Raw genomic sequence first — 72,089 nt, 5'->3', positions numbered from 1 at the left:
AGCTTAAGGAAGATCAGAAGAACGGAACAGTCGTTCCATCTTCAGGTATTTTCGTTATAGATTGTATAGTTGCTAATTCAACTTCTTGGGTATTAGATACAGGTTGTGGCTCACACTTATGTTCCAATTCGCAGGGACTAAGAAGAAGTAGAAGGTTAAGCAAGGGTGAAGTCGACCTGCGAGTGGGAAATGGAGCACGGATTGATGCATTAGCTGTAGGAACTTATTATTTGTCGTTGCCCTCTGGGCTAGTTTTGGAACTGGAAGAATGTTTCCATGTTCTAAGTCTTACTAAAAACATCATTTCTGTTTCTTGCTTAGATGCTAAGTGTGAGGGGGTCGAAAAAGCACGAGGCTAATGCATGACCTCGTCCCTCGTGGGCGTGACGTTGTCAGATCAAGTGTAGTTAGATTTCCTGTGAGTTTACACCCAATCGACTAGTAATATAGGAGTCGCCATTCGGTTTTTAACGACAATGAGAAAAACTGACAAACCCGGTTATCGTGACCTAAAGGGAGTGCAATTATGTTCGACCACGACGGCCATAGGTTCCCTTGTGATCCCTGGTGTGGGGATCTCTCAACGTACACCCGCAGGGCAGAGATTGAGAGTTCGGGGGACTGTAACTACCGAGAGGAGTGCTCATCGATAACTCCAGAGGCAGGTTATCCTTACTAGCTCAGCATAAATAATTGAAGGGACATGCATTAAACTATTAAACTATTCTGAATTGATTTTAGCAATATGCAACACATAATACTAAATCGATCGTGATTATCTTATTTAGATTGATTTAAGGTACCTAGCATGATAGTTCAATTGTCCAAGGTATTATTTTTATTAAGCGTGATAGATCAATCAAATTAATAGTTTAACAATTTTATAAAAGGGTGATGAAAGCGATTAAATCATGCGAAGGGACACATTACGACGCACCCTTGAGAGGTGTGTCACGGTTCTCAGAAAACTAACCACTTGGCTTTGCTATTTCTCCTTTTATTTAACGAATCTCGGGTTTCTAAGCAGTGTTCCAGTATTTAGGCTTAATTCATCAGCTACAAGGGACAGGATACGTTCTGTTCGACTTTTGGGTCGATTGCGACAGAACGCGGGATCAATTTCGCAGCGTGAGGCTTAGGCTTAGGGTTGGAGTCAATACTCAAATTATGAATTGTGTGTCCTCTTCACGTCGGTTTTGAGGCTATATTTATAGGGAAAGAGTTTGTGGAAAGATAGATCTTTAGAATCCGAATCCAAAAAGAATTCGGAAACAACAGGGCCCCAGGTATTTTCAGCGCCCAGGGCTGGGCGCCGAAGATTTCGGCGCCCAGACCCATGCGTTGAAAATAGGGTCTGAGCCGAGCTTTTTGTCAGATTTGGACTCTTAATCACGGAGCTTTTGAGACTTTATCCGAGTTTCTTAGTGCGTATCAACTTATGACGGAATGCGTCTGGGCCCGTTACGAACTCTAGGTTCGTTAGGAATTTAATCGATACGTAACTCTTATTTTCGAATTATAACAGGAATAGAATTCCTTTTGCCAATTCTATCTCTTTTAGAATTTATGTTGGAGTGCAACACCTAATTCTGACAGGTTTCTATCTTTTATGACTTGCCACTTTTAACAACTACCCATTATGGCAATTAATATTTTTAGCAGGTTTCTATAAATAGCAGGTTTGGCTGAAATGAAAAGGGTGATCAAGATTCGTTATTTTATTGGAGATGCGTTGCCAAGTGGAGATTTATGTTCTCATCATCGAACCTTCCCTTTCGGGAATGGGGACAAAAGTAGGTGTCTACAGTTAGCCCCCACTTTGACTGAGTCTTGAATAAGACGATGGTCAAAGTATTAGACGGAGTGCGTCATACAAGCCATGGTGTATGTGACCTATTTTGCGAGGGTCTCACGAGCCCCCGAGTGATAACATTTGACTTAAGGGTCATCACTTGAAGTGTTAACACATTCCTCACGTGTCATTGGAATCTGTTAACCAATAGTATAGAAACTCCCTCACTTTGTCATTGGAAGTATCTAAAGATGTATAGAAACTCCCTCACTTTGTCATTGGAAGTATCTACAGATGTTTTCGAAATCAAAGCTATAAAGTGTAACCAGGCCTGGCCAAGCCCAATCACGAGGTAAAAATATTTTTAAAGATTCTCATTTTCAGGGTTAGCTAAATGAGAAAACCCCCTTGTTTTTATAGGACGTAAAACGAAGGAAAATCCAGTACATCACTCTTTTTGGGAAAGCGGAAAACCAATCCTTTGATTTTTGGAAAAAGGGAAACTATCCTTTGATTTTTGGAAAAGGGAAACCATCTTTTGATTTTTGGAAAAAGATAAACCATCCTTTGATTTTTGGAAAAAGATAAACCATCCTTTGATTTTTGGAAAAGGGAAACCATCTTTTGATTTTTGGAAAAAGATAAACCATCTTTTGATTTTTGGAAAAAGATAAACCAGGAAAAGTTATCGCTGCAACGACTAAGGACCTGCGCGGTTAGTGACGCAGACCCCGCCCGCTGAAGGTGGGCCAGCCTGTCCGCTGAGGGTGGACGCCCCGTACGATAGAAGTGGACGAATCTGTTTTGATGTTTTTGAAAATAAGGACCTACGCGGTTTGTGACGTAGACCCCGCCGGCTGAAGACGGCGAGTGTAACACCCCGACAATTCTCTCTTTTCTAAAACAACATTTTAATATAAAACGTAGAGAATTATCAAGGCATTATCGCCCGTGTGAAAACGTAACGGCTTATTCAGAATTTTGCAGCGGAAAACATAAAACTAACTTTAGGTTTATAAATAATCGATTACATAGTTAATCCCAAAACCAATCAACGAAAATAAGATCAACTAACAAGTTTAAAGTCCAATTAAACAAACCCAAGTTAACTTAGCAAATCAAAACTAAATACAAGCTCTCTATTCCCGATCCCAATGATGCAACATCTTCAAACCTGCAGATGGACAATGCTTATTGATCCTTAGAGACTGCTCACCAAAGATTGGGTCATCGCAGGATCAATAAGGCATAGCCATGATCAACATGCACAAGCAAAAGCACGAAATCAGCAAAGCTGAGTACTACATACTAAATCAATAATAATCCTAACATGATTCTATTAAACGAACAATCCTAACATGGTACTAAATAAAACATAAGCAAGGATAATCAAGATATATTGACTTGAAGACTATACTTGACTGAACTAGACCTTTGTATCATTAACATTATTTTAATTGAAATAGTCAATGGACTGAGTTGTCTACTAGAAACTTCTTCTTCTTCACTAAGGAAGACGAGGTACGGGCGCGACTCCGTAAACCCCAATGACCTGCGATATCGAGGGACTTTTTAAATAAAAATAGAACCGGTGATCAATCCGGCCCCAGAAAAAGCCATAGGCTACCCATGACCCCAACTCCTGATTGTCCGTCACTTTAGACGTGCACAGTCTAAAGCTATTGCTACTCATTTTCACTTTACATGACTTAACTTTTAATACTTGGTTATGACTCATCAAACATAAATATTATATTCAACAAGTAAACACAACTTCTTTTATCTTTGAATTAAACCAGTGATCACAACATTCAACCAAGAGTCAATTCCAACTATTTTAATCCTTCCTTTATCCATATTTAAAAACCTTTATTAGGTATAAGGTTCAACTACCAAACAAGGTCCTCGGCCCTTATAAAGTAGTGAAAATCTAAAGAGGAACAACGATCAATAAAGATCTAAACCAATATTAAATAATATAAAGTTCCACAAAACCAACATGCTTGCATCAATATTCCATGCTAACATGATTCAATTCTTATTAATAAAGTTCTATGCTCAACGCATTATTTCAACGACATTGAACATGAAATTCCAACATAAACAAGTTCATAAATATATTCATCATATTCTCAATACAACACACATCCAAGCACACGGTATGTACGTACCTTGTGTAAACAAACTGATAGGTCACTTTAACGAATTCAAAAGTCGCCCACAAAGAATTCTCCGCCTAAAAACAACCAATAAAATTCCCCAATCAATTTCTAATAATTTACAGCAACACTAACGTACTCTAAAAATATCCTAAACATATTTAGAACGTTCCCCAATGACAACACTTAGCTACTAAGCCTCCTAACATAGTGATTACTACACTAATGATCACCAATTATCATAAACTCCAATAAAGCATCTCTTTTTTAAAATTCCAGCAATATAAAATAGTTTAAAACTTCGCCAAACCATAATTAATATGCTTAAAATCATAAAAACGATAACCTTAATAATTCATAAACATCATACCATGATTTTAAAACTATTAAAACCTTAAAAATTCATGCTTTAAATACTTAAAATCATTATTTCAATTCAATTACATAATCTGAAAATTAATAATTCAATCATGCAAACCTATAATTATGAAATTCATAATTAAATCATAAAGCTTATAATTTAAATTCAAGAAACGTAATTTAAATTATTAAAACATTATTAAATTCATCATTTAAACATATTATGCAAATCTGAAAATTCTAATTAGATCATAAAACATATAAATTAAATTCAAGAACATAGTTTCAAATTAATAAACTTAATTAAAAGATTTAAATAACTTAAGGTTTAAGAAATAACCAAAAGGAGAGAGAACAAGAAGCTGCCGGCGGACAATGTGGTGAGGCGGCGTGAAGGTGGTCTCGGCTGCGCGGCGGCTAGCAGGTACAGTCGGCGGTGCGGTGGCGCGAATCGGTGTAGTGAGTGAAAGAAGAAAGCAAGGAAGAGGATTGTGGGGGCTAACTGGCGGGACAACAACGCGATAGATAGGTTGGGCGGTGGCGCTCGGCGGACGCCGATCAGGGCAGTGCGGTGGTTTCCGCGGCTGGTGGTGCGTGAGGTGGTTCTGGTTCGACGGCCAAGCAAAACAAAAACAACCAAGTTCAGAGATTGAACAATGAACGAATTGAAAAACGAATGAGAGGAGAAGGAGAAGAAATACCGGGCGACGGAGGAGGAGTCCGACGGTGGCGCGACGGCGGTTGAAGGGAGAAGAGAAAAACGGCAGTGAGGGAGGAGGGTTTGAGGTTTCACGTGATTGCAGGGGAGAGAAGGGGTTTTGCTTTTTTTGTGTTTTTTTTTTGTTTTTGGTTTTTACGTGCAATTGAAAGGAGTAAAGAGCTTTGGGCTTTATCATTTGGGCTTCACCCGATTGGGCTAGATTGAACATTTAGTCTTAGTATTTGCATTCAACACCGCTTATGATTGTTTTCTAAATTCGACCGTGTTTTCGTAATTCAAATTCTTTTCAATATCGAATTCTTAAATTATTTTAATTTCATAAATCGTTGAAATATTTAAAACGTATAAAAATAAATATTCGTTAATTACATATTTATTTCTAAAATTCGTAAATTCTATTTGAATATAATTAACTATATGTTAAAATATATAAATAATGTTTCTAAATTTATGGGGGATTACAATCTACCCCTCTTAAAAGAAGTTTCGTCCCGAAACTTGGCAAGAAATTTCCCACATTTTCCCCAAAAGCTTTTATTTTATTCTTACTATAGAAGTACTTGTGCCACCTATGTGCACTCTTTTGCCAACTCAAAGTTGTTTGTGTTACTCATGAACACTTTTTCTTATGCGGAGAATCTATTTGCTTTGCATCAACTTGTAAAATTTGCTAAAATAAGCATAAAAATGCATAAAAATGCCATAAAATAGGTAAAAAGCGCGAATTTCTATCGCATTCTACCCCCTTAAAGAAAACGAGTTACGCCCTCGTAACTCACCTCAGGGAATAGCTAACCAAAATTTTCTTTCGACGAATTCTATCCTCAAAATTCCTATTTCACTAAAACTACTAACTTTAGTCTTTTCACAACAGATGATGAAACAAAAGAACAAGTCACCACGAATTAAATAATGCTTAACTTGCGCGGAGTTAATAGAAAAAGTACCAGAATCTATATCGGCAGATCGTTCATCCTCATTCTGATTCATCATGTACAACTTTCCTGGAGCCTTATTCGGGTTGTTGTGATCATTTTCAGGCTTATTATAGTTCTCTTGATTGTTTTGTGCCCCTCCAGGCTTTAAATTTTGACCTCCAGACTGGTTAAACCTCACTTGGTTTCCACCTCCATTACTATTTTGTTCCTTTCTGTGCTTAGTGAAGCACTCATACTCCCTATGCCCCCTTTTCTGACAATAGTTGCAGGTCACTAATTCTCCTTTGCAGTTCTTACCAGGGTGATTGTTACTGCACATCTTGCAATGATGCACTCTCTTAGATTGGTTCGAGTTGTTGTGGTGCCCCTGATTGTTTCCTCCTTGGAAATTTCCATTTCCATTCCCATTTCCGTTTCTATTCCTTTTAAAATTTTCTTGGTTACCCCCAGCATTAAAATCCTTTCTCTTTTCCCCAATTACCACAGTTTTCTTGTCCTTTCTAGACTGCAGACCATAAATATGAGCAGCTCTCCCATACACTATGTCTAGGGATGTAAATGTTTCTCCACCTAATCCCAATTGAATTTCATCAGTCAGTCCTTGCTCAAACCTTTGAGCCTTTAGATCCTCAGTAACTACCACTTCCGGTGCAAACCTCGATAAAGATATAAACTTGCTATAGTATTCAGCAATAGTCATATTCCCCATCCTAAGGTTGATGAACTCCTGCGCTTTCTGCTTTCTCATAAAAGGAGGATAAAACTTCCCCCTCAAGGCAACAATAAATGAATCCCAATTGAATCCCTCGACAGCACTTAGTCTAGTTCCATTTTCCTTCCACCAAAGGTCGGCCTCATCTTTCAGGTAAAGGACAGCTTGACTTACTCTCATATTCCCAGGGAAACCCACAGCCTCAAATAGTTTCTCAAATTCCCTAATCCAGGTTTCCAGGAAGGTTGGATCTGCTTGCCCCTTGAAATACGGTGGCTTAACCTTAGAAAGTCTTTCAAACATTTCCCCTGCAGAATCAGGGCGCTCAGTTCTCTCATGAGTTAGCTTTTCCGCCAAGAGGCGAATCGCAGCAGCTAGATCATTGTTGTTGGCCATTCTAGAACGCGACCTGCAATTAGTATACTCTACTTTAGGTTTGAAACATCACTTATACGTTATCCCATACAATTTAATACTTGAATTGACCATAAAGATCGCCTCACCCAACAATGTTCACATTAATACACATCATTTACGAATGCACAACAATCGTTTACGAAGGTGCAACGATCGTCTATAAGATGCAATAATCATTGAAAAATAATCACCCTTAATAATTCACGAAAGACATTTACACACTACACATAAGGCATAACATTTTGAATCATATTGGTTATGAGGGTCTAGATTGGCCCTCACTTCCTTTATGTACTCAAATCATTTAATATTTTTGTGGCAATTGAATTGATCCACAATTCACACTGAGTATGCAACCAATAGGAAGATTAATCCACGACGTACTACCTAGAGGTTGGGGTATTATGGAATCCTCAAAATAGAATAAAGAACAATTCCTTGAAAACTTTAACTTTTATTGCTAACTCCATAGAGGTTTATTACATCCTTGAAAATAATAAAGAATATTTCAAACTTCAATAAACTTAAACCTTAAACAGTTGTAGCTTTGCTACTTATTCTTTAAAACATAAAAGAGCTAATTAACTATTTATGACTTCAAAATATTTGTGGCCTTTTGCCTATCCATTGCTCCTGAAACATGCGGAGTGAAATTTAGATCTCAAGATCATCGAACTCTTCTCCAGGGTCTTCATCGGGGTCTTCCTCAGGGTTTGCATCTTCACCCATGTCTTCATTTTGATTAGGCTCACTTGCCATCTCCTGTTCACTTTCGAGCTCTACATCCGAATCACTAGAGATCTCAATGGTTGGCTCATGAGCCGCTGGGTTAGGATTCTCTGCCTCAACACCTACATTCTCATTCTCCACAGCTACATCATTTTCCTCTAGGTCATTATTTACACTTATTCCCATAGGTTCTTCTGTAACTGAATCCCCAACATGACTCCCTACGATTTTACCGTCTCTAAACCCACTTCCTGCCGCTTCAATAATGGTGGTCAGAATTTCTGAATCATATTTCCATCTACCATCCCAAGTTCCATACTTAGCCAAGTTTGGAGTTCCATTATCAGAATGCATGTCTTTAAACTTTTCCTTGAGTTCTAGGTATGGAAATTTGTTAGGTAAGCAATTAATGATAGTGGCTGCTATGATATCCTTTCTCATTAAGATAGGTTGCCCTTGAACTTTAGCATAATATTCACATCCAAACACAATTTTCTTCACGTAAATATCAGGGGTTTCTATATCAAGTTTCTCGAAGGATCCTATGTTTGTATACTTGGAAAGAAACATTTTATTCCTGAAATAAACAATTCAAGGTCTCACTAACGATTTTCCAGCCAAAACATAAACAAGGTTCAATAATCAATAAGTTTGGTGGAATCAAACAATTCTTTATGCACATGTAAATGTAGCACTTAAACAATTAGCAGATGCACATACATAACAATCAATTTCTTATCATTGACTAGCTACTAATGCACATATAATTCTATCTTACATGCCCTTCTTATACTACCCATCTCTCATAAACTAAAGCATTAGAATCATTTATATAACGAAATAAAAGAACGAAAATATAATAAAATTATAACATAGAATAATAACATAAATAAAAATATAAAATAAATAAAATGAAATAAGTTAAGAAAATGCGTAGCGAATAAATTCGAGAATAAAGTTATTAATTCGAAAAGATTTATATTTCCTAATTAACGAATTCTAACTCTTGAAACAACTTAAAAAAAATTGAACTCCTTTTTAAAAAAAATGTATTCATATTATTTTTATTTATTTGTTTGAATAATAAATAATAAGAAAAATAAAATGTCGAAAGTATCACTTTAACTTGGAAAAATAATTTGATTTCGAACGTAAATAAGGAATATCGTATACTTTCAAACAAGGTAAAAGGAAATCGGCCCCCCCAAAAAAAAGTACCAATTTTTGAACACTATAATACGTAGAATCTCGATTTTTAAGAAATTTATTTTAAATAACTAGATAGTTAGGCGCCTAAAAATTTATTAAAGTAAAACCTTAGCTTCTAGATACCACTTTGTAACACCCCGACAATTCTCTCTTTTCTAAAACAACATTTTAATATAAAACGTAGAGAATTATCAAGGCATTATCGCCCGTGTGAAAACGTAACGGCTTATTCAGAATTTTGCAGCGGAAAACATAAAACTAACTTTAGGTTTATAAATAATCGATTACATAGTTAATCCCAAAACCAATCAACGAAAATAAGATCAACTAACAAGTTTAAAGTCCAATTAAACAAACCCAAGTTAACTTAGCAAATCAAAACTAAATACAAGCTCTCTATTCCCGATCCCAATGATGCAACATCTTCAAACCTGCAGATGGACAATGCTTATTGATCCTTAGAGACTACTCACCAAAGATTGGGTCATCGCAGGATCAATAAGGCATAGCCATGATCAACATGCACAAGCAAAAGCACGAAATCAGCAAAGCTGAGTACTACATACTAAATCAATAATAATCCTAACATGATTCTATTAAACGAACAATCCTAACATGGTACTAAATAAAACATAAGCAAGGATAATCAAGATATATTGACTTGAAGACTATACTTAACTGAACTAGACCTTTGTATCATTAACATTATTTTAATTGAAATAGTCAATGGACTGAGTTGTCTACTAGAAACTTCTTCTTCACTAAGGAAGACGAGGTACGGGCGCGACTCCGTAAACCCCAATGACCTGCGATATCGAGGGACTTTTTAAATAAAAATAGAACCGGTGATCAATCCGGCCCCAGAAAAAGCCATAGGCTACCCATGACCCCAACTCCTGATTGTCCGTCACTTTAGACGTGCACAGTCTAAAGCTATTGCTACTCATTTTCACTTTACATGACTTAACTTTTAATACTTGGTTATGACTCATCAAACATAAATATTATATTCAACAAGTAAACACAACTTCTTTTATCTTTGAATTAAACCAGTGATCACAACATTCAACCAAGAGTCAATTCCAACTATTTTAATCCTTCCTTTATCCATATTTAAAAACCTTTATTAGGTATAAGGTTCAACTACCAAACAAGGTCCTCGGCCCTTATAAAGTAGTGAAAATCTAAAGAGGAACAACGATCAATAAAGATCTAAACCAATATTAAATAATATAAAGTTCCACAAAACCAACATGCTTGCATCAATATTCCATGCTAACATGATTCAATTCTTATTAATAAAGTTCTATGCTCAACGCATTATTTCAACGACATTGAACATGAAATTCCAACATAAACAAGTTCATAAATATATTCATCATATTCTCAATACAACACACATCCAAGCACACGGTATGTACGTACCTTGTGTAAACAAACTGATAGGCCACTTTAACGAATTCAAAAGTCGCCCACAAAGAATTCTCCGCCTAAAAACAACCAATAAAATTCCCCAATCAATTTCTAATAATTTACAGCAACACTAACGTACTCTAAAAACATCCTAAACATATTTAGAACGTTCCCCAATGACAACACTTAGCTACTAAGCCTCCTAACATAGTGATTACTACACTAATGATCACCAATTATCATAAACTCCAATAAAGCATCTCTTTTTTAAAATTCCAGCAATATAAAATAGTTTAAAACTTCGCCAAACCATAATTAATATGCTTAAAATCATAAAAACGATAACCTTAATAATTCATAAACATCATACCATGATTTTAAAACTATTAAAACCTTAAAAATTCATGCTTTAAATACTTAAAATCATTATTTCAATTCAATTACATAATCTGCAAATTAATAATTCAATCATGCAAACCTATAATTATGAAATTCATAATTAAATCATAAAGCTTATAATTTAAATTCAAGAAACGTAATTTAAATTATTAAAACATTATTAAATTCATCATTTAAACATATTATGCAAATCTGAAAATTCTAATTAGATCATAAAACATATAAATTAAATTCAAGAACATAGTTTCAAATTAATAAACTTAATTAAAAGATTTAAATAACTTAAGGTTTAAGAAATAACCAAAAGGAGAGAGAACAAGAAGCTGCCGGCAGACAAGGTGGTGAGGTGGCGTGAAGGTGGTCGCGGCTGCGCGGCGGCTAGCAGGTACAGTCGGCGGTGCGGTGGCGCGAATCGGTGTAGTGAGTGAAAGAAGAAAGCAAGGAAGAGGATTGTGGGGGCTAACTGGCGGGACAACAACGCGATAGATAGGTTGGGCGGTGGCGCTCGGCGGACGCCGATCAGGGCAGTGCGGTGGTTTCCGCGGCTGGTGGTGCGTGAGGTGATTCTGGTTCGACGGCCAAGCAAAACAAAAACAACCAAGTTCAGAGATTGAACAATGAACGAATTGAAAAACGAATGAGAGGAGAAGGAGAAGAAATACCGGGCGATGGAGGAGGAGTCCGACGGTGGTGAGGCGGTGGCGCGACGGCGGTTGAAGGGAGAAGAGAAAAACGGCAGTGAGGGAGGAGGGTTTGAGGTTTCACGTGATTGCAGGGGAGAGAAGGGGTTTTGCTTTTTTTGTGTTTTTTTTTTTGTTTTTGGTTTTTACGTGCAATTGAAAGGAGTAAAGAGCTTTGGGCTTTATCATTTGGGCTTCACCCGATTGGGCTAGAATGAACATTTAGTCTTAGTATTTGCATTCAACACCGCTTATGATTGTTTTCTAAATTCGACCGTGTTTTCGTAATTCAAATTCTTTTCAACATCGAATTCTTAAATTATTTTAATTTCATAAATCGTTGAAATATTTAAAACGTATAAAAATAAATATTCGTTAATTACATATTTATTTCTAAAATTCGTAAATTCTATTTGAATATTATTAACTATATGTTAAAATATATAAATAATGTTTCTAAATTTACGGGGGATTACAGCGAGCATGTTTTTTTGTTTTTGAAGAATTTATTTTCTTTTCATTTTCTGAAAACTGAGGACCTGCGCGGTTTAGTGACACAGACCCCGCCGGCTGAAGATGGCGAGCCTGTTTTTGTTTTGTTTTGAAGAATTTTATTTCTTTCGAGGGATGCTCGGATTTAGTTGCAACATGAATGTGGGTTGACAACGTGCTTAGACGGACCATTGTCTCGTGGTCATCATCTTTCATGGTTTTGAGCTAGTCTTTACGGCTCAATTTTGCCACTACCTGGGTCCTTGATTAGGGGACTATGTATAAGTATCAACGACGGCCTTTGTCTTGAGGTCGTAATCCGGTTTTATCTTTTGAGATTATCCAAACACGGGGCTTCTTACAGCGTAGTCTGGGAATATTATTTTTAACTTTGTATACTCTATATTTTCTTTCGAGCCACCAAGCACTCGTGCTTGACGGTCATTTCTTGTAAAACAGGTTCCTTAGGGATACGCAATTTGTAATGTTTTTTATCGTGTTTGGGATCGTGTTCGTAAGTGCGAGCGATCTTTGTAGTGGTGTGCTACTCTTAACAAAGCCGTGAGGTGCGACTTTCAGTAAAGAAATCGGCAATTTTCGGGTCGAATGGATACGGCAGGACCCTATAGAAATCCGGGATTCTTTTGGGCCTGGGCTCATTTTCGGCGCCCAGGCCTGGGCGTTAGAAATATTTCACGCCCAAGTGGGGCGTTTAAAATATTGCTTGGGCGGGTCTTTTGATGACACAGTTGGCCTCTCGTTCGTTCGTTTATTTCACTTGGAAATTCTAAGTATTCTCTTCTCTTTTGTTTTTCTTTATTTTGATTTTCAGCGCCCAGAGCTGGGCGTCGGAATATCTGGCGCATGGTCCTGGGCGTTGAAAGTGCGTCCCAGGCAGGACTTTCTCGTGATGATTTCTCGAGAAGCCGTAGCCGATTGGCGGACTACGGTGTTTGTCGCTTTGGGGCGATTATTTAAAGGAACTGTTGCTCTTAAGGTGTACAGTTATTGCAATAGTCGGGCTAGTCTATATGGCCCGAGGAACATACCTTGAGGTGTAAGACTTTGATCGCTCTTATTTTTTTTCTTTTGAACGTGTTCGTGAATGTTCGATACTTAGAATGTATGTGCGAACGAGCGTTCATAGAATGGTCGTTGCGTGCGGTCCATTAATCAGTTCGCTTGAATCATTTTTTTTTTGAGCAATGGCTGATATTGAATAGTTTTCTTAGAAGCTGGATAGGGTTCAGGCCCATTCATGAAGTGAGCTCAAGCATCGTGCCCTTTTAATCGTTCAAACATTTGCTTTGAGATTTTTTTTATTTTGCTACGGTCGTTTCGTAGCTTGGAGCCCCCAAGTATGCATGTTGGGATGCTTCCTTTTGGCGTACGATTTTTGTAGGTTCTTTCGAGAAAGATGCCTTGGGGTTCCGCTCGTGTAGGTGCGAGCTATCCCTTCCGTGATAGGTAATGTTTTTCTACCTTTAATCCTTAATGTAGAAGTCGTGTGGCTTGCATTTTCAATTTGGGCGATAAGTAGTCTTTGCCTCTTTTACACGTGCTCTTGGTCGTGCCTGCATTAGTGCAATATGCCTTACTCTTTTTTTTTTTTAGACTTGTACCGTGGGATGGTTAAACTTATGGTGCGACGTAGGCTTGTGTGGCCGATCATTCCTCCAGGTGTTGGGATATTATTATTATTATTTGCATTGGAGCACTTCATCACGCCGTTCAGGTGTTCGAACAAGTGTAGCACCTTCTGCGTGGGTGTGCACGGCTTATTACTTCGTTCGATGCGAGGATTCATAGATGTTTCTTTCTTCCAATTTTTTTATCCTTGATTTTTTTTATCCTTGATTTTTTTTCTTTCGCTTTTGCTTCGGAACGACGTAGACTGTGTAACGGGCGATTGTAGGGCGAGCGTTATGTGCAGTAGTTTGATCGGAGTTTTGGTGACTCGCGATTTTCAGTTACCCTTGTTAGTGGGGTGACTTTATATATTCTAAGTAGCGCTTAGAATTTGGGGGGGGGTTGTAGACATTCTAAGGTTCGTTTTACATGATCAAACCTTAGGATTGTGCCCCTATGACGTGCGTATAGCATTAGCGTCGAGAATTTGCGATAAAATCGTCATTTCGAGCATTTTTAGAGTGTTTTTCTCAGGCCCCCAATTGTAGCTACGGGATTAGCTTGGTGCTATAATGCTTGGCACACGTTTTTATGCATTCATGGTGACATGGATCATGAATAGTTTGAACCAGACTCGTTTAGTGCGAGGTACGTTCGAGTAGTGATTTGCTACTTCTCTTGTAAATGTCGTATTGTGCGACATTGCCATGGTCAAGGTAGTCACATGTTGAAGTGTGCCTTGACCAAAAGCTAGGTGCCTTTCTTTACCCATAATCATATTTAGAAATCTTTTTGACTCACTTGCAACATCGAGATAAACGCATACTTAGCTTAAACCAACGACACTTTATTATGTTCGAAGAAGTCTTTGAAAATTATTTGAAATCCGAGTCCTACTGTGTACAATCCGAGGTGTCCTAAGTAAGTTGACTTATAGAATGGTTCGTACAGGATTACATGAATGAATCAAAATACTGTTACGATTTTCGGAATGCTGTCTAAGGATTTGCTGGAAGCCAGGGTGCAGGCGTCAAGATATTACTTGTGCCCGTGTAGCACATGCTTTAGGATTTTAGGGCCATCTTTTCCAGAATTGCGGGAATATAAACCACTTTCAAATTGACTTAGATTTACTTGGTGTATGTCTGTACAAAAGGTCAAGGTATACTTAGTTCTTTCCCTAGCTCTTTCATTTCAATTTTTAGCCCCCAGTTGCTATTATGCCTTCTCATTAATGATGCTTTCAGATTTCGATTTTAGATGCCCGTGTCATATGTCTAAGTAGGGTGAGCCTTGGTTAAGTGCCAAGTTCTATTGACAATGTCTGATTTCTTCAAAAGGGATTCGCAAGCATTTGAATTACCATGAACGAGTGCCCTAAGTTCGAAGGAACGATGGGGCGATGTCGTAGAACAATCCTCTTTATTGCAAGCTTAATGCCTTTACTACTTGTTGGCGATTATGACTGTGTCTAGTGGTGAAAGCAGGTCTTTAAGTGAGTTACTTTGCTTTAGGGAGGGTCAAGTCGAGTACTTTAGAGGTCATGGACGCTCGCGCTAGCCCCCATTCAATTGAGGCAAAGCGATCTTTTGAGTATTGGCTAAGTGCCTAGGAGTGTGAGCGCTCCTTCTGGCAAGGGTACGTGCCCTTATTATTTTTCGATGTGTGCTCATCTTGGTGACTTGCATTCTTCCTTTGACTTAAATTTTTCTTTCGACTTGGATTGCAAGTAATTAAATTTCAATAAGGGACTCTATTTTTTATTCTTGTTATTCTATAGGCTTGAACATTTTTGCAAATTGGTTGGACCGAATCATGGATTGCCTACGTATCCGCTTTAAATAGATTTAATTTGGAATCAGGTCTTGCGTAGTTCTTAGCCAGAAAATGGTTCCTTGGAATGCCGATTTTAAACAAGTACGTTCGAGTGGAATCGTAATGTTTGAAAGAGGGTGAAATAAGTGAAGTTTATTATTATTTTAATCTGCTGCTTTGCCGTAAGCCAAAAATTTGTTTTATTTTTTAAGTACATATATTAGCACAAATCTTTTCATGTATTTTTTTGGTACGTATATCTGAATACGTGCTGTACCCCTCCAAGTGTTCGTTATTTTTCGTGTATGTGCGGATAAAATGACGAGCACTTCTGGACAAAATTTGGCAAGTAGAGAGACTCAGCGCCCGGGCTGGGGCGTTAAAGATTCCGGCGCCCAGCTCTGGGCGTTGAAAATGATTCCTTCTTTTCGTTTTGTGCCAAATATTTACGAATCTTTTTTGTGCGCTAAATGCTCTTTTTATTTTTTAGACGAACTTTAAAGGTGCTTTGCAAAGTTTCTTTTTTACTATTTATTTTTTATTTTATTTTTTTACGTTAAGCGTAGAATGTACTTTTCATTTGTCTTTTTTTAATTTTAATTCGTGACTCAAAACGGCTTGAAAGATGGGTTGAATGAGATAGGATAATTTGTATAGATATTATTCAAGCATGAGGATTGGGAAGGGTAGAAGATTGTAGAACTTTATGTAGTTTTTGTGGTATGATTTGGGTTGGTTGACTTAATTCTTTTCCTTCATTTACTTGGGTAAATTTCGCACTTTGGGAGGTACGGGCTAAGTATTTCATGGCTCGCTCTTTTCGTTTTCCCTTTTCTCTTTCTCTTTTTTCTTTTTTGCTTGGGATTTCCCCCCTTTTTATTTGGGCTAAAAGGTAGATGGTTGTGGTCTTTGAGTCACGAGGCGAGACCGAGTGAGCCTCGTTTGGTAGGCCTATAGTGGACCTTTAGTTTTAGTAGGCCTAGGGTGGACCTTTAAATTGTCTTACTTTGCAAGCGTATTTAGTCGTTTCTTAAAATGTGCAAATAGCGTAGATTCAAAATATTGTTTTTACTTTATTGAAATTTAACGAAAGAATTTCATCGAAAATAATTTTTTTTGGCTTTTTTCAGATTCCAATTTCCGGGACTTAATTGGAAGTTGTGATTTAGACTCGAACTTTCATTAATCTTTCTGATTATAACCCGTGTATGAATACAAGGAGGTGTCCTAGACTCAAAATGATGACGTGGCGTAAGCCTATAATACTTGACCAAGCGACTCTCAGACTTAGGCTAATTGGACCATAACTTTCGTTGGTTGGCACTTTAGATTTTAACCCTTGGGTGTTCATTTGTCATGTGCCATTTTACTTAATGTTGGCAAGGTAGTTAGTTGGGGAGATCGAATTTTCATTTTTGCAAGACTAGAATCATTAGTGTGGCTTCCCTCTTAGTGTGTATTGCTTTACCACGATGGTAGCCTTATGGCATGCCGATTTGGGTATTTTCATGGTTCGTCATGTTGCATTCATGGAAAATCTTTTAGTCCGTACTTAGGAGTATTTCAAGGAGCGAGTGGCTCGAGAGGATTATGATAGTCGTGACCCAATGTGATCATAAGCCTTGAGGCCATTAATTTTTTTTGTCAATGGTATTGACACCTTAGGTTCACTTTGGGGGTTGTGCGACTATGGAGGAATGATTTTCAGAATGTGACTGTTTCCATTTTGCAAATACTTGAATTACATAATATATTTTTTGTTGGTGAGAGAGAGTATTGAGGCCGTAGATTCTTAGCAAGGGATGACAATTACATATGGTTGCTTATTGATTGAAATGTTAGGAAGGGAGACTCGATATGTTTTAACCTTTTAACTTGCAGAACGACACCAAGAATTAGGACCGATTCTATGTATAAGACAACTAAGACTTAGGATTTAGATTGTACTTTGGCATAGCCTAGTCTAGACTCGGATTTATTTATTTTTTATTCGAACATTATTTTTCCTTGAAAACTTTATTTGAACATTATTTTTTTTTGAATACTTTGCCCATGTGACATTCAAGGTCATTTAATTAGCGTGCTCGGTTTTTGTCGTCATAGGAGGCCTAATGACGACGCAAAGAGTTGTTTATTTTATAAGTCGTTTTTAGAATTGAGTGCCTTTTTCATACATCCTCGTAGCAAATTTTTTACGAATTTTTTATTGCTACGTATATTTTGTGCGCGGGTACCGAGGCTGCGGTGCCTGGCCAAAAGGCCAAGCAGCAACTTCAGCGCCCAGGAGGGGCGTTGAAATAATTGGCGCCCGGCCAGGGGCGCTGGAAATGCGTCCCTGACTGGTACTCGTATTCTGTTCGTTTCTATTTTTTTTCGTACATACGACTTAATTTTGCGTGCTTGCCCAATAACGTCCTTTGCGCGTTATGCAGCGTCGTGGGATCCGTTACAGGCCGTCCTGGGCGTCGCTTATTTTTGTGGCGATCGCCCGGGATTGCGGGACACGTATTTAGGTATAACTCTTTGGCCAATTGGTGTTTATGAATGTTTGGGCAATTTTTAGGGTCGTTGGTTTTCTAACATTATTTGTCACACACAATCACAACACAATCACGTAATTTGCTACACATAACTAACATTATAACATGAAGCAAAAATAATATGTCACGTAGTTTATGATAGGCTTCTATGGGTAATATTTGCGCCTGGCTTGGTACCGCTTCTATCGTAGATCCAACACATGCCCCGGTCGAGGTAGTGCATTCAACAGACGAATTTCGTCCCAAGAGGCCAATCACAATGTAAGCCAAGGGGGCATGCACCAATGAGAGGGACCTTAGTGGGCGAGCGATTGGGTTTGGGATGGGTGTACTACTAGCGACAAGTGCCGAGTGGACAACATTCGAAGCGTATGCACCCCCCGGTTGGCGATGGGTATCCTTAGTCCCAACTCCCGAGATGAAACATGCCAAGGGAGCCGAGATTCGTTATGCGGTTCTGTCCGTTCACATTAATATGCTGATTTTCAGGTCGTCCCAACTTGATAAGGAAATAAACGCAGAGTAGAATCGTTTCACCCTTCGGCTATTTTGATTACTTACGAGCATGAGTATTTCATTAACGTTCCCCAGTGGAGTCGCCACTGTGAGGGGGTCGAAAAAGCACGAGACTAATGCATGACCTCGTCCCTCGTGGGCGTGACGTTGTCAAATCAAGTGTAGTTAGATTTCCCGTGAGTTTAGACCCAATCGACTAGTAATATATGAGTCGCCATTCAGTTTTTAACGACAATGAGAAAAACTGACAAAACCCGGTTATCGTGACATAAAGGGAGTGCAATTATGTTCGACCACGACGGCCATAGGTTCCCTTGTGATCCCTGGTGTGGGGATCGCTCAACGTACACCCGCAGGGCAGAGATTGAGAGTTCGGGGGACTGTAACTACCGAGAGGAGTGCTCATCGATAACTCCAGAGGCAGGTTATCCTTACTAGCTCAGCATAAATAATTGAAGGGACATGCGTTAAACTATTAAACTATTCTGAATTGATTTTAGCAATATGCAACACATAATACTAAATCGATCGTGATTATCTTATTTAGATTGATTTAAGGTACCTAGCATGATAGTTCAATTGTCCAAGGTATTATTTTTATTAAGCGTGATAGATCAATCAAATTAATAGTTTAACAATTTTATAAAAGGGTGATGAAAGCGATTAAATCATGCGAAGGGACACATTACGACGCACCCTTGAGAGGTGCGTCACGGTTCTCAGAAAACTAACCACTTAGCTTTGCTATTTCTCCTTTTATTTAACGAATCTCGGGTTTCTGAGCAGTGTTCCAGTATTTAGGCTTAATTCATCAGCTACAAGGGACAGGATACGTTCTGTTCGACTTTTGGGTCGATTGCGACAGAACGCGGGATCAATTTCGCAGCGTGAGGCTTAGGCTTAGGGTTGGAGTCAATACTCAAATTATGAATTGTGTGTCCTCTTCACGTCGGTTTTGAGGCTATATTTATAGGGAAAGAATTTGTGGAAAGATAGATCTTTAGAATCCGGATCCAAAAAGAATTCGGAAACAACACGGCCCCAGGTATTTTCAGCGCCCAGGGCTGGGTGCCGAAGATTTCGGCGCCCAGACCCAGGCGTTGAAAATAGGGTCTGAGCCGAGTTTTTTGTCAGATTTGTACTCTTAATCACGGAGCTTTTGAGACTTTATCCGAGTTTATTAGTGCGTATCAACTTATGACGGAATGCTCTGGGCCCGTTACGAACTCTAGGTTCGTTAGGAATTTAATCGATACGTAACTCTTATTTTCGAATTATAACAAGAATAGAATTCCTTTTGCCAATTCTATCTCTTTTAGAATTTATGTTGGAGTGCAACACCTAATTCTGACATGTTTCTATCTTTTATGACTTGCCACTTTTAACAACTACCCATTATGGCAATTACTATTTTTAGCAGGTTTCTATAAATAGCAGGTTTGGCTGAAATGAAAAGGGTGATCGAGATTCGTTATTTTATAGGAGATGCGTTGACAAGTGGAGATTTATGTTCTCATCATCGAACCTTCCCTTTCGGGAATGGGGACAAAAGTAGGTGTCTACACTAAGGGATTTTCCTTTTTAATAAAAGACAATAGTTGCTCATTTTATTTTAAAGAGATGTTTTATGGATCTGCTAGATTAGTCAATGGACTTTATTTATTAGATCACGAAAAACAAGTTTATAACATAAATACCAAAAAGGCCAAAAGGAATGATTCAGATCTCACCTATCTGTGGCATTGTCGATTAGGCCATATAAACATAAAGCGCATAGAAAGACTTCAAAAAGAAGGAATTCTAGAACCATTTGACTTAGAGGATTATGGTAAGTGCGAATCATGTTTACTTGGAAAAATGACAAAGCAACCTTTCTCTAAAGTTGGAGAAAGAGCAACTGAACTATTGGGTTTAATCCATACAGATGTATGTGGACCAATGAGTACAAATGCTAGAGGTGGTTTCAGCTACTTTATCACTTTCACTGATGACTTCAGTAGATATGGTTATGTCTACCTAATGAAGCATAAGCCTGAATCCTTTGACAAATTCAAGGAATTTCAAAGTGAAGTAGAGAATCAATTAGGCAAGAAGATTAAGGCACTGCGGTCTGATAGAGGCGGTTAATATCTGAGCTATGAATTTGATGACCATCTGAAAGAATGTGGAATTCTATCAGAATTGACTCCTCCTGGAACACCTCAATGGAACGGTGTGTCTGAACGGAGGAATAGAACCTTGCTAGACATTGTTAGATCAATGATGGGTCAGGCCGAACTTCCAATAGAATTTTGGGGACATGCACTAAACACAGCTGCACTCGCTATAAATAGAGCTACGTCTAAAGCTGTTGAAAAGATTGCATATGAGTTATGGTTTGGAAAGCCTCCAAAAGTGTCTTTTCTTAAGATTTGGGGTTGTGAAGTATACGTCAAACGATTAATTTCAGACAAACTTCAACCAAAATCTGACAAATGTATCCTTGTGGGCTATCCAAAGGAAACAAAGGGGTATTACTTCTACAATACATCTGAGAACAAGGTGTTTGTTGCTCGAGATGGTATCTTTTTGGAAAGAGATCACATTTCCAAAATGACAAGTGGGAGAAAAGTAGACCTCGAAGAAATTCGAGTCGAACAACAAACTCTAGAGAATGCTCAAGATGACATTCAGGATGAAACTCAGAGATCTTTAGAAGTATCTGGTGAGAATCAAGGACCATATAGAAATGTAACCCCGCGTAGATCGCAGAGATATAGATCTCTACCGGAAAGGTACCTAGGTATTTTGACGAACGAGAGCTATGAAGTTCTATTACTTGAAAGTGATGAACCTGCGACTTACAAACAAGCTATGACGAGCCCTAGCTCCAAGCAATGGCAAAAAGCCATGCAATCTGAATTAGACTCCATGTCTGAAAACCAAGTTTGGGATTTGGTCGATTTGCCAGATGGCTACCAAGCCATAGGAAGCAAATGGGTTTTCAAACTAAAAAAGGACAAGGATGGAAAACTAGAAGTTTTCAAAGCTAGATTGGTTGCAAAAGGTTACAGGCAAGTCCACGGTGTGGATTACGATGAAACCTTTTCACCAGTTGCAATGCTAAAGTCTATTCGGATAATGTTAGCAATCGCTGCATATTACGACTACGAAATATGGCAAATGGATGTCAAAACCGCTTTCTTAAACGGCGTTTTAACAGAAACTGTGTTTATGACACAGCCTGAGGGTTTTGAGGATCCAAAGAATGCTAAAAAGGTATGCAAGCTTAAGAAATCAATCTACGGATTGAAGCAAGCATCAAGGAGCTGGAATATGCGTTTTGATGAAGCAGTCAGTGACTTTGGTTTCATCAAGAACGCAGACGAATCTTGTGCATACAAGAAGGTCAGTGGGAGCAAAATTGCTTTTCTAGTATTATATGTCGACGACATATTACTTATCGGAAATGACATTCCTATGTTGAACTCTGTCAAGATTTGGCTTGGGAAAAGTTTTTCGATGAAGGATCTAGGAGAAGCACAGTACATACTAGGCATCAAGATTTACAGAGATAGATCTAAGAAGATTATTGGACTCAGTCAAAGCACTTATATCAATAAGGTGCTTGAAAGGTTCAATATGGCAGACTCCAAGCGAGGCTACCTACCCATGTCTCATGGAATGACTCTAAGCAAGACTCAGTGCCCAAAAACACTAGATGAGCTTAGACGAATGAGTGGGATTCCATATGCATCATTGATTTGTTCAAAAATGTATGTTATGATATGTACACGCCCGGATGTTGCGTACGCACTCAGTGCTACGAGCAGATACCAGTCAGACCCAGGAGAGGCACATTGGACTGCTGCCAAGCATATTCTTAAATACCTGAAAAGGCACAAAGATGATTTCCTGGTCTATGGTGGAGATGATGAATTAATTTTTAAAGGCTATACGGACGCAAGTTTCCAAACCGACAAAGATGATTTCAGATCACAGTCTGGGTTTGTCTTCTGCCTTAACGGAGGTGCAGTAAGCTAGAAAAGTGCTAAGCAAAGCACCATTGCGGATTCTACAACTGAAGCGGAGTACATTGTTGCACATGAAGCAGCAAAGGAAGCTATTTGGCTAAGGAATTTCATAGGTGAACTTGGTGTAGTCCCCTCCATTAAAGGACCAATAGCTCTGTATTGTGATAATAACGGAGCTATTGCACAGGCAAAGGAGCCTAGACACCACCAGAGAGTCAAGCATGTACTTCGTAGATTTCACCTTCTACGAGAGTTCGTTAAAAGAAAAGAAGTCGAGATAAGCAAGATTAGAACTGACGACAACATCTCAGATCCATTAACTAAACCTCTACCGCAGGCGAAGCACAACTCGCACACTCTAGCTATGGGAATCAAACATATTGGAGAATGGCTTTGATGTCCTTATTTAATGTTTTAAAGTTTTAGAGTGTAAATACTTTGTAAAATGTTATTGGTTAACCATTCATAGAAATGAATAGAATTCATTTTTCCATGTAATTTGTGGTTTATTAAATGATGAGTCCCTTCAATTTGACGATATATTCAAGATAGACTTCCAGGACCAGTCCTGTGACTAAGAAATGTCTATCAAGTGAACTTGAATGTCAAAAGTTGAAAATGGTCCCTGGTCGGAGTTTTCTATAAGGATGGACGCATAGAAAATGTTAGACGACTAGAATGCAAGATGACTAGTAGTTCTGTTTCTTGAACTATATGTGGACATGGCAATGTCGTAATCATTTGCATAGATACTTACTTTGGGAAGACTAGTATCGGTCATACCTATGAAACTTTACTATAAGAGATGAAAATCTGTCATAAATAAATTTCATTAAAATTATTAGACACTAATCCTCAATACCAGAGTGATTTGAGATTACTTGTTTGAAAACTGGTTACTTTGACGTTGTCAACCGTCGCACCGTAAAAGGAGGCTATAAAGGCAACGCTCGGGTAATCACCTATCAAACGAAGTCTAATCTCAAGATTGCAAGATTGGGATTGTCCTCCCATAAATCGGGATGAGATGCTGAAAGTTGTACAAGGCCACTCGGAGAGCTAGAAACTGTAAAATGCATGGCCGTGCTCAGATGAATCATAGGCTATGATTATCTGTTTATTTGATCAGTTGAACTCTGAAACCGAGAAACACCTCTGGACATAATAAGGATGACAACTCTTACCTTATGTTCAAGAGCAAGCATCAAGCGACAAAGGAATTAGGAAATGCACACTTGTCCCTAAGGACAAGTGGGAGACTGAAGGAAATAATGCCCTTGGTCCAAGTATACATTTAATGCTAAGTCTAATAAATGCGGTTCAGTATTAATTATACAAGTTAATAATTTCGTGAGATCAAGTGAAATGTATGCCTAGCTAGAGGTCGCTTCAGTTCAAGTGGAATTAATAATATTAATCCACAGCTTACTCTTGACTGAACCCGTAGGGTCACACAAATAGTACGTGAACAGATCAAGTATTTAAAGGAATTAAATACTCCATTTATGGATATTCGGAATCGACGGATCTCGGTTCCAGTTGGAGCTGAAATCGTCAAAAGACAAATTATGAATACTCCGGAAACGATGATATTGCCGGAAACGGAAATATGGATCGTATCGGAAATATCAATATTATCCAAGTCGTAGATGTTGCCGGAAACGGAAACATGGTACGTATCGGAAAATATTATCGGAAAATATTATCGGAAATGGAAATATTGCCGGAATCGGAAATATTGCCGGAAACGGAAATATTGTCAGAATCGGAAATATTAACGGAATCGGAAAATAATTCCGGAATCGGAAATATTAAATATTTGTTCGAAACGGAAATTAATTCCGGAATCGGAAATATTAAATATTGTTCGAATCGGAAATGAATTCCGAAATCGGAAAATTAATCGGAAGCGCGTCGTACGAAATAAACATCGGACGAGCTTTATAGACGAAAGCCCAACACGAAGCCAGGCCCATGCCTAGCAAGCCCAGCGCGCAAGGCACAGCAAGCAGCCAAAGGCACGCAAGGCCCAGCGCGCCCATGCGCGGGCTGCGAACACTCGTGGGCTTCTCCGCTCGCGCGGGCATGGCCTGCACTCTTGTGGGCCGTGCTCGTGTGTGTTAAAGTTCGTGCATGCATCGAATCCTTAAGCAATTAGGATTAGATCAAAAAGATTAATTTCCGAAAGTTACTAGTTTCAATTAAACTCTAATTCTAATAGATTTAGATTACTTGAATCCTAGTAGACTTCTAATTCCATTATTCCTACCCTATAAATATGTGATGGCTTTCACAATTTATGAATACATAATTTCAAGTATTCACCTAGTTTTAAGGATTAAAACTAACGATAATATTGCCTCAAATATTCGAATATTCATAATACCTTAGGTGCAATTCTAGTTGATTAAATCTAAGGCGGATCCGAACGTGTTGTGGACTATCTACGGAGGGACGAAATTTCGAGTCCTAAACTTGTTCTTGTTCGGTTCGGGAGCAGCTAGGGAGGGCACGCTACAAAGAGTATGCATCCTAAGTTATGCTAATTGTTATGTGGCAATTAATTTGGATTCCTGGCTTTATGGTTTTTCCGCATGAAATATATATGATTTATATGTATCATAACCTAACAAGGACAACCAAAACATATTAACTTGAAGGCCACACTTGACTAGACTAGACTAGACTTTTATAACATTAATATTATTTTAATTGAAATAGTCAATGGACCGAGTTGTTCAACCAGAAGTCTTCACTAAGGAAGACGAGGTACTGGCGCGACTCCGTAACCTCAGTGACCTGCGATATCGAGGAACTTTTGAATAAAATAGAACCGCGATCAATCCGGTCCCAGAAAAGGCCATGGGCTACCACCATAAACCCCAACTCATGTTTTTCCGTCACTTCAGACGTGCACAGTCTAAACCTATTGCTATTCAGTTTCACTTTACATGATTTACCAATTAATACTTTGTTATGACTCATTAATCACATAAATCACGTAATCAACAAGTATTCACAATTGATTTTATCTTGGAATTAAGTAAGAAATCACAAAATTATCAATCAAGAACGCATTCCAATTAATTCAACCTTTCCTTTAACAATGGTTAACCCCTTTATATAGGTATAAAGTTTCAACTTACTAAACAAGGTCCTCGGCCCTCATAAAGTAGTGAAATGCTGAAAGGGAACAACGTTCAATATATATATATATATATATATATATATATATATATATATATATATATATATATATATATATATATATATATATATAATGTTCCCAACCGACATGCTTGCATCAAACATCCATGCGAACATGTTATAGTTCTCATAATAAAAATCCATGTTCAACACGTTCATCCAACAGCATTAACCATGTAATTTTCAACATAACCAGGTTCAAAGACATAACGTAACCAAGTTCAAAGACATAATCAACATGGTTTCAACATAAGTACACATCCCCAAGCACACAGGTATGTATGTACCTTTTGTAAACAAACTGATAGGCCACTTTAACACTTTCAAAAGTCGCCTACATAGAATTCCCCGCCTAAAACAATCAACAAGGATTCTCAATCAACTTCTAATCATTCACCACAATAATAAAGAATTCTAAATACACCCTAAACATATTTAGAACCTTCCCCAATATCAAAGCTTGAATATTTAATTTCCTAGCATAATATATAATTATTGAATCAATGATTGAAATTCATTGAAAACTTCTCAAAACATCATGCTTTAAATTTCCAGCAATATAAATTCGTTTAAAAACTTCCCCAACACTGAATTATCATGCTTAGTTTATAAAAATAATAGTTTTAATCATTCCACCATGACCCAACACCATTAAAAACTTAGAATTTCTGCTTTAACTAATTCAAATTCTCGTTTCAATCAATTTATGAAATCTGAAAATTAATAATTCGATTATGCAATATTAAAATCTGAAATTCATAAATAAGTCATAAAAATCATAAATTTCCTTCAATCAAAACATAACTTAAATTAATAAAATATAATTAAAACATTTAATTTAATTAACTTAGGGTTCAAGAAATAACCAAAATTAAAGAGGAGAGAAGTAGGCTGGGCAGCGGCGCACGGCGCCGCAGCGACGGACGGTGGGGCTGACAAAGGAGGTGTTGTGCGGGTGGCGAGGAGACTCGCGGAGGCTGCGCGAAACAGAAACACGGGTGAGGGGTGAAGGAAATAATGCCCTTGGTCCAAGTATGCATTCTATGCTAAGTCTAATAAATGCGGTTCATTATTAATTAATTAAACAAGTTAATAATTCAGTGAGATCAAGTGAGCTGAATGCCTAGCTAGAGGTCGCTTCAGTTCAAGTGGAATTAATAATATTAATCCACATCTTACTCTTGACTGAAGCCGTAGGGTCACACAAATAGCACGTGAACGGATCAAGTATTTAAGTGAATTAAATACTCTATTTATGAATATTCGGAATCGACGGATCTCGGTTTCAGTGGGAGCTGAAATCGTCAAAAGGCAAAATATGAATACTCCGGAAATTAAGGTATTGCCAGAAATGGAAATATAGATCATAACTGAAATATAAATATTATCCAAGTCGTAGATGTTGCCGGAAACGGAAACATGGTACGTATCGGAAAATATTATCGGAAATAGAAATATTATCGGAATCGGAAATATTGCCGGAAACGGAAATATTACCGGAATCGGAAATATTGTCGGAATCGAAAATAAATTCAGGAATCGGAAATATTAAATATTTGTTCGAAACGGAAATAAATTCCGGAATCGGAAATATTAAATATTGTTCGAATGGAAAATGAATTCCAGAATCGGAAAACGAATCGGAAGCGTGACGTACAAAACGATCGTCGGACGAGCTTGCTAGACACCAGGCCCAACACGAAGCCAAGCCCGCGCCTAACGAAGCCCGCGCGCAGCGAGCAGCGAAGCCCGCGAGCAGCGAGCAAGACAAAGCCCAGCCAGTCGCAAGCGAGCAAGGCTAGGCCCAGCAGCAGCGCCGACGATGGGTCGCGTGCTGCCAGCGCCTACCTTTGGCCGAGCCGCGCACCAACGCCCATGTGGGATGTGCGTGTTTGTGCAATGCTACGTACGACCAATTCCTTGGTCGTTTTGGATTGCTTGATTAAATCGTTTTCCTGATTCTACACGAATTAAATGTTTTTGCGTTTGATTAAACATTAAATTCTAGTGGATTAATTTTACTAGAATCCTAATAGATTTAGTTATTTGAATCCTAGTAGAAATCTAAGTCCGTTATTTCCACCCGGAATTGACACAAAAATCACTCGATTTGGTTGAGTAACGAAGAAACTGCCGAAAACCTGTGTACATATAATTAAATAAACGCAATTTGCAATTAATTAACAATTACGAAAATTAATCACCCCTTTTATGTAATACCTCGTATTTTTATAATATTTATAAATATATTTTATTATATTTATAAAGCATTTTACGATTTATTATCATTTAAATAATATTTAAACGCATTGCATTTAATGTATTTTAATTAATTAGAATATTTATTATTTTAATTAATTACAAAACGAATTTAATTCTTGAGTCGGGAAATTAAATGAGTTGCAAATGATTTTTAAAGCTTCGGGTTTTAAATAAAAAGTCCAATTCGTTTTATTAATCGAGCCCAATCCAAAGAGTTTAATTTAAATCCTAAGCTATCCCAATTCATTTAATTCCTAAGCCCAACTCAAATATCCTAAGCCTAGTCCATCAAGGGATTAGGGAGCCTATAAATAGGACTCCCCCATCATTAAATGAGCCCCTAAAATTCATAAACCCTATTTTTGCTTTGCTTGCCCAACACTCCTCTTTCCTCTCTCTTTGCTCGGCACCTGCACGGCCTCGTGCCCTCGAGCCCTCGTGCTCGCCCGCCTCTCGCCCACACACTCTCCCTCGCCTCTCCTCTCTTGCCGCAGCCGCAGCGAGCACTCGTGCGTTGCTTCTGTGCCCGGCCTGTTGTTGCTCGTGTGCTCGCGCACACCCCTGCCTTGTCCCTCTCTCGCTCGTGCCCTCGCGCACAGCGCTGCACCCCCCACACTCTCGCTCTCTCCTTCGCGTCCAGCGCGCGCGCGCGCCCCCTCTCTCTCGCTCGCGCCTGTCGCTGCTCGTCGCCCTTGCTGCGCGCACACACACGGTCGTGTGTGTGTGTGTGTGTGTGTGTGTGTGTGTGTGTGTTGTTCGTGTTCGTAATTCGATTTCTTTTTCGCCCAATCACATTAATTCGTGGTTGTTCCGTGCTATAGGCCGGATTGGTATAATTCTCTTGTTCCTTACCTATTCTATTTAAATTCCGTATTTTAAATTATTATATTAATATTGTTTTGAGTAATTAAAATGCTGGGAACCGGTTATGAATACCGTGGTTTGAGGATTTGTGTGTTGTGATTCATTAGGTTTGTTTTAATTATTAAAGGATGAATTTTCAGATTTGTTTGTTGAATAAAGCATTGATTTTTATGATCATAAACTAGTGTTATTGGGATTTTCAAGTTAGGGTTTTAACCTAGACCTAATGAGTCAATTGATTATCACAATTAGGTGATGATTTTAATTATGATAATCAATTATATTTTCATATTTGAATAAAGGTTTAAAGTGTTGATTTTTATTGATTTTAAAGGCGGAAAAAGTATGTTTTCGTACTAAGGATTGATTTTGCAAATTGAGACGAGTTTATTATTGAAAAACGATTGAATTCTAAAGTCTAAAGGAGGTTTTAAATTTTATAAAGTTGCTGGAAATTTAATGAACATGGAAATAATTTAAGTTTCATTATTTTGATGATAGGAGGTGATTTCTAGTTGAGTGCTTGTTATTGCAAAGTGGCCCCTACGCTTAGGTATTCAAGGTACGTACAAGTCTAGGGCGACCACACCTTTTTGTCAATGACATTACATGATTGTTGATGATGTGAATTACATTATGTGGAATCATGTTTCTTTTGGTGAACGAGCATGTGATTTGTGATGTTGGATTTATTGGATTAATTGTTGAACAAGCATGTTGGAATTATTATGAATATGGATTTCATTGTCAATCATGTTGTTCAATATTTATGCATGTATGGTTTATTTCACATGCAAGGGATGGATTATTTATTTGTATGCAATTGTACGGGATGTCTAGCATACTTTGAGCCAATTATTCGTACCTCGTTGTACTATTTATTTTACCACATGTGAAGGGTTAGCTCACGTAAGCCACCGCACATGTAGGGTTCAGTTGGGAATGTTATGTATGAAATGAATTAGGATTTGTCGTGCAAGGGCACAACCCTCATGTTAATATGCATGATGTGGAGTCTCACTTTGGTGAGGAGGAACATGGTAGTAATATCACAAGTGTCTTGCTTGGTTGATCACAAGTCTTAAAGCATTAAAATAATATTGTTTTGGTTGTTGTTTATTAATTGTATGTGTGTACATTGTCGAGTCTTGAGTTCGCCTTTAATAAAATATTAATAAATGTAAAGTGCAACCTGAACAAGCTTCAAAACTCTTGGAAAGTATATACCTTGAGTATGAACAATGGGGGGAGTCTTGCCGGAAAGCTCGTACTCCTACTAATGATACAAGACGTTGTTTCATTTATATTATGCGCAGGAATTCCGTCGGTATGGCCCGACACTCGGTATGGCCCGATTTTATTATTTATTATTTGGTGTATGGTTGGCTCCCATCACCTTTCCTTTATGGAATATTCTTTTGGCCCGTTCGAAGCTTATTATAATTAAATTATGAGTCAAGAGTCGAGTCAAGTGTCGAGTCTTGTATTCATGATTGGTTGTTAATTATTATATGGCTTTTGCATGTTGATTAGTACTTAGTGAGTGATGCATGTTTTAGTTTCTTTCACTCTATGCTTGTAAGTACTCAGCTTTTGCTGACTACGTGCTTTGTGTGTGTTGGTCATGGCCTTTGCCTTAATGAACCTATGATGATCTATCATTTGCACTTGCATTGATGGGGAGTAGAATAAAATAGCAGGTTGGTAGATCGGAATCATGTGGCTTGGGATGATCGAGAGAGTTGCATGTTTTCGTATTTTGAACTATTTAACTTCACTTTAATTATGTTTGAAACGTTTGAATTATTTATATTTTGGGTTTTGGGCCATTATGGTTCCAAATTGTAGGAGGCCTCAATATTTCATTTATTATGTTTTTAAAAGTTAGTTGACATTTAATTCCGCTGCGTAATTCTGGTAATAGCCTTAACCGTTATCACGGTGGCGGTAATACTTTAGTAATTCCTTTATTTTAAGTTGGAAAATGGTTTTATAAAAGCAAGGAATTATTAGGGTGTTACATTTTAATTCTTTGCAAATTCGTAAAATTTAACCATGTTAAGTAATTATTATGGAATTAATTAGAGGCTCTGATACCACTGTTAGGTTATGATACATATAAACGAATATAAATCATGCGGAAAAACCATAAATGTCAGGATTCCAAATTAATTGCCATATAACAATTAGCATAATTAGGATGCATACTCTTTGTAGCGTGCCCTCCCTTGCTGCGCCCGAACCGAACAAGAACAAGTCTTTAGGACTCCAAGTGTCGTCCCTCCGTAGAAAGTCCACAGCATGTCCGGATCCGCCTTAAGATTGACCAACTAGAATCGCCCTTAAGGTACTAAAATATTCGGCTATATGGGCAAGGTGTTTGACTGAATTTTTGGCTCAAATTCTTACCTTTGAATACTTCAAACTCGTTATAAATTATGAGCCTTGATCTCATATTTATAGGTCATGGAATAAGTAATCGAATCCTACTAGGATACGAATTAATTAAATTAGAATCCTAGTAGAACTCTTATTTAATTAATTTATCTTTTAGGATTAGGAATTTAATCATTAAACGAATCCTATACGCTTTAGGTTTCGTATGAGAACACAAACACACACGCACGCACAACAGCCCACGAGGGGCGCCATGCGCGCGCGCGCAGCCCGAGCGACGCAGCCCACTTGCCACGAAGCCCACGAGCTGCCTGCCCCTTTGGCACGCGCTGGGCCTGCCTTGCGGTGGGCCTGGCGCAGCCTTGGGCTGGGCGTGTGTGTGGCGCGCTATTGCCTTGCTGGACGCGGGCCTGGCTTCGTGCTGGGCCTTCGTCTAGCAAGCTCGTCCGATGCTATTCGTACGACGCGCTTCCGATTAATTTCCCGATTCCGGAATTCTTTTCCGATACGAACAATATTTAATATTTCCGATTCCGGAATTAATTTCCGTCTCGAACAAATATTTAATATTTCCGTTTCCGAAATTATTTTCCGATTCCGATAATATTTCCGATTCTGACAATATTTCCGTTTCCGGCAATATTTCCGATTCCGGCAATATTTCCATTTCTCATAATGTTTTCCGACACATACCATGTTCCGTTTCCGACAACATCTACGACTTGGATAATATTTATATTTCCTATACGATCCATATTTCTGTTTCCGGCAATATCATCGTTTCCGGAGTATTCATTTATTTGCCTTTGACGATCTCAGCTCCCACTGAAACTAAGATCCGTCGATTCCGAATATCCACTAGATGGAGTATTTAATGACATTAAATACTTGATCCATTTACATACTATTTGTGTGACCCTACGGGTTCAGTCAAGAGTAAGTTGTGGATTAATATCATTAATCCACTTGAACTGAAGCGGCCTCTAGCTAGGCATACAGTTCACTTGATCTCACTGAATTATTAACTTGTATAATTAATGCTGAACCGCATTTATTAGACTTATCATTAAATGCATACTTGGGCCAAGGGAATTATTTCCTTCAGAGTGGAGGAAGGAGAAGTTACCAACGAGGGATGACGATGGTCGTTGGTGGTCGGTGCGACGCGGCTGGGTCGACGGTGGTGGCTAGTACAGCAGCCAGCATTGTTACACGTGAAGGAGGGAAGGAGATAGGAGGGTTTTGCTTGATTTCCACGTGAAATTGAAAAGCCATTTTGACTGGCGATTTTCGCGTCGTTATACGAATATCACCTAATCAAACAAGATTTATAAGAACACCTAACTAACCAACTATATTGATTATAGCGGCAAGTTCGGGATCGTCCCAAGAGAACGGTGAGAACGAGTCTAACAAAACCAAGCAAGCTTAGAAAAGAAATGTGAGTTGGATTATAATAACTAACAATTCTACGCTAATTAACAAGTTGATCAATAGGGAAAAAGCTACGGGAAATGGGGTTCGACTTGGGTTTATTAGGGAAATACGAAGGTTCAAACATTTAGATGTTGCAAAGACATGATAATTAGGGGAAAAACCGGAAATGTTGCATTCCCCACCTCTCGGATAGAATGCATTAAGTTGCCTAATCCGAAGGAGAACTTTCGCATGACCCCTAGACTAAGTGACTAACAATTAAAACTAGTTCATCCACATGGTCACGCTAATTCACAATTTCTTGCCAAACTAACATGAAGCATTCCAATCAACTAAATAGATTTAGCATTTGCAACTACTAATCTAACTAGACATGGACATCCTTATCATCAAATCAAAGTTTAATTACAACATCAACATGAATTCCCTTCAAAAATCCTAATTCATTCCCAAGCTTCCCCCCTAACCCTAGCAAGTAACTACTCACAAGCCATGATAGGAGACAACAAACTAAGTTTGAAATTCAAACAAACAACCATTATAATTAAGCAAAAGTCAAAGAAATAACAAAACCAAACAAGCATATTAATGGGGAATTATAGGTATGAAGAAGATTAACAACAATAACAAAGAAAACCATGTTGAAGAGCAAAATTCAAAGAACAAGATGAAAAGGGAAAGAAATTACTTGAAGCTTCAAAGGATTCTACAATTTGAGGTTGAATACCAAAGCAATAAGACTAGCTAAGTGTTTCTCTCCCTAAAAACCCTAAAAAACCGAAAAACTAAGAGCAATAAATGATGTCTCCAAAAGGTGGGCAAGAGGGGGTATTTATACCCTTTCCCGAAAAAGAACAAAAATAAGTAAGAGATTCGAATTCCGGACGTCGGTGCGGGCGCACCCACCAAAGGGGTGCGCGCGCACAAATAAGGGTCTTCGAGGGCGCACCCGAATTGGGTGTGGGCGCACCGATGAGTGAGAGAAAACAGGAAATTCAAGATCCGTCTTCGGTGCGGGCGCACCACTCCTGGTGCGGGCGCGCGCCTCTGAGGCGTTGGAGGCGCAGAAAGGCTCAACATGACTTTGGAAAACTGCAAATGGGCTTGGTGTGGGCGCACCACTTTTGGGTGCGGGAGCACCTGCACAAATCCTTCAATTTGGCCGTAGACAGAATATCTTGAAGATTTTGCTACAAAGGGGTCTCCCTTCGTGTGCGGGCGCGACCAAATCGGTGATGTAATACCTCGTATTTTTCTGTATTTATGAATATATTTTATTATATTTATAAAGCATTTTTATGATTTTTAAAATTTAAATCGAACTTAAATATTATTTAAATGTATTTCTAATTAATTAAAATATGTATTATTTTAATTAATTACAAAAAGAATTTATTATTTCATGTTGGGAATTTAATTGGGTTTCAAAAGTAAAACGATTTTTAATTAATCTAGCCCAATTCAATTCCAAGTTCAAGTCCAAACAAATTAATCAAGCCCATCTTATGTTTAATGAAGCCCGAAAGGGAATCCTAAAGCCTAGCCCATCTTTGAGTTTCCTAAGCCTATAAATATAGATGCTCACCCTCAAAATCCCTCCCTATTATTCATTAAACCTAAAAGTAAAACCCTAACCCTAAATTCCCTTTTCTTTCGTCGAGCTTATGTTTGGCCGTTTTTCTCCTACTTCCGTTCGTTTTCAGAAAAAGATTTCTTCTTAAAAGTTGTATATCTCAAAAAGTTCTTGAACTTTGCCTCAAGAACTGATCAATTCCGAGTTATATATTAGAAGTTATGAGCGTTCTAAAATCCTACTGCAGTATTTCAATTTTCACTTTTCTCTCCTCTCTCTTTTGCTCGCGCACGCACAGCCCCTTGCTGCTCGTGCCTCGTGCCTTCGTGCAGGCAACCATCACCCCTCTCTTTGTTGCTCGTCGCTTCTCATGCTCGCCCAGCACGCGTCGCGCCCCTCGCCTCGCCACACACTCTCGTTCTCTCGCACAACACCTCAACCTAGCGTGTTGTTGTGTGCTATTGCTTGTTGTTGCTCGTCGCTGCTGCTGTCTTATGCCGCTGCCCACATGCAACACAATTGTGTTGTGTGTGTGTTGTGTGTGTTGTTGTTGTTGATCGTTCATACTCCGTATACTATTAACCTTTTCCAAATTCCGTTTTTAAATTATTAAATTATTATTATTGTTTTGGATTATTTAAATTGTTGGGAACGGTTATGAACACCGTGTTTTAATGTTTTCGTATTTGAATTGATGGGATTGATTTTAATTATGAGAACTATTATTTTCAGATTTAGTAATTAATTAAAGTGTCAATTTTTATGGTCAAAACATGGTTTTATTGATGACCTATTGATAGGATTTTAATTCCAATTGTTTAGGCGGGTGATTCACATAATTTAATGACGATTTAAATTATGGGAATCAACTTAAATTTTCAGATTTATTATAAAGCTTTAGAATGTTGATTTTTAATGATTTTAAGGTCAAAAAGTCAATGTTTTTATACTAGGACTTAAGTTGACTATTTGAGACTATCAATTTATTGAATAACGATTAATTTCTAATTAAAACAAAGGTTTTAGAATCTTAAATAGTTGCTGAAAATTTAGTAAACATGGATAATAATTAAGTTTCTCCATTGTGTTTATAGGAGTTGATTTCTAGCTTTGAGTCGTGATTCGCACAGTGGCCCCCGTACTTAGGTATTCCAGGTACGTACAAGACTAGGGTGACCACCCATCCCTTGAGGACTTTATGAAGTATATTGATTGTGAATCATGTGAACTTAAAGTGTTGAGAATTCATGTTTGATGATTGAGAATTAATATGTTATTATTTTGGATTCATATTTGATGATTGGGAACGAACATGTTATTATTATTATGGAATCATGTTTGATGTGTGAAAAAGCATGTTGGGAATTGTTATTGAATCTATGTATCCTACGTGAATGAGCATGTTATGGATTGGTTAATGCTTTATAGATTCTGTTGAACTGTCATGTTATGGACTTTTATAATCGTAGAATTATGTCAAGCATGTTGTTCAAGTTGGTTTGCATGTACGAGAGTTGCGCATGCAAGTTATTATGGTTATGCTATAGTACGGGATGTCTAGCATACTTTGAGCCTATGGAATATTGCCGGAGTGCATTGTTTATTCTACCGCAGGTGTAGAATATGGTTAGAGAGTCTATGTGAATTGAACTAAGGACAATTCGTGCTAAGGGCACACCCCGCTTGTTAATGGCAATGTCGGGTTATCTCAAATTGTGTTTTTGAGAAGGAACAATGGGAGTAATTTCACTTAAGTCTATGTTTAATCACAAGTCCTAAAGGATTAAAATGAAGTGACATTGTTGAGTTGTTTCATTGTTTAATTGTTCGCATGTTATGTCTTGTGTAGAGTCTTGAGTCGCCTTGAACATAACATGCTAATTAACGTAAAGTGTAACCCGAATGAGCTTCAAAACTCTCGGAACATATATACCTTGAGTATGAACAATGGGGGGAGTCTGGTCGGAGAACTTGTACTCCTTGAATGATACAAGACGTTGTTTCATTCTTTCGTTTTAGGCTGTTGTGCATTGGAATTCCGTCGGTATGGTCCGACTGTCGGTAGGAGTCCGACTTATTATTATTTGGTGTATGGTTGGCTCCCATCACCCTTTTCTTTCCTTTTGTGGATACTTTATTTTACCCGTTCGAAGATACTTCTTTATTAAACTGTGAGTCAAGAGTCGTGTCAAGTGTCGAGTCTTGTCTCCATGTTGACTTGTTTATTAAATGGCTTTTACATGTGGATTATTAATTCGTTGAGTGAAGCATGTTAGGATAGAATGTTATTCTAGCTTGTTCGTACTCGGCTTTTGCTGACTTCGTGCTTCATGTCTTTTGTTCATGGCCTTCGCCTTAATGAGCCTATGATGATCCATCATTGCATTTGCTTTGTTGGGGAGTAGATTTTAATAAAAACAGGTTTGTAGAGATAACTTGCGGGAGAAGTTATCATGGGAATCGTGTTGAGAGTTTATTTTCTTCCGTATTTTATAAACTCTATTTAATTTCTAGTCATGACTACTACTTAATTTATTTAGACTATAGTTAATAGATTTTAAATTATTTAATACTTTGGTTTGGGCCTTGATGGTTCCAAGTTGTTTTAATGACCATTAACTATTTAATATATATGTTTTGAAAGTTAGTTAAATTCCGCTGCGTAATTCTGGTAAATAGCCTTAGCCGTTATCACGGTGGCGGTAATATCTTGGTAATTCCTGTGTTTTAAGTTGGAAAATATTTTATAAAAATCAAGGAATTATTAGGGTGTTACAGGTGCGGGCGCACCTTCACATAAATGCTGATTTTGCAAATTTCAAAAGTTCCTGCAACTTGACTTTCTTTTGTGCGCGCACCAAAGCTGGGTGCGGGCGCACCATTATGCACTTGCTTTAAATCTTTGTTTTCATTCTCAACTCCATCCAAAATCCTATAAAATCAAATAAAAACGAAATAAAAACCAAGGGGAAATGAACTAAACTAAGAGACACTACGAGTTCAATTAAAACTAAAATGTAAGAAAAATCATAGTGTAAAAGGGAAAATAAGAACGAAAATTAAAAGAAAATAATAACAAAATAAAGGTTTAGAGCGACATAAATGTCGTTCATCAGAAGGCTTTTGGCTTTGTTAATTGATTTCACGTGAAATAGAAAAGGAATTGAAGGGAGGAGATGTAACACCCCGACAATTCTCTCTTTTTCTAAAATAATCTTTTAATATAAAACGTAGAGAATTATCAAGGCATTATCGCCCGTGTGAAAACGTAACGGCTTATTCAGAATTTTGCAGCGGAAAACATAAAACTAACTTTAGGTTTATAAATAATCGATTACAGATTTAGTCCCCAAAAATCAACCAACGAAAATAAGGAAATATAAATAGTACGACAAGTTTAAAGTCCCAATTAACAAACCCAAGTTAACTTAGCAAATCAAAACTAAATACAAGCTCTCTATTCCCGATGCCAATGATGCAACATCTTCAAACCTGCAGATGGACAATGCTTATTGATCCTTAGAGACTGCTCACCAAAGATTGGGTCATCACAGGATCAATAAGGCATAGCCATGATCAACATGCACAAGCAAAAGCACGTAATCAGCAAAGCTGAGTACTACATACTAAATCAATAATAATCCTAACATGATACTATTAAATGATCAATCCTAACATGACACTAATGAACATAAATAAGGGCAGACAAATCATGATAATCTGAAGACCATACTTAACTAGACTAGGCTAGACTGGACTAGACTTTTATAACAATAATATTATTTTAATTGAAATAGGCAATGGACCGAGTTTTCTAGCTAGACGAGGTACGGGCGCGACTCCGTAACCTCAGTGACCTGCGATATCGAGGAACGTTTGACTGAAAATAGGACGCGGTGATCAATCCGGTCCGAATGAAAGGCCATGGGCTACCACCATGAACCCCAACTCCTGTTTGTCCGTCACTTTAGACGTGCACAGTCTAAAGCTATTGCTACTCAGTTTCACTTTACATGATTTACAAATTAACACCCTGTTATGACTCGACAATCACATAAGGCATGCAACTCACATTTATTTATAACTGTTTTTATCTTGGAATTGAGTAAGTGATCACAAGGCATCAAACAGGATTCATTCCAATTAACTCCAATCTTTTCTTTAATACTGATCAACCCCTGAATATGGGTATAAGGTTTCAACTTACTAAATGAGGTCCTCCGCCCTCATAAAGTAGTGAAAAGCTAAAAAGGGAACAACAATTAACTGATCTGAATTATATACTAAATACTCTAGTGTTCCCAATCCAACATGTTTGCATCAATCTTCCATACTAACATGTTATAATCCTCAAAATGCAATAAAGGTTTAATATGTTCATCCAACAGTATCAAACATGCAATTTCAACCTGACTAAGTTCATCAATAATACACATGGTTTCAACAATTAGCACACATTCCAAGCACGCAGGTATGTACGTACCTTGTGTAAACAAACTGCAAGACCACTTTAATAATTCAAAAGTCGCCTACAAAGAATTCTCCGCCTAAAAACAACCAACAAGGATTCCCAATCAACTTCTAATCGTTCACAGCTATAATAACACATTCTAACTACATCCTAAACATATTTAGGACATTCCCTAACATTAAAACTTGAACATTTGATTTCCTAGCATCATAATTATTGAATCAATGATTGAAATTCGTTGAAAACTCTTCGCAAACGTCATACTTTAAATTTTCAGCAATATCAAATCGTTTAAAGCTTTCCCAAAACCAAATTATCATGCTTAGAACATAAAAATAATAATTTTAATTATTCATAACCATTCTATCATGATTTTAAAACTATTAAAATCTTAAAAATTCATGTTTTAATAATTAAAATTCTTATTTCAATCCAAATCAATAAATCTGAAATTTAATAAACTCACTATGCAAACATATAAATTTGAATTCTATATTTAGATAATTAAAACCATAAATTTAGAATATGAAAACATTAATTAAACTACTAAAACAAAAATTAAAGCATTAAATAGTTTTAGGGTTAAAGAAATAACCAAAAAGAGGAGGAGTAAGGGTGCTGGCCGGAGGAGGGACGGCGGCGACAAGGCAGGTGGTCGCGGGAATGGGCCACAGTGTTGGTGGCCGCGGTGGTTGTGCAGGGACTGTTTTGCTTGTGAGGCAGAAAGCAAGAAGCAACGAATAGGGGAGTGCGAGAAGCAAGGGTTGCCGGCGGCTGGGCACGACCGCAGGCACGGTCGACGGCGGTCAGGTGTACTCGCCGGTGGTTGCGCGGCGGCGGCTGTGTGAGCAAACAAAACCAACAATTTCAATTGGAGAGAAAATGAACAGAGGAACGAAAAGAAAGAAAAAGAAAAACGAGAGGGAAGAAGGAGGAGGAGGAGGAGCGATGGCTGCTGTGTTGGACGACGCTGACGTGCGGTGGTTGCTGACGGTGCGGCAAGGGGCGCAGGGGACGTCGACCAGGTGGTGGTGGTGGTTGGTGTTCGAGAGCAAGGAGAAGAGGAGGCTGAGTAAATGTACGTGAAAGAAGAAGGAGGAGAAATAAGGAGGGTTTGGGAGTTTTCTTTTGTTTTCACGTGAATGTTGAAACAAGGGTAGGAAAATTATGGGCTTATTTACTTTGGGCTTTACCAAGTTGGGCTAGGATTAGGATTGAGCTTTAGTGTTTGAATCAAAACTGATTAGGATTGTTTTCCAAATTCAAATGTATTTTCGCAATTCAAATTCTTTACAACATGAAATTCTAAAATCATTTTGATTGCATAAATCGTTAAAATATTTAGTATGTAATTAAATAAAATAAATATATGTTAATTATATATTTATTACTAAAATTCGTAAATTCTATTTAAATATAAATAACTATACGTTAAAATATATTAATAAAATTTATAAATTTGCGGGGGATTACAATCTACCCCTCTTAAAAGAAGTTTCGTCCCGAAACTTGGCACGAAAATTCACATATCTTTCCAACTTTTCAACTTATTCTTACTGGAGAAGTACTTTGTGCCACTCTTGTGCACTCTTTTGCCAACTAAAAGTTACTTGTAATATTCACGAATATTTCCTTACGCGGAGAATCTATTTACTTTGCACCAACATGTATAAGTTGCTAAAAATGAGCATAAAATGCATAAAAATACCATAAAAATAGGTAAAAAGCGCGAATTTCTATCGCATTCTACCCCCTTAAAGAAAACGAGTTACGCCCTCGTAACTCATCTCAGGGAATGACTTTTATTCAACGAATTCCGCCCTAATACTATATTTTCACTCAAATCATTCCAGTAAGTAGAACTTCTTCACTTCTTTCCCATACAATGTCTCAACATGTGACATCTTACTGCTCGCATGGTAACTATTGATGTGCGAAAATTCAATCAAATCTAGATGATCTCTCAATTTCTCTTTAAAGCCAATAGTACACTCTCGACATATCTCCCATGGTTTGGTTAGCGCTCTCAGGCTGACCATCGGTTGCAGGGTGGAAAGCAGTATCATTTTCAATGTTGTCCCAAGATTTAACTGGACCTTTTTCCCCAATTTCAGACTTTTATGGTCGGTAAGGATCTTAAATGTTTTCCCCTAAAGGTAATGTCTCTAAACCTCAAAGCGAACATAATAGCAGCTAGTTATAGGTCATGAGTAGGTTAATTAGCTTCATAAGGTTTCAACTAACACGACAACGAGTGCGGAAGTCAAACATTCTTTTAAACTCTTGAAAGCTACTTCACATTTCTCACTCCATTCGAATTTTGATTCCTCTTTCAACAAGTTGGTCAATGGTTTTGCTCTCTTCGGAAAGTGTTTCACAACTCCTATAATGGTCATCTAGGCTTAGAAAACTTCAAGTATCGGACACGTTCTTTGGAGTAAGTCGCTCACTCACAGCTTGAATCTTAGCAGGATCTACAGAAATTCCTTCTGTTCAACTTTTCCTTGTTACCGAACCTCATTACGCTTTTCATGGGTGTATAACTTTTGGGCTTTTCTCTTAGCTCTTGCGCCAATTCATGTATTTCTTTACATCTTTTCCAGACAACAATGATTTCTAACGATCCTGGACCACTCAAATCGTCTCTTAGATTTATTCCCTTACGTAACATAGTTCTCAATCAAGTTAGCCCTTCACTTTTCCACTGGTGTCACTTATACACACATGACTTCAAGATTTGTATACTTCATTTAAGAAACAAAAAACTAGATTCTTTCTAAGCGTTTCCAAAGTAATCCTCAAGATTTCATTATGCTCTTTTTGCATTCTTTGAATAAATCAGGATATCATCAATAACATAATAACGAACTTAATTCGGAATTCGTAGAAAATCTCATTCGTCAAATCCATAATTAATGCAGGTGCATTGGTTAACCCAAAAGACGTTACTCTAAGCCCTTAATGACAATAACGAATCCTAATAAGGTCTTAAGTATATTCTTATCAGCTACTCTCAATCGGTGGTACTTTAAACCCAAATCAGTCTTCGAGAACACACTCGCCCAATTAAATTGGTCCAATATGTCATCTATTCTAGGCAAGGGATACTTGTTCTTGATGGTGTTTAGCTCCCTAAAATCGATGCATAATTCCATACTCTTATATTTCTCCTTAACAAACAACACATGAGCTCTCCACGGTGATGTACTAGGCTCTAAAATAACCCTTATCGAACAACTCTTGCAATTGTGTCTTCAATTCGTTCGTTTCAGGAAGTGTCATTTTATATGGTGCTTTGGATATAGGTGTCGTTCCAAGATTTAACTCTATAATGAACTCAAGGGCTCTAGTAGGTGACATACTCGCAATTCCACTCGTAGAAACATCAATGAATCCAATCACAATGGGAACATCCTCGATTTTCACTCCAACTTCTTTACTCACCTCTAACACACTACAGAAAAATAGTTCACACTCTCTATTCATCAATTTCCTCACTTGCATTACAGAAATCACTAAAGGTTCTTGGACTTCTAAAAACATCCACATGAGGTCAACCTTCCCATAGGGTTCCTTAAACTTACTTTCAGAATTTCACAATCTACCTTAGCCTTGTAAAAAAAAAAACTTGGCCAATCCATTCCCGGAATTGCATCTAGGTTTCCCATTAAACTCTATCAAGTCAGAAAGAAAACGCAGTCTTTTATCTTCAAAGGAAAGTTCTTAAATAACTTGGTACACCCTAAGGTTACACCAGTAGGTATACTAACAGGTAAATCAATCACCTCAAAATCTACCAACTTCAGACTCGTAATACGAGATGACGAAACAAAAGAATAAGCTTTCCCCGAATCAAATAACTTTCTAACTAGCACGAAGTTAATAGAAAAGTAACAGAAACTAAGTCAGCAGGTCGTTCAGCTTCATTTCGACTTATCACATGCAGTTTACCGGGCCTTGTGATGGTTGTTATTGCACATGTTACAGTGATACACTCTCTCAGATTGGTTCCTATTGTTGTGGTTATTTCCCTGGTTGTTCCTAGCTTCCTTGAAAATTTCTATTTCCATTCCCATTGATATTCTTATTCATATTCCTCTTGAAATTCCCTTGGTTTTCCCCAACATTAAACTCTTTTCTTTTCTCCCCATAAACATTTTTCTTGTCCCTTTTGGACTACAGGCCATAAATATGAGCAGCTCTCCCATACACAATATCTAAAGACATAGAGGTTTCCCCACCTAATCCTAAGGTGGTCATGCTATAAGTCTGCATAGTATTCAGCTATGGTCGTGCTCCCCATACTAAGGTTTATGAATTCTTAAACTTTTTGCTTTCTCATAAAAGGTAGGGTAAAACTTTCCCTTAAGGCAGTAATAATTGAATCCTAATTGAATCTCTCAGCAGCGCTAAGCCTAACTCTATTCTCTCTCCACCATAAATCGGCTTCATCTTTCAAATACATGACAACTTGACCCACTCTCATATTCTCAGGACAGTTCACAACCCCAAACGATTTCTCAAACTCTCCAACCCGGTTTTCTAAAAAGGTAGGGTCGGCTTTTCCGCCAAGAGGCGAATAACAGCAGCTAGGTCATTATTGTTAGTCATCCTAGAGCGCAACTTGGAAGTAATATGGAATTCTCAAAACGAAAAGAATACTTTAACTTTTATTACTAACTCTATAGAGGTTTAATACATTCTTGAAAAGAATAAAGAATAACTTAAACTCCTATTGCTTTAACTTTAAACTGTTGTAGCTTTGCTACTTATTCTCCAAAACATAAAAGAGTTAAATTAACTATTTATGACTTCAAAATATTTGTGGCCTCTTGCCTATCCATTGCTCCTGAAACTTGCGAAGTGAAATTTAGATCTCAAGATTATCGAACTCTTCTTCAGGGTCTTCATCGGGGTCTTCCTCAGGGTTTGCATCTTCACCCATGTCTTCATCTTGATTAGGCTCACTTGCCATCTCCTGTTCACTTTCGAGCTCTGCATCCGAATCACTAGAGATCTCAATGGTTGGCTCATGAGCCGCTGGGTTAGGATACTCTGCCTCAACACCTGCATTCTCATTCTCCACAGCTACATCATTTTCCTCTAGGTCATTATTTACACTAATTCCCATAGGTTCTTCTGTAACTGAATTTCCAACATGACTCCCTACGATTTTACCGTCTCTAAACCCACTTTCTGCCGCTTCAATAATGGTGGTCAGAATTTCTGAATCATATTTCCATCTACCATCCCAAGTTCCATACTTAGTCAAGTTTGGAGTCCCATTATCAGAATGCATGTCTTTAAACTTTTCCTTGAGTTCTAGGTATGGAAATTTGTTAGGTAAGCAATTAATGATTGTGGCTGCTATGATATCCTTTCTCATTAAGATAGGTTGCCCTTGAACTTTAGCATAATATTCACATCCAAACACAATTTTCTTCACGTAAATATCAGGGGTTTCTATATCAAGTTTCTCGAAGGATCCTATGTTAGTATACTTGGAAAGAAACATTTTATTCCTGAAATAAACAATTCAAAGTCTCACTAACGATTTTCCAGCCAAAACATTAACAAGGTTCAATAATCAATAAGTTTGGTGGAATCAAACAATTCTTTATGCACATGTAAATGTAACACTTAAACAATTAGCACATGCACATACATAACAATCAATTTCTTATCATTGACTAGCTACTAATGCACATATAATTCTATCTTATATGCCCTTCTTATACTACCCATCTCTCATAAACTAAAGCATTAGAATCATTTATATAACGAAATAAAAGAACGAAGTTATAATAAAATTATAACATAGAATAATAACATAAATAAAATATAAAATAAATAAAGTAAAATAAATTAAGGAAATGCGTAGCGAATAAATTCGAAAATAAAATTATTAATTCGAAAAAGATTTATATTTCCTAAATAACGAATTCTAACTCTTGAAACAACTTTTAAAAAAAAAGTTTTGAACTTTTTAAAAAAAATTGTACTCATTTTTGAATAATAAATAATAAGAAAAGAATAAAAATTTCGAAAGTCACTTTAATTTGAAATTTGATTTCGAACTTAAATAGGAAATATTATATACTTTCCAACAAGATAAAAGGAAATCGGCCCCCCAAAAAAAAAGTACCAATTTTTGAACACTATAATCCGTAGAAACTCGATTTTTAAGAAATTTATTTTGAATAACTAGATGGTTAGGCGCCTAGAAATTTATTAAAATAAAACCTTAGCTTCTAGATACCACTTTGTAACACCCCGACAATTCTCTCTTTTTCTAAAATAATCTTTTAATATAAAACGTAGAGAATTATCAAGGCATTATCGCCCGTGTGAAAACGTAACGGCTTATTCAGAATTTTGCAGCGGAAAACATAAAACTAACTTTAGGTTTATAAATAATCGATTACAGATTTAGTCCCCAAAAATCAACCAACGAAAATAAGGAAATATAAATAGTACGACAAGTTTAAAGTCCCAATTAACAAACCCAAGTTAACTTAGCAAATCAAAACTAAATACAAGCTCTCTATTCCCGATGCCAATGATGCAACATCTTCAAACCTGCAGATGGACAATGCTTATTGATCCTTAGAGACTGCTCACCAAAGATTGGGTCATCACAGGATCAATAAGGCATAGCCATGATCAACATGCACAAGCAAAAGCACGTAATCAGCAAAGCTGAGTACTACATACTAAATCAATAATAATCCTAACATGATACTATTAAATGATCAATCCTAACATGACACTAATGAACATAAATAAGGGCAGACAAATCATGATAATCTGAAGACCATACTTAACTAGACTAGGCTAGACTGGACTAGACTTTTATAACAATAATATTATTTTAATTGAAATAGGCAATGGACCGAGTTTTCTAGCTAGACGAGGTACGGGCGCGACTCCGTAACCTCAGTGACCTGCGATATCGAGGAACGTTTGACTGAAAATAGGACGCGGTGATCAATCCGGTCCGAATGAAAGGCCATGGGCTACCACCATGAACCCCAACTCCTGTTTGTCCGTCACTTTAGACGTGCACAGTCTAAAGCTATTGCTACTCAGTTTCACTTTACATGATTTACAAATTAACACCCTGTTATGACTCGACAATCACATAAGGCATGCAACTCACATTTATTTATAACTGTTTTTATCTTGGAATTGAGTAAGTGATCACAAGGCATCAAACAGGATTCATTCCAATTAACTCCAATCTTTTCTTTAATACTGATCAACCCCTGAATATGGGTATAAGGTTTCAACTTACTAAATGAGGTCCTCCGCCCTCATAAAGTAGTGAAAAGCTAAAAAGGGAACAACAATTAACTGATCTGAATTATATACTAAATACTCTAGTGTTCCCAATCCAACATGTTTGCATCAATCTTCCATACTAACATGTTATAATCCTCAAAATGCAATAAAGGTTTAATATGTTCATCCAACAGTATCAAACATGCAATTTCAACCTGACTAAGTTCATCAATAATACACATGGTTTCAACAATTAGCACACATTCCAAGCACGCAGGTATGTACGTACCTTGTGTAAACAAACTGCAAGACCACTTTAATAATTCAAAAGTCGCCTACAAAGAATTCTCCGCCTAAAAACAACCAACAAGGATTCCCAATCAACTTCTAATCGTTCACAGCTATAATAACACATTCTAACTACATCCTAAACATATTTAGGACATTCCCTAACATTAAAACTTGAACATTTGATTTCCTAGCATCATAATTATTGAATCAATGATTGAAATTCGTTGAAAACTCTTCGCAAACGTCATACTTTAAATTTTCAGCAATATCAAATCGTTTAAAGCTTTCCCAAAACCAAATTATCATGCTTAGAACATAAAAATAATAATTTTAATTATTCATAACCATTCTATCATGATTTTAAAACTATTAAAATCTTAAAAATTCATGTTTTAATAATTAAAATTCTTATTTCAATCCAAATCAATAAATCTGAAATTTAATAAACTCACTATGCAAACATATAAATTTGAATTCTATATTTAGATAATTAAAACCATAAATTTAGAATATGAAAACATTAATTAAACTACTAAAACAAAAATTAAAGCATTAAATAGTTTTAGGGTTAAAGAAATAACCAAAAAGAGGAGGAGTAAGGGTGCTGGCCGGAGGAGGGACGGCGGCGACAAGGCAGGTGGTCGCGGGAATGGGCCACAGTGTTGGTGGCCGCGGTGGTTGTGCAGGGACTGTTTTGCTTGTGAGGCAGAAAGCAAGAAGCAACGAATAGGGGAGTGCGAGAAGCAAGGGTTGCCGGCGGCTGGGCACGACCGCAGGCACGGTCGACGGCGGTCAGGTGTACTCGCCGGTGGTTGCGCGGCGGCGGCTGTGTGAGCAAACAAAACCAACAATTTCAATTGGAGAGAAAATGAACAGAGGAACGAAAAGAAAGAAAAAGAAAAACGAGAGGGAAGAAGGAGGAGGAGGAGGAGCGATGGCTGCTGTGTTGGACGACGCTGACGTGCGGTGGTTGCTGACGGTGCGGCAAGGGGCGCAGGGGACGTCGACCAGGTGGTGGTGGTGGTTGGTGTTCGAGAGCAAGGAGAAGAGGAGGCTGAGTAAATGTACGTGAAAGAAGAAGGAGGAGAAATAAGGAGGGTTTGGGAGTTTTCTTTTGTTTTCACGTGAATGTTGAAACAAGGGTAGGAAAATTATGGGCTTATTTACTTTGGGCTTTACCAAGTTGGGCTAGGATTAGGATTGAGCTTTAGTGTTTGAATCAAAACTGATTAGGATTGTTTTCCAAATTCAAATGTATTTTCGCAATTCAAATTCTTTACAACATGAAATTCTAAAATCATTTTGATTGCATAAATCGTTAAAATATTTAGTATGTAATTAAATAAAATAAATATATGTTAATTATATATTTATTACTAAAATTCGTAAATTCTATTTAAATATAAATAACTATACGTTAAAATATATTAATAAAATTTATAAATTTGCGGGGGATTACAGGAGAGACTTTGGGTTTTATTATTTTGGGCTTCACCCAATTGGGCTAGAATTAGGATTTAGTTTTAGAATTTGAATCCCAAAACCGATTAGGATTGTTTTCCAATTTTGAACGTATTTTCGTAATTCAAATTCTTTTCAATATAAAATTCTAAAATTATTTTAATTTCATAAATCGTTGAAATATTTAAAACGTATAAACATAAATATCCGTTAATTACATTTTTATTTCTAAAATTCGTAAATTCTATTTCAATATAATTAACTATACGTTAAAATATATAAATAACGTTTATAAATTTACGGGGGATTACATCATAATGGTGTTAGAGGTATTTACTTGATTTATCTATTACTATATATTTAAAAGACACACCAAGAATGACACGTGTCATTTTCTGGTGCGTCCTGTATTTTTTTTAAAAAAAATATTTGATATTAATATAAGGAAATAATTAAAAAAAAATGAATAAAAATAATATACATTAGAAAAATATTATGACATACATTACTATAAAAATCAACTACATTAGGAAAAGATTACGTAGATTATACATGTAATCATTTAACATAATTAAGCCTTGATAATTTTAATAAAAGACGTACATTTCTTTCAAGTGAGATAAAAATACTTTTTACTAAATATTACGTAGTACATCAAATATCACACGGAAAGAAAAATAAAATCAGTAAGTTAGGAAAGAATAAAAAAAACCAAGATTATGACTTACACAATACGAAACACACATCATAAATAATAATAATTCACGAAATATTAATTAGTTTGACTAACTTGGTCTGTTTATAATTAGCCGTAAACACACATCGGACATTTTTTTTCTCGGCATAAATATTTTTCTCAATATCCTAAACTTCTAAAATATTAATAATTACTTTATAACTCGAACGAAGGTTAATTTACTCTTATTTTCCTATAAAAATTTAATAAAACTTGATTTTATTTTGCTTAATTAATTTTTTTTAATAAATTAGCGTGGGACGAAAAATAAATAAATTATTTATTGTTTTCGTGCGTTGCACGGGACCTAACCTAGTTTTTTAATTACGAAGTACCTTGCAATCTTGCTACTTTTTACTTCTTTTTTTGAAGGAAAATGTTAGGCGAGCATACTATTAAATCAAACCAAGATCTGTCAAAGTTGTAAAATCAAGATAATAAGGTATTTTACTCTCATATTTACATAGTTGAGTATAAATTAATAATCATTATGAGGAATGTTTTCATATCGGATATTGTTGGCGTGGCTATTCTACAAACTAATTGCACATTTTGATGCTTATGATAGCTAGGGGGTGGAAAAATGTTTTCTTATATTATAGTTCTTGGCTGATGTTGATGTGCAATTTTGAGTAATATCAGTGGAATAAAGGTTTTAATAATATTACTCTGTATATCATATACAAAAATTGTTTTCCTCAAGTAAAATACTAACATGTACTCCCGCCATGAATTATTTTTAGATAATTAGTTCTTCACTTTACTCTCATATAAACTGCCTTATGCATGTCATTATCACACATTTTCTTTTCTACGATGTACTTCTTATTGTATATCCTGAATTGTATCGCTACCTTGATTATGATGGAAAAATAAGGGTCTAATTCAAAAGAAAACAGAGGGAGTAATACATTTTAGAATCAACGAGATAATCAATATTCCGTAGCCCCTTTTCAATTTGCACCTAGTAATATTCTTATATTACTGATGGAATGACCTAAAATAAATAAGTAGCCCACTACTCCATTAACATGGTACGTATTGATCAATATTGCAATGAGGAGAATTAGAGAAATACAATATTGCTCAAGTACGGAGTACTATTTATTTTGTATTGAATTTTCTAATATTAATGATATCCCATGCTGATGTTCATATTGTTTGTACCGGGCCTACAGGTTGGTGCACATTGTACCAACAAATATTATAGTTATACTTTATAAAATGATCATGTGTTACCAATTGAATTTCAGGTTTGGGTTTGTTTATACTGATAACAAAAAATATGTAAAAATGTATTTTTCAACAATTATCAATGTGCCGTGCAAACTAGTTAGTAAAAAAATGAAGTAAAAGTAATTTAACTTCAACAATAGTAAGTTAGTTCGGTAAATATAAGTTTTAATCAATGAAATTCAATAACTCAATGAACAAATACAATAAGAAAACAATAGAAATAATTATACTCAGCAAAATAAATTACCTATATTTTTTTTTGAAAGGAAAATTAATTCATTAATAAAGAGTCATACGACATTTACAAGAGAAATAATTATACTCAACAACCTTTATTTAATTCAATTTGTCATGTATTTGTTAAATAAATTACCTATATAAGTTCAATAAAAATAAAATAATTTATGTTCTACATAATTAAGATGAAGAGAAAAGGGCCCAAATTTCTATTATGAACATTTTTTTTTTTTGAGTTTCTTTATTTGTTGTATGGTGTATAACTGTATATACATGCTCAATCTTTTTGTGTTGTCGAAAGAACCCAAAGGGCAAGACGATAAATGTTGTAAACGATAAGTATTTGATTTCACGCCTTAGGTACCACTCGAGACTTTATAAGAATAAATTGGTTGATATCCACGTGATAATATAGTTTACTAAATTCAAACTATAGATTGAGCATACTTTACGTAAATACTAATTTTGGAAATAAAAATTTCCCGACTAGATTTGATTTTAATAAAATAAAAGAGTACTGACAAATCCAAACAAACCATGACCTATCTTACTGTCCTAATTAGTCTAAACTTAATTCAACAGCTAATTTTTGCCAACTTAACACCATTTTCCACAGCTAAAAATCAACCAAGAAAAGAAAAGCCTACTACTCAAAATTCATAATTTCTGGGTAAAAAAAAAAAAACGAAATTCTTTATAAAAATCGAGGGAAAAAAGAAAAGAAAAATCACCCGAATTTAATACCCTTTTTAATTTAATTAATTTAGGATTAAAATTTAATGTAATTTAATTGTCTTCATTGTACTGTGAAAAATGAAGGGATTAATAAAATAAAATCGAATAATTAAAAAATAAAGTATATAATCCCGACATCATTAATCATGATGTTCTTCCCGTTTGTGGTTGTTTCTCTGGAGGAGGAGCAGGAAAACCCTCCCAGTTCCGAACACGAAGAAGAAGAAGGTGATTATCCAACTTTTTCACCCTTTTATTTGTTTTTCCTTAATTTAACTGTTATCTTAATTACCAGGAATTTGTTGAAATTTTTGGATTTTTTTTTGGAATATATATGAGCTGTTTTTGTGTGGGTATCTTGTGTATTCATTCTTATGTTAATTCGTGAAGTAGATGGTTTTAATTTCTGGGTTGGGGGAGTTATAATCTTTTCTAGCATGTGGGAAGTGGAATTGTTTGTTTGTGATGAAGTGCCGAGCAATTTCATTTTGTTTTGTTGATAGAATTTTGGACTTTGGAGCTTGAAAAGCTAATATCGAAAAATCGAATTTATTTGAGCTTGAAAATGATTTGGGAATGTTGAGTTTTGGAGGAATATGTAGTCTTCTTCTTAGTATATATGATGATGGTAAAAGTATATGAAATTTTTAGGAGTTGGACAGTAAGATAGATGTTCAAATGGTGAATGAAAAGCAATTAATGGTGTTAATGACTTAATGAGTATGCTAACTTTTGATGATATTGCTGCAAATAGGAGCTAATTAAGTAGTTATCTTCTGAGGAAGTAGAAGTAGGGGGTGGAAACTGGAAAGAGAAGATAGATGTTGTAGATGCAATATTCGACTAGTTTTAACCGCTCAGGAGTAAGGTTGTGTTTACATCTTGATCTATGTAGACCTTGTTGAGTAGGGTAAATCTGAAATTTGGGGGATGCAGAATCTGTATATCAAAACACAATATATTTTGTTGGACATTTTAGGTAGTGTACCGGTGTACGGGAAAAAAATTAGTTTGTTGTGTGGAAGTTGGCAAGCAGAAGTCTGAAAAAAGGGCAAGTGTATTTGGGTTGCTTCAACTTGTAGGTTTCTGGAACCATTTGTTTTGATATCTCACTGTTCTACTGCAAAATTTCCATATTGCTTGATATTTGTTCTTTAAACGATGCTCTAGTTGTCAAGGATCCAGATTTGTTATCTGGGGCACGTTAAGCTAATCGTAGACGCTGGAAGTACGGGGATTGTAGACTACGCTATGTTAAGAGTTAAATTAGGGGAACATTTGCTGCCTTCACATAAGGAGTAATTCTTAGCTAAAGAAATTAGCTATAACTAGGTTCGGACCTTTGTCTTTACCACTAGGCCAAGAGCCCAAGACTTCGTTGGCAAGTGGACAGTAAAATTGTCGACTTCTGTACTAAAGTAAATCCTAATAAGGTAAAATACTTATGAAGAGAATTGTTACACTTAGGGTGCGTTTGGTTGGGGGTAATAATCAAAGGGAATGAGAATGAGAGGATATCATTCCCTTTGTTGTTGTTTGTTATGCCTATTTTTTCATTCCATTTGCCCTTTTTTATTATTGAGTTTACCCCAAAACCTTCTACACTCATTCCCACCTCCCCCCCTCACTTTCCCATTCCTTTCCCCTCTTCACTTCCCCACCCCCTCTCTCCCTCCTTTAAGTCTCTACCGCCGCCGCAACCAGACCGTTCACCGCCAACCCACAACCAGACCACTACCATCTCTACCGCTGCCGCCAGACCGTTCACCGCCACCAGTGTCCACCGCCGTCACCGCCGTCAGACCATCCATCGGTGCGTGCAAAACCTTCCACAGCCACTTCGGCTTCCTAGTCCGGAAGATCCACCACCTACCATCTCCGTCCATAGCCGCTCGAGCTTCACCCATTAATAGCGCCGCCGGAGTATGTTTGTGGTATGAAAGTTTGGAATTTCTGGGATTGTAACACTTCAATTTCTTTTGAAATTTATGTCGTACATTTCCCCCTTTTGTTCAAGCACTATCATCTTGAGGTTACAATTTCTTATAAATTGACATTACCTGGATTGTCGATTATGGTTAGAGCAATTACTATGACTGAAAATTATGATAGCAATTACTCTGTGAAATACTTCATTTTTGGGTATATGGACAGCATCTTTGTGTTGTTGGAGAAGAAGATAACCCAAACAATATTCTAAATCAAAGGGATTCATTCCCATTCTCTTTCTTTCCCTTTGTTGATTCCATTCCCTTTACCCTCTGCGAACCAAACGCCCCCTTATAGAATTGGTGCACAGTCAAGGATTAAAGTGGGGAACATTGATATGGGATACCAGAAACCTCAAGGTGTCATTGTGTTTTCTCAAAGTACCTTGAAATTATGTTAATAAAATTCCCATAAAAAGTTCAGGACCTGAGAACTTTTTGAGGCTATGGGCTCTTTCTGCATTTCTATTCCTTACAATTTGCCGCTTTTCTCAAGATCTTGAAGAAGCTTTTAGGTGAAGATAACTGCTTCACTTCATGGCATGATTTTCTCATTGAGATAGGATTTCTAAAAGAACAAAACAAAAATGAAATGGAGAGAAGAAAAAGTTTCTTCCCGTATTGTACTCCGTTTTATCTCAAGACGCTGATGTTAGATTACAGTTTCCAGACTTGTGGTGTATTTAAGCAAAGAAGAACATGAAAAAATCTACTGAAATTGCCAAGACTACTTCCATGATGAGGTGATTTGTCTACAATATCTTTAGGCTGCTTCAAACAGTGAGATTAGTTTGGGTTTGCTTAAAAAGATGCTGTGGACCCATTGCTTTTTCTGTTAGGGTTTTCCATTGCTAAATCTCTTTGTGGTTGAATCAAGTTCTCACTTGCATTCATTGACCTGCTGTCTTAGTCATGCACAGACTTACCTAAATCTCCTAAGTTCGCATGTTATCTTGTAACTTCTGTTTCTTTGCTTAAAGTGAAGTTACTCTCATATTTTAACTGTTAGGTGAAGAGTTCTCTGAGGAAATTGCTATTATGGCCGAGATCGAAGCTTCAAGCAGCCAAGGATGGGGATCTTCACTCTCATTGCCATCTTCAGAGGATGTTGCCAGAGCAGTGGCAGCGGCTGCTACTGTAGTAAGTACACCACGACCATCGGTAGTATTTTCTTCGAATGATGATGGGGGTAATTCCCCGTTAAAGAGAATACAGAATCAGGTATCAAAAGTCTTAAAAGGTCTATCACCATCTCCTGACAAAAGAAGTGTCACTTACAATCCAGAAGTGTTAACTAAACAAAAGCGTCAATGGACCAGCTATCAGCTAGAATCTTTGGTATGCTATTTCTTCTAAGTTTCAGCGTGTAAGTTGATATCACTTGGTTTTGTTTTGTCATTCACTTAGTGGGATGTATACATAGCTTTCCATACAACTGGATTTGTTTATAATAAGTTAGGCGGTTTTTCTTTTAGGCAGCTGTTTACCGTTGGATCTCATTTTTGGTTTGATTTGGGCCTTTGAGGCTTAATTCCTTTGAACTGTAATCTTTTTTCACATTTTGAATTATACCCTCATTTGTGATGCTTGAGTAATCCATTTTGAAGTTTCTCATGATACCTAAACTTAACTTTAGGTGATAAAAAGGCACCCGTCAAAGGTTAAGTTATCAGAAATCCTTCAAAAAGTCTACATATTTTTTTTTAATATTTTCTGTTTACACGCAGGATGAACGATCTTTTATGGAGCCATCAAAGCTTTTCGAGAGCATGGTTGTTGTTGGGCTTCCTCCTAGTTTTGATGCTCAATCATTAAGAAAAAGACTACTTTCTAGAAAGTCTGAAGGTTCAGGGAAATTCCGGATTGCATTAAATGGTTATAATCATAATCGTGTAGAGCCAAACTTTGAGCCCCAGGTGCATACTATCACATGAAAAATGTTTTAATGTTGGTTGGGCATTATCCTTTTGGGCTTATTTTCTATTTCTTTTTGGTCCCAGGTTTTATTTGTTTATCCTCCAGAAAAGCAGTTGCCACTCAAGTACAGGGATCTTTTATCATTTTGCTTCCCTGGTGGTGTTGAGGTTGGTTCAGCATTTTTTTCTTGTTTATGCAAACTCTCTAATTTTTTTTTCCTCTAAAAATTTGTAGTGTCACAATATGTGCAAGGATTATCCTGTTTTTGTGTGTTATTGCTTATTTCTGTACTCACTCGCACTAGAGAGCAGAGATACACAGGGGTTCAAGTTTACTGAAAACCTAAATACCCATTTTACGATAATTTTTTTTCTTTCAATTAATGATTTATAATGTAGTAGTACTATTGTTGGATTCATCGTAAATGTTACTTTCACCATATGTATCTTTCAATTATTTATACTAACATAAATTACAAGAAATGTGCTCTAACTTTGGTCTTAGATATTGTAAAATGTCGTCTAGGAACATTTTTTGGGGCTGAGGGAATTTTTTTTAATCATTTATTTAGTTAAAAGAACAAGACGTTTTTGTTCAAGCAGGAGAATAGAGGTTTAGAGGACAAAAGGTACCTGGGGACCTTGAGCCTCATATTTAGGGTGTGTTATTGCACAACGTATTTTAATTCTTTCAGGATAAAAGTAAAATTATTTCCAATTAGTTCAATTCACAACTACACTAAGTTCTAATAAGTTTGATAAGTTAAGATAATTAAGACAAGTAGAGAAAAGTTCAAATAAGCTCAGATAAGGAAAATTTAGTTGAATAGAACACCCAATTAGTTCCAGATTTTGAAATTCAAAGCTCCCTATAATCAGCAGAGTAAACAAACCGATGGCAATAACACAACGAAATTCTACTTGATTGGATTGTAGAGTCGTCGATGCTTTTCGTTTGGCCTGAATTTGGAACTTATCAAAGGTTTAACAGTTTAATACTGATTATATATGTTGTTTTTATAAAACATTGATATATGTAGCCCTGGTAAAAAAAGTTGGTGAATAAGTCAATTACGTATTTGTAGATTTCAAGTTCAATAGGCAATTGGTTTCTGGGTCAATGATAATGGAGGGAGCCCAACTCCTTTGAACTTAATCATCTTGAAGCCTGTGCACATTGAGGTCCTGAAACTCTGTAAGTCTGCTCTTTTAGTTAGAACTTGCTGTGTGCTCCAAAGTCAATTTTGAAGAGGCCAATTCGTTGTAGATCTAAGCGGTTGAATCTTGAACCTGAAGCCTCGTGAAAGAGTATTTGTACTAGATTTGGTTCCCTAATGCCTGTTAACTTATTTCAAATATTTTATCGAATTTGTTGTTCTTGAAGTATAGTTTCATTATGGCTTAACTTTGTTCTCTGGTACGGATGGCTGAAAGTGGGAAAACCCTTTTTCTTTCCCTTGCTCCTTCGCTGTTTGTGTTCATAGGTATAATGACACATAATTTATTCCAGGGTAACATAAAATATGATGGTTGAGGCACCTGATTATGGAGTTTGGGATTCATCTCTTGCAGTTGTCAACATTTGAAAGTCAATCTGTCATATTTGATGTTAAAACTTACTTTCTTTTGTTTGCCCCTATTTCTTCTCTGATTAATATGATTGGATCCTATCTGTCAGCTCGTAAGATTATTTCTTCAAATTTTTTTCTATGCCTTTATGCTTGGTGTTCTTATGTTTTTTTCTTCCCGGAGGGGTCTTTACATGATTCTGGAATGTACTTACAGGTTCATGCTGTTGAGAAAAGTTCTTCAATGAGCGAGTTAAATGAAATACTTCTTGGACAGGTATTTGTCACCTTCCTGACTTCAATGTGATGTGTTTATCTCAAATCTCAATCATGCTGAAATAGGAAATGCTATTTCTTTCTGTAACCAAATTAGAACCATGCTTAGTGTGAGAGTTGATAACCAATTGGGCAGGTTTTCCTTTATGAGATCTATGAATGATAATGTCGTTTTTTTTCAAGTCAGCAATACCTCTTCTATCCCGTCTAGCTGTCTAACCCTTTGTGATGTTGGTGGTAAATTTTTGTTCCGTAAATCAGTTTCCAAATTGTACTAGTTCTAGTCTGTGTGACCTGCAGTGGACATTTCTCCCAAAGTTTCTCAGTTTTGCAAGTTTTCAAAATTTGAGGGTCAGTCAATAAAGGGTAAGGCAAACACTTTCCGCTTAGTTGCTCTAGTTGACACTTGGCAGACTAAAAAAGTTGGATTAGAAGGTGGGGAAGGAAATTTTTGGGGTTTTATGGAAAGAGCCGAAGAGAAGAAAATTTAAAGGGAATGCCTGAAGATGGCTTGCAGGTAGTGGGGGCTTGTTGTGGTGGAGATCAAATAAAGGAATATAATGCATTTCTGGAGTATCATTGGATCTGAATGGAAACAGGGTAGGGTGTGGGAGAGGGAAATGAGAAGAGAAACCACAATGAATGGTGATGGAAGGGGCCCAATGAACTTCTGTTATCGTGCTTCTGACTTGTAAAAGAGCAATGTAAAAGATGGGAAAGGCAAGTAAAGAGAGTGGTGGAGGGAAATTGCCACCTTATCGGGGAAGTGCTGTAATAATTTGGGAACTGCTGGAAAGAAAAGATATTGTATGAAGGACTGCAGGAAAGAAAAGAGATAGCGAAAGAGCTGGACCATTGTAAAGTTTGGTCATATACAACATTATCATCAACGAAGACCACTTTGAACCTCTTGTAAACTTGTTCTTGTTATTTTTTAACTTTTGTTTTCCTGTTAGCCACGACATTTAGTTATTGTCATTGATGTTGATATTGGTCTTCGTTGTTGGTTTCATTATTGTCTTTCATATGAGGATTCACTAATTCATCAATAATGACTTCAATCTAGTGCGTAAGTCTTCCAGCTAGGGTAGAGGTTAGTTGTTAGTAAACACATTATATTGGTTGATTTACCGTTTTGCAACAGAACAAAGGGAACACTATAGTATTAACGTCTGTAAAAAGCATATTACCTGTTTTGGTTGTCCAAAGTGCAAGAATGTCAGGGAGATGAAAGCTCTTTTCAGGTTGTTTTTCTGTTATTGCCAGAAGATCCCATCAAGGTCAATGTGGAAATTTTAACTTCAAGTGTCTAATAGAAGGAAACAAGGAGGTTAATATTAGCCCAGGATCTTACTTACAATTTTGCATTGCTAGCAACTCAGCAGGTCAAGAGCACTGCTCTAATGCTTGGTCATAATATACTGCTATTACATCATGAAATTATCTCCAGCTTTTTCTCTTCAATTCATTTTTTTCTTTTTTTCTTTTTTGTCCTTTGTGTATGTAGCATGTATGTATTGGAGGGGGTGGGGGAGGTGTGTGTTGTGAATTTGTGATTCGCGGATTTTTAAGCATTTTGCCATTTTGGACTTTATTTGGGTTTAAGCCTTTAAGGGATGGGGAAGATAACTCTTGCCTTTTGTTGCCAAACTGTTTTTACCATATTTACTTTTCTTTGCAGGAACATCTCAAACAGACTGAGCTGTCCTTTGTGTTTCGCTTGCAGCAGGTAGTTTGCTGAATCCTGTAAATCCTTTCTGTTCTGTCATTGTCTGTTATGTTTTCCTTTAGTGGGTGATTAAGTTCATTAGATTCTGTTAGATAATGCCTTGAATCGGTCAAGACCCTTACTGCAACTCCCCAACACGGGGATCTACTTTACGGTATCTGTTATTCTGGACTAGGGTTATCTGTTTTGGGCCTATTTTCTGGGCTTTTCCGCATCTGTCTAGAGAGTACTATATAAACTCTCTAGGTCATAACCTAGTTGTATTCTGTAATCTGTACTCCTCAAGATCAATAAAACTTTCCTCCCCTCTGCCTATAGACGTAGCTAACACATTGTTAGTGAACCACGTTAAATTCTCTGCGTTCTCTATTACGTTATTTATTCTTTCTTTGCATTCGTTATAACAGATTCATATTTGATGTTGTATGTTTTGCCTACAACTTAGGCTCTTTTTGGGTTTGTTTGGAATTCTTTTTCAATGCAAACAACCATAACGGCAGATTACTCACTCTTTAAGTGAGAATTAGAAGAGTGCCAGGAAGATAGGGCTCTAAATCTGTGAATTAGGTCATGGAAAATCTTGGTTATGGTGGGGGGGGGGGGTATGAAGATGGTTTGCGGCAGTGGCGGACCTTGAACGGTTTTACGAGTGGGGCCGGTAGAAAAAAGTTAAGCAATATACTATGTAATTATACAATTATACACAAATTTTAGGGGGGCCGTAACTAAAAATACACTACAAATTTTTTCGGCCGGGGGGGCCAGGCCCACCCCAGCCACAACAAAGATCCGCCACTGGTTTGCGGCTCCCGTGGCTTAATATCGTGGTTGCGGTCAGCTAAAAAAGTATTTACAATGCAGTTGTGATGTGTTTGAGATTTAATTCCGTAGGAAGATTGTAACAGATGGAATTAAACTTGTCCTAAGTCCTTAACGAGTAAGCCTTTCCTAGAGAGAGAGAGAGAGAGCAACAATTATGATAATCATGGTTCTAAGGTCTTGTTTTGGGGTTAAGATGCCTGATGGATTTCTTGTCTTCAAACTGTATTCTCTTTTTTTCTTTTGAAGCAAAAGTTTGTTACTTCCTCCAGATCACAAATAATTGCTCCATATAGGATTTTATGTTTCCCAACGCACAGTTTTGACTATTAATAGCTATTATTCTCGTTAACTAAAAATTATAAAAGAAACTGATATCTTGAAAGTAAATATCGATACGAATCTAACAAGAATCCATATAACTATATTTCTCCTTATGTATTAATCACAAAAAACTAGTGTAAAACTGGATATGGAACAATTTTTAGGAGAAGGAGATTGGGTGAATAGTGTAAAACTAGACATGGAACACTTTTTGGGAGCAGGGGAAGTATCTTACAGAAAAATTATTACTGTTGATATACTTTGAAGCTTCTTGAAACTATGTCTGTTTTTCTGATTGTCTTTGACAGAAATGCCTCCATACTGATATGGTTGAAGCTTTTTGGTCACCATGTACCTTAACGACCACGTTCTTTGCTTAATTGATATAAGAAGTAATTTTCTTTTCTCTAAAAGAAAAGGGAATTTGATAATAATAGTACCTTCAAGTTTATGTTTTGGTATATTAGTTTAATCGTTCTGGTCAACTTCTTACTCAGATTATGTTTCCAGGGTGCTGATAGTTCAACTCTGTATGGGTGTTGTATTTTGATGGAAGAACTTGTTGATAAGCCGTCACGATTAATATCTATGATTTCTGAAAGCCAACCTGTCCGCTCATGTTTGGGACGTTATATATTTACAACGAAACGCTGTTATTGCATACTTTCGCGGGTACCCTTCTTCAACTTGCATTTTGGTGTACTACAAAGGTAGGATTATGAATAACCTCAAATCTACTGTGAGTTATGCATTTTTTGCTTGCAGTCAGTGAAGTTTATTCTTTAGTATGGGTCTTTATCTTGACTTGCTCAACTATAGGTGTACCTTTAACTCTTTAAGGCCTTAGGCTTAGCACATTTCTCTCACAAGTCACAACTTTTTTTTTGAATTTGTGTATCTTTTATCGCGGTTGTGTACGGTGTGAAATGTTCTTTGTTTCATTGAGGGTAAAATAGCAGTCTTACTTGGCCAATGTCCGGTTGTGGATTGTGAGTGTTTAATACCCCAATTAATATCAAACTTTCCTTCCTAGGGAAATAGGGCATGCTTACCTAAAGCCTCTTTGTAATTTGTGTAGCTAAGACTGCATAAATCTGACTCCTCCCATCCAAATGCAAGAGTTTCGTTAGAGGCTTTTTGGGGAAATGGTATAATAAATTCTAATGATATCTTTTGAGGCATCAACAATGCAAGAAATAGCATCCAATTTCCTAGGTATTTTTTATTCATTTTTAGATTAACCTTCTAGATGAGAGCCTGTGGGGGTAAATTCTAGTATGAGACGATCTCTGATCATGAGATAGAGAATGTCAGCCCATTTCTCAATAACCCCAGGTTGATCATAAAGGTTATTCCTGTATCTTACATGAAGTTCTAGTCATCCCTATCTTTGAGACGACTTTTGTGCGGTTGAGTGGTTTTTCTTGCTTCATTGTGATACTTTATAAGCTTTTAATGAGAGTGTTTCCTTGTCTAGGCTTATGTGATATTCACTGTAATTGGCTTATTTTTGCAATAGCTGTTCTTTGAGGCTCCAAGTCTTCTCAATGTTCCTTTTTATTTTTTTAATACTTCGTATTTATTTACAGATTTTTTTCCTATATTGACCTTACACTTTCATCATTGGAATTCAAAATTTTCTGTATCTGTAGATCATCCCAAAAATAACATTCATTTTCAGATATCTTCATATCTATGGGGCAGATGTTTCCCAGTTTGGCAGAAAAGGTCCATGATGTAGCAATATTGATAGCTTAGTCAGAACTATCTATCCCCACCCTTCTGTTGTTGGGTTCACAGTTTCACATATCTGAACACAAGTATATATTAGCAGATGTGACATAGGCTCTGCTCTGCCAAAGTATTCATGCAAACCAACCGTACTAAACCAGGCCTTTCCAAGTCCCAACTTCCAACTGTTGCCTCAATATTTGGACTGAAACCTGATTTTTTTTGCACGAGGGCACTCTTATTAGAAGTGTAAGATAGTTAATGCTGTCTTGCCTCTCTTTATTTTGGATTACCCCCCCCCCCCCCCCCCCCGTTAGGCACTAGATGTTTATAGGGTCATAACGTAGGTGATAAAAGAACTGAAAGAAATTTATTGGAGTTATGTAACTTCAATTTTTAATATTGGTGAAAAGTATGAGCCATCAACACTCAGGTATAGCCAGTGAAAGTTTACTCACATCCTTTTCCCATTAATGCCTGCGTGCTTTAAGTTGGGTTGTTTTAGTTTCTTAGATAATCTGCTGACTGTTTGTAATAAGCCAAGGTTAATATACAGTTGGCAGGGATCATTTTTTTTCCTTCTTTTTACTGCAGCATATTTATGGAAGAAAGGTTAGAACGCTTAACCAAGAGTATCAGTGTCTTGGATTTGGAAATGCCAGATACTTTTCAAACGGTAGAAGGATTAGAAGAAAATGGTTTAGATTTGGAAGTGGCAGATACTGTTCAAACGGTAGAAGGATTAGAAGAAAATGGATTAGATTTGGAAGTGTCGGATACTGTTCAAACGGTAGACGGATCAGAAGAAAATGGTGGAATGCCAACAAAACATGTCTCAGAGGATGAAACAAATGAAACCCTGGGATCTCCTCAATCAAGTGGAACAACTGCTTCTACTAGAGTGACCGATGTGGGAAGTCTCGAGGAAACCTCCTCCTCTTTTAGGGATGATAGTCAAGATACTGATGATTCTCTTACGACCAAAAGTTATGAAACAGATAACCTTGCATCTGATAAGGAGCCTGCTGTAACCATACAGAATTCTGAAGTAAGTGATGCCAATTTTGATAACTCTGTTACGAGCAAGCCAACCATGGAAAAGTCTACAACAGGTGCTGTTTTGCCACTGCTACGGTACCCACAGTTTGAGAGTTTTGAACCTTCCTGCAGGTATGTGATTGCCTTTTGGGTTAGCTCACATACTCTTGACTCTTGTGCTTAAATCAGGGCAGGTTTTTGTTTACCTTAAATCAATCATTGCATATTATAATCTATTTTGTTTTTGAGTTAAATACTTTATACTTTGGCTTAAAGAAGTGTCACAAATGTAGCATTTTTTTTTTGAAGTGTACCAAAAAACACCCTTGAGGCACAGGGCCCAAAGTATCTCCTCGAAGGTGCCTCAAGAAGCAAGAGGCACACTCGTAGGCACTTGTTTAAATTTATCATCTTCTTTTTAGTAATTTTCAAAAACAAAAAGAACTGACTAGTCTTCTAATTTTTCCAATACAGTAGCAGAGTTAACACCACTTTCTTGATCTAAAGTTTTGTTCTATTTATTTTAAGTTCTGTTTAGACTCTAAATTCTGCACCAATTTTTGAAAAGTTGCACCTATAAGCAGGCCAGACTTCATCAGACTCTCTCTTCTCTTCTCAAAGCTCACCGTGATTCCTCTCTCCATTTCTCTCTCTCTTGCATTTTAATAACACAGCGGTGCTTTTGGGTCAAAGAAATCCAATATTTTTCTGCCCTCTTCTTTACTTATTTGCGTCTTCATTTCCAGATACAGATTAGGGAGGGACCCCAAAATGGATTTTTAGAAGAATTGCAGAAACATAAAATGAACATTGAGGAATATGCTTGTTACTTATTCTCATTACATACACAGAAACCCACCCTGCCACTTGGTTAGCTATAGTGTTATTCGCCCTCTTAACAGAAGAAACTGCAAAACTATCAGAAGACATAGTAATATCACATATATCATCGTAAACCAAATACAACGGAATACAACCGAAAGAATATCATCTTACAAACTCATATTTTTTCCACTTCTTTGGGTTAAGTTGAGAAAGAGAGAAATAAAACTGAAAATATGATCACAACTGTCCTTTTTCTATCATGACATGTTAAAATGAAAAATCATTTTCTGGAATCTCCAGTTCATTTATGAACATACAGTTCATGATACTTATCATGACGTTTAACACGTTGATAGATTTCCACTTCTCAAGTCCTGTGAATATTTCTTTTTGTTGGAAGGATTTCCCTAAAAGTCTAAAACTCATTTAGTGGCTGATATCAATTCCATCTGAAACTATGTCCTTAAAGATAACCCTTAAATTTCAGGTACTTAACGTCTTAACGATTTAATAAGGTCCTTGTAGTGGTATCAAGTTATCAACTCTGTGGAATGGTACTATTATATGGACTAATGTTATGAAAATGTATGACTTAACTACATTTCTGCATAATGGGATAGGCCATTCTGGATAAAGTATTTTCTATATAAATGGTTTATATATCGTTTTGCTTATGCACACACCTTTGATGTGATCCAGAAACCTTATTGCCTGAGGGCACGTCATGTATTTTCAGAACACTAGTTTTTCCATCGAGGACTCTTTAACAATTGAAGAAAAAATGTCAACTACAAAAAGCTTCTTTTATACTGGATTAGCCCACTAAAGTTTTGACCTTTTTTTCAGTATTTATCCGGTTCTTTTGAAATATGTGGATCATCTTACTTTTAGTGAATTATTTTTTGTCTGAAAGAACTTGCCTAAGAAAGTATACTCATGAGCCAATCACTTTGAAGCTTCAAAATTTTGTGCGGGATGCTATTGCGTTTTCTCTGTCTTTTTGCTCCTTATTCGGGAGGATCATTTGGAAAATCATTTCTTTCAGTTTGTGCATCTTTGGATCTGGATAGACCTTTTCATTGGCAAAATTCACATTGGATAGTGATCGTTTTAATGGTTAAAATTTCTGCTTCAAGCTCTTAGACAATTTTAACAATTGTGGGCGCATAGTCTTATTAGGGGTGGTAAACTGCTCCCACCCAGAAAAAGGGGCCAAGTACCTATCAGAAAAAAACGTGAAAGGAAAGAAAGTAGCAAATATTTTGGTATACTACTAATAATTAATGATATTCTTGAATGCTCTTTAAGTAATATTTACTGCTAATTGATTCACGTAATTTAAATCAAGCATGCTTGTTATAAATTTCCCTGTGTAGTGGTCAGGGTTCCCCTTCTGAAGAGAGACAGTTGAGGAGTGAAAATGATGAGACAGATATCAAAGAAACATCTATCTCTAGCCAGGAAGATTTTAGCAGCCATGTTGATATACTTGAATGGGCTAAGGTCTGTATGTCATTTTCCATAAATCTGGAATTGATAGTATTCATCTTGCATCTTATGTGGTAATTTTTACTATTGCCAATATTTTAATCCAAGCTTTACAGGCAAATAATCATGGGTCGTTGCAAATTATATGTGAATATTACAACGTAGATTTTCCGCCAAGGGGTTCAAGCATTGTTTTCCATCCACTTGAGTATTTGCACCCTTTGGAGTTTCATAGGCCTACTGAAAGAGCCATGGATGTATCTGGCTCACCACTCGATCTAAGATCGTGTAGGACAAGCCTTGAGAGGGTTGAGGTATTTAAACTTATTTCTGTACAGATAATAATATACTTCTATTACACTTCTAAGATATTTTTTATATAACTTTTTTTTCCCCATTTACTTCATGCGTAGTTGGTGATATGCTTTTAGGTTTATGTAATTTAGGGATCTTGATTTGGGATTACTTATTCCATGTTTAAATGGGTATACATAACGAATTTAGTATCTGCAAATGTTTTTTCCTTTTCAAGGTACTAAATACGTTTATAGCCGAGGAGGAGGCTACATCTTTATCAATAGTGACTATTTCATGCATTTGTGGTTATCTAAGGCTTGAGAATGTAAGTTTTTTCCAAACTTATGAGGTGATATCTCTTGATTTCCCTTTTCCTTATCATTTCTTGGTTCTTACTTATACATATGTTACTATAAATTTCACGAGCTTGAAAGAGTAGCTTAAATTCTGTTTCTTTTTTATTCGTACAAATTTTTGTTTAAATTAACATACCCACTACAAGTATAAGTTCTTTGTTGTTTCTATCCCTCTTTCTTCCATGCTCTTGTAGTCGGTCAACTGGTCAAGTAGTGATACAATGTTGTTGGGTAAATTCTTCATATGGCAATAATGGCACAAAGCCATCAGTGATATTTTGGCTTGAAGACCTTCGTAAAGTGTAATAGAATTGTGCATGTAATAAAAAAAAAAAAAAATTTGTCTGCAGTTCTTACATCCATCCTTAAACTTCAACATTTTTCTAGGGTTTTGTTTGTAATATTTCTCAAATTTGCAGGTCTTGACATTGTTTGCAGGAGCCTTGCTAGAGAAACAGATCATATTTGTTTGCTCTAATTTGGTATGTAGTAGTATAATTTTAATGAACATTTGTGATTTATTTATTTATTTATTTTGGCAAATAGAATAGGGTTTTACTCTGCATCAATAAGAAGAATCTTTTACTTGAGACGCCAAGGCCTTTGCTTTTATCTACCAAGTTTGTAGGACTTGGAATCTGCAATTTCCAAGACACTAGTAGTCTAAAACATTATTCTGGTTATTATGCTAAAAGCTTAAAACTAAACAAGTTCCTAGTATACAGTAAACTCCATATGGTTCCATCCTCATAAAATCTAATTCCGAGTTATTTCTGCTTTCGGGTACTCATTCTTTTTCAGTTTCCACAAATTATAATTTTCAGACAGGGAAATTACATTGATCAAACTCCATACTTCTGTATAGACAACGGTTCAACAGGAAGGGGGGGAGGGGGGGGGGGGGTGCTGGGGGGGGAGGAACCTTTAATAGGCCTCTACCAGGCTTCATAGCTGTAAACTGGCATTTACCTTTAAAGGCTTTAATAGGCCTCTATAATATCAGTAAAGTTCCATTTCAGTTGAAGAAGGGAGAATGAACAACACATAGCTATGACATTGCATTGAAAAGCTAGCTTGGTTTAAGTGCGGGAGTTTATTTTTCTGTCTCAGTTTTTTGGGCGTGGGAAACTGTTTCCACTGATAAGCAAGTGAATGGTTTTAATTTTATGCATCTTGAGATTTAAGTGCTTGCACTTTTGCTTTCATTTTATGGTGTTACTTAACTCCATGGAAGTTGTTATATCTTGATGCAGGGAATATTGTCAGCCTCAGTTCTCTCACTTATTCCTCTAATACGTCCCTATCAGTGGCAGAGCTTATTAATGCCGGTACTTTTTCGTCTCTGTGATTATTTCAACAGCACTAGCTACCAAGCATCTTTTATTTATTACATTGATGATGTATTGCCAGGTTTTGCCTAATGATATGCTCGATTTTCTTGATGCACCTGTGCCATATATAGTAAGTACTTTTTTTTCTATGGCCGTTTATTATATTTGATAGGTAACGATGCGTGAATTTGGTTTTTTCCCTCTTCTCTGAAGTTTTTTTGCTTTTTTTATGGCAATTTGCTGAGCTACTGCTCATAATAGAAACTGTCTACCCGAGAGGATGGGACTCTTTCTTTTTGTCTGTTTGGTCTTGCCGGCAGTTGAAAATGTAGTGCTTCTGATGGTGATACATTCATAATCTCAACTCGTGTGCCTTGCGTCTACTTTTTCCTTTTTGCTATTTTGTCACAGAGAACCTCTGTGGCTTCTACTGTAGTTTTCTGTCTTTTTTTCTTCACTCCTTCCTATTGTTTGGACCACCATAGTCAAATCAGCTTTTATATATATAGGAGTTTAGCATTCCTTGTATTGGAAGAAGCAACAGATACCCGTGTGGTAGAGTTTGGGAAAGATCTTTTGACATGTTTGGGCTTTTCCCATATGCTTATCTGTTGTGGAGAGCGTGCTGATATGGCTTCTCCATACTTATATAGTTATATAGTTATATTCTGATGTTGTAAGAGTGTTTCTCCATATATTATCCTATCAAGCTATCATCCCTGAGTTCAAGCACTGTTGATAATTGCTACATATAATGTCTTGTTTCATACTGGTAATGTTGTGGCTGCGAGCATCTGATTAGAAACTTGCATATGTAGGTTGGGGTACAGAGCAAATCTTCTGAAGTGCTCTCGAAGTTGCCAAATGCGATACTGGTGGACATCAGCAAAAATCAGGTATTTTAAAGTGTCTAGTCTTTTGCCTTTTCCCCCTTTTCTAGACCTCGGTACTTAACAGAGACTGGTTTATTGATTTTTATCCAGCCCGTGTTTCGACCCATCTCTCCCCCTAAAAAAATGATACTCCCTCCATTCCTAAACAAGTGTCCACTATTCTATTTCGGGCGTTCCTTAATAAGTGTCCACTTTCTGTTTTTTGACATACACTTTTCCCACTTTTCCATAAATCATTATTGTTTTTTCTTACACATTCTACACTTTTCCCACTTTTACATCCCCACATCCACTTTTTATTTGTACTATATCAATAAACAATTATCTACTTTATCCTTTCCCCAAAAAAACACTCTTAATTATTGTTTTTCTTACACACTTTTCAATTTTCTTCATTACCGTGAATTCTCTCAAAGTGCACACTTATTTAAGAACGGAGGGAGTACGATACAAGGGCATGCCGACTCTGTTCATTTACATGTTTGTGTTTCTTCCATGAAGAAAGTAGTTTGAAAAGTGTGAATTGCTAAAGTTAAGTTTTATAGAACTTCGTCAAATCTTTTCTTTGGAAGTTTGAAGTTTGGACTGGAATCATGCAAGTTGAGACGTGCTCTTTATTTATTGAATATGTGGGAGCGTGACTGCATGAGATCCATACAGATTTTCTATTTGCTTTAATATTCTGATGGGCCATGTGTAAGTTTGGTTGCAGGGTAACATTATGCAAAGTTTTTGTAAATATCTTTGTTTGGAATGGAAAAAATATTCAGATCCTGCTTCTGATGTGTGATAGAAGCATATTTGATAAATCTTGAATGAAGTATTAACTGTTAATTTCTTGGAATTAATTGGCTATGATCTTCATATCTTTAGGTTAAATCACAATCAATGCCACAATTGCCACGACAAAGAGAATTATTAGCATCCCTGGCTCCCTACCATTCTAAGCTTGTTGGAGAAAGCTATTTGGGGAAAAGGAGACCCATCTACGATTGTACAGATGTACAGGTATATATACTATCTCATTCTGTTGGTTTTTCCCCAAGCCAGTAGTGATTTCAGTTCTGTGCTTTAGGGAAAGTGAATCTGTAATTTCTTCATCTCACTTCTCAACTATCTTAATCCGTATTTATTTTCTGATTTTTTTTTTATATATCATTTTTTCCTATAATTCCAACGTTTTATGCAAATTATTTCTACTGTAGGTTGAAGCTGTCAGAGGTTTCATGGAAGTGTTAAGGAGTTACTTAGATTCCCTTTGCTCTAATCTCCGTTCTCACACAATAACTAATGTGCAGTCAAACGATGATAAGGTACCCCGTGGTTTGTGCTGAACATGTGAGATCTTTTTTTTTCCTGACAATTAATTTTTTTGAATATGCACCTGGACGTGGTTTGACACTTCAGGTCTATATTCGTTGTTAAGTTTGTCAATGATGAACAAATTAAATAAGCATCATTATTACTAATCTAATTTTTGAAAGATTATGATTGTGTAATTAAAGCTGGATTGATATATATGAGAAGATAGATCCAGCTACACCTGCCAGTCCGATTGTGTTGAAAAAATGTTATGGTGTTGTCGAATGACATTTAATTGTATGAACATAAAGCTGCATAACCCCCGAAGAATGACATTGGGTTCAAAATCCCATATTCTCAAACCTCGTTGTTGTGGGAGTATCTGTGATTTGGCAGTTTGGACCTTTATCCCCCTCTACGATCAAGCCTAACAAACTTTCATCTTAAATTTGGTGTTATAATTATTTTTTTGACCATCTGTATTAGTTCTAGCCCACAGAAAAGCTTGCGAGCTACTTATTTGTGTGAAATCGTCTTTTTACATTAGGACGCAAGATCTTGTTTGTTGTGGGAAGAACAGCTGTGAATTCAAGTCATGTCAGTGCATGGAACATATAATCTTGTTTTGTGTAGGGAACCGAGAAGCCTGTAGAAATTCCGGGAGATTAGATGACGTGTTTCATAAAGGGACTAAATGGAGATGTGTGACTAGGGTCATATTGAGCTCTTAAAGAGCTCTTCTCTTTTTCAAATGACTCTTTGATAACTTTTCTTATTGGATTTGCTTGATAATTTCTTAGGTACTAGCTACCGATTACTCTTCCATTACCTACTATATATGCTAAGGGTAAAATAGATCTAGAGTCAGATACATGCATGTAATAAGACCCTGAACATGAATGTGTATCAACCTAAGACTTTCATAGTTCATGCATCTTAAATCATGTAGCACGTCAACGTCATAAGGTGCTGGTATATTGCTATCCACATAGAGTACAGGAAAATATGATATTTGGATAAATTTGTAGCTGTAGAAATAAAATTTCCTTCGTTGCTTTGACATGTTTGCTTGAACTCCTAGGTTATGCTTTCACTTACCTCATTGGTATTAGGATATTTACTTTGGTTTTCAGTAATTGATACGAAGTAATAATTTGTCATTTTTGTGTTCATTTTATCTTCAGGTATCACTGCTTCTAAAAGAGAGCTTCATCGACTCATTTGCTAGTCGTGATCGACCTTTTATGAAGGTGTGCTCCTCAAGCTTTCAAGTGTCTATTGCTCTGTTTTCGGCTGCAGTTTCTTTTTGAATGGCACCTTGATACAGTTTTTCGTCTTTCTTAAAGACTCATAAACTTACTCCCTCGTATGTGAATTTATGACGTGCTAGGTTAAAAGTGAAAATGGAAACAAGTAATCCCTCCGTTCTTGAATGTTTGTCCATTTTGGAATCTAAGACAATTCAACATAAGTACACTTGTCACGTGTATCCAACCCTCGTAGGTAGGAAAGAAAAATAATTAAGGGTTTAATAGAGATAAAGGTTTACTTAGGAGTAAACAAGTGGACTATTTGGATATTTATGAGGGTATAATGGGGATAAATGTTGGACAAATAAGGAAAGATTTCAAACGGGACTAATAAAAAAAACCAAAACGGAAAGAGAACTAACATTAGAAAACGGAGGGAGTATCAGTGATGAATTGTGAAATGAAATTGTTAAAATGCTTGAACTATAAGTACATCATTGTTATGTGGGGAAATTGAGATTTTTTTCCGGGGGATGGAAATAGTGACAAACTTTTTGAGGAGGAGAGAGTATCTGATATCGACAAGTAGGTTATAATCTCATTAGGCTAGAAGTTTCATTGACCTTTTTTAATAAAATTATTAGTATAGTGAATACGAACCGCTTCTTGAGGAGGGTTTTCTTTCTAGATTGGCCTACCCGAGCCCAGAAGAACAAAAACCACAAGCCTTATCCAAGTTGCTGATTATTTTCTTGGCCATTCTGCCTTATATTGTCACAGATTCTATCTTCTGTTACCTCCCTAGAGGTCCAAACTGCCTGATTCCGGGGCCCGCCTAAGTGTTATATACATCAACACATCAATAATTTAGAACACAAAATATCTCCTGCAGATATTGCTCTACTTATTTCCTAGGTCTTTGCTGGGGAAACCAATATGCAAACATTGTTTCATACCTGCTCAACATCGATCATTAATTTGCTTGATTAGGCCATGTTCTCTTTACTATCTGTTCTGATTTTTTTAGTTTCTGAGTTCTGACCTGGTCTTGATGTTTTATGTGAGTGTTTTTTTTGTTTTTTCTGTTTTGTTCTCGTCTGGTCTGATATGGTCTGATCTGATTTAATAAGCAATAAGAATAAGGTGAAGAGAACAAAACTAGACAATAACTTATTGTTTCAAAATATAGTCCGCGTAATCACTGACCATAATATTATGCCATCAATGGAATATTTTCAAACTTACCTTGCCAATTTGTAGCGAACATTAACATACAAATACTGGAAGACTATACTGATTTACGGGCTTTTTTTTCTTTTTTGAATGCAGCTGTTTGTCGACACACAAATGTTCTCTGTACATACAGATTTCGTCCTATCTTTTTATCAGAAGGATTAAGGTTCTCGGTATACCTCTCTCATACTTAATTAGTGGTCGTTTGGTTAGGCATCGGGAATTATCATTTCCCAAAGTGCCGAAATTTGTTACTTTTTTCATCTGAGGAATTAGCTAAGCAACTTCCTCTATTTGATGAGAAAGTATAAAACCCCACTTGATGTTGTTGTCAACCAAACAACCACTTGAAAAATATACACAGAATGGCGAATGGGCGAATGCTTTCAACCCGCCAAAAACGAAGCTTCACTTGCACATGTAAACACTTTTGTGTAGTAGTTTGTTATACAAAACAACAAAATGAAAATGTAAATATCTTGTGAAATTTTCACCCTGTAATTTTGTGTGGTGTTCTGTAATTTTGTGTGGTGTTTATGAAAAATCGCTTTCGGAATGATAAAGAACGGTTTCACTGAAGTAGATCATTGTACGTGTTAGGGTTTATGTTTCCTTAGTGGTGGTGATCTTAAAAGCTTTGTTTTTGTGGTCCAAAACGCTACACAAGTTGAGCTGTTTGGGTATTGGACCACCATTTTTCCTCATCATTGCTAACACAAAAATGGCTGTCGTCCTCTTAGGAGCAGCTTTCTCTGTGGTCTACACAGCAGCAGAGAAAACGCTCATCTGATTATGGCTTTACAGTAAAGGGGTCTTCCCCAAATTTCTTATTGTTATTGGTTGTAAAAGTTTAAAAACCTCACCTGGGAATACATTGAGGCCAGTGTTAGCTGTGGTTCTTTTCACCTGATCTGGTCTGATTTTCTAATTTATGGTATGGCCTAGTCTTGTATAATCTGAATAGTTTTTGTGAGTGTTTTTTGTATTTTCTAGTCTAATCTAA

The 72,089-nt window shown here is 36.7% G+C and overlaps 1 protein-coding gene and 1 long non-coding RNA gene across 2 annotated transcripts; one reads left to right on the top strand and one right to left on the bottom strand.

The window, feature by feature from the left end:
* Positions 1-9,248: 9,248 nt before the first annotated feature.
* On the bottom strand, positions 9,249-10,760 carry LOC130466770 (uncharacterized). The gene is made up of 2 exons (XR_008926926.1): positions 10,463-10,760; positions 9,249-9,502 (listed from the first exon to the last, which is right to left on the bottom strand). It is a non-coding gene; the product is annotated as an uncharacterized lncRNA (long non-coding RNA).
* Positions 10,761-50,648: 39,888 nt separating this feature from the next.
* LOC110803500 (uncharacterized) lies at positions 50,649-71,668 on the top strand. Its single transcript, XM_022009014.2, has 19 exons — positions 50,649-50,950; positions 53,720-54,048; positions 54,438-54,626; positions 54,711-54,794; positions 56,412-56,471; positions 58,152-58,199; positions 59,853-60,052; positions 61,668-62,243; positions 64,313-64,439; positions 64,541-64,738; positions 64,957-65,046; positions 65,497-65,559; positions 66,331-66,405; positions 66,488-66,538; positions 67,227-67,304; positions 68,175-68,309; positions 68,507-68,614; positions 69,788-69,853; positions 71,183-71,668. The coding sequence occupies exons 1-19, from the start codon at positions 50,869-50,871 to the stop codon at positions 71,249-71,251; spliced, it is 2,628 nt and encodes an 875-aa protein (XP_021864706.1). The 5' UTR covers positions 50,649-50,868; the 3' UTR covers positions 71,252-71,668.
* The last annotated feature ends 421 nt before the right edge of the window (positions 71,669-72,089 follow it).

Source organism: Spinacia oleracea, chromosome 2, assembly GCF_020520425.1.
Source record: "Spinacia oleracea cultivar Varoflay chromosome 2, BTI_SOV_V1, whole genome shotgun sequence".
NCBI classification, from domain to species: domain Eukaryota; kingdom Viridiplantae; phylum Streptophyta; class Magnoliopsida; order Caryophyllales; family Amaranthaceae; genus Spinacia; species Spinacia oleracea.
The sequence above is the reverse complement of the archived record's forward strand: the minus strand, read 5'-3'. Positions and strand labels throughout refer to the sequence as shown.

Bases quoted from the DNA above. Each gene is read 5' to 3' on its own strand.
- LOC110803500 (XM_022009014.2), top strand. From the start codon at position 50,869: ATGATGTTCTTCCCGTTTGTGGTTGTTTCTCTGGAGGAGGAGCAGGAA. The intron at 54,627-54,710 runs GTGCATACTATC...TTTTGGTCCCAG, and splicing joins AGCCAAACTTTGAGCCCCAG to GTTTTATTTGTTTATCCTCC. The intron at 60,053-61,667 runs GTAGGATTATGA...TTTTTACTGCAG, and splicing joins CATTTTGGTGTACTACAAAG to CATATTTATGGAAGAAAGGT.